This window comes from Phyllostomus hastatus, unplaced genomic scaffold (genome assembly GCF_019186645.2).
Source record: "Phyllostomus hastatus isolate PE091 unplaced genomic scaffold, TTU_PhHast_1.1 phas_scaffold_1224, whole genome shotgun sequence".
NCBI classification, from domain to species: Eukaryota; Metazoa; Chordata; class Mammalia; order Chiroptera; family Phyllostomidae; genus Phyllostomus; species Phyllostomus hastatus.
In genome coordinates this window covers 1,768,794-1,836,476 of record NW_025334008.1, presented here as the reverse complement: position 1 = coordinate 1,836,476, position 67,683 = coordinate 1,768,794, and the positions used below count along the sequence as shown (strand labels likewise).

At 53.1% G+C, this 67,683-nt stretch overlaps 4 protein-coding genes and 3 non-coding genes across 16 annotated transcripts; 6 read left to right on the top strand and 1 right to left on the bottom strand.

Annotated features, from left to right (window-relative positions):
* Window positions 1-27,393: 27,393 nt before the first annotated feature.
* KLK15 (kallikrein related peptidase 15) lies at window positions 27,394-33,301 on the top strand. 6 transcript variants are annotated; one of them, XM_045856325.1, is made up of 6 exons: window positions 27,394-27,425; window positions 28,677-28,747; window positions 31,549-31,708; window positions 32,013-32,296; window positions 32,415-32,551; window positions 33,149-33,301. In XM_045856325.1, exons 2-6 carry the CDS (start codon window positions 28,708-28,710, stop codon window positions 33,299-33,301), a joined length of 774 nt encoding a protein of 257 aa, XP_045712281.1. In that variant the 5' UTR covers window positions 27,394-27,425; window positions 28,677-28,707. The 6 variants fall into 6 exon arrangements, with proteins under 6 accessions (XP_045712281.1, XP_045712282.1, XP_045712285.1 ...); XM_045856326.1 differs by lacking the exon at window positions 27,394-27,425 and adding an exon at window positions 27,882-27,980; XM_045856329.1 differs by lacking the exon at window positions 27,394-27,425 and adding an exon at window positions 27,897-27,902.
* A 2,354-nt stretch (window positions 33,302-35,655) lies between these two features.
* On the top strand, window positions 35,656-40,780 carry KLK1 (kallikrein 1). 2 transcript variants are annotated; one of them, XM_045856321.1, is made up of 5 exons: window positions 35,656-35,785; window positions 37,502-37,670; window positions 38,903-39,189; window positions 39,321-39,457; window positions 40,576-40,780. In XM_045856321.1, the coding sequence occupies exons 1-5, from the start codon at window positions 35,659-35,661 to the stop codon at window positions 40,729-40,731; spliced, it is 876 nt and encodes a 291-aa protein (XP_045712277.1). In that variant the 5' UTR covers window positions 35,656-35,658; the 3' UTR covers window positions 40,732-40,780. The 2 variants fall into 2 exon arrangements, with proteins under 2 accessions (XP_045712277.1, XP_045712278.1); XM_045856322.1 differs by having other exon boundaries at window positions 35,660-35,786; window positions 37,512-37,670.
* A 15,035-nt stretch (window positions 40,781-55,815) lies between these two features.
* LOC123830259 (Friend virus susceptibility protein 1-like) lies at window positions 55,816-60,886 on the top strand. Of its 4 annotated transcripts, none has more exons than XM_045856308.1 (5): window positions 55,816-56,034; window positions 57,101-57,147; window positions 57,771-57,885; window positions 58,936-58,974; window positions 59,353-60,886. In XM_045856308.1, exon 5 carries the CDS (start codon window positions 59,360-59,362, stop codon window positions 60,206-60,208), a length of 849 nt encoding a protein of 282 aa, XP_045712264.1. In that variant the 5' UTR covers window positions 55,816-56,034; window positions 57,101-57,147; window positions 57,771-57,885; window positions 58,936-58,974; window positions 59,353-59,359; the 3' UTR covers window positions 60,209-60,886. The 4 variants fall into 4 exon arrangements, with proteins under 4 accessions (XP_045712264.1, XP_045712263.1, XP_045712266.1 ...); XM_045856307.1 differs by having other exon boundaries at window positions 57,675-57,885; window positions 59,453-60,886; XM_045856310.1 differs by lacking the exon at window positions 57,771-57,885 and having other exon boundaries at window positions 59,453-60,886.
* On the top strand, window positions 56,938-57,028 carry LOC123830363. The gene has a single exon (XR_006787749.1). It is a non-coding gene; the product is annotated as a small nucleolar RNA SNORD88 (small nucleolar RNA).
* LOC123830362 lies at window positions 58,765-58,855 on the top strand. The gene has a single exon (XR_006787747.1). It is a non-coding gene; the product is annotated as a small nucleolar RNA SNORD88 (small nucleolar RNA).
* Window positions 59,167-59,257, top strand: LOC123830364. Its single transcript, XR_006787750.1, has one exon. It is a non-coding gene; the product is annotated as a small nucleolar RNA SNORD88 (small nucleolar RNA).
* A 1,744-nt stretch (window positions 60,887-62,630) lies between the features above and the next one.
* Window positions 62,631-66,760, bottom strand: ACP4 (acid phosphatase 4). The gene is made up of 11 exons (XM_045856480.1): window positions 66,656-66,760; window positions 66,481-66,585; window positions 66,322-66,408; window positions 65,283-65,429; window positions 64,968-65,066; window positions 64,793-64,888; window positions 63,932-64,064; window positions 63,761-63,843; window positions 63,201-63,325; window positions 62,821-62,999; window positions 62,631-62,746 (listed from the first exon to the last, which is right to left on the bottom strand). Exons 1-11 carry the CDS (start codon window positions 66,758-66,760, stop codon window positions 62,631-62,633), a joined length of 1,275 nt encoding a protein of 424 aa, XP_045712436.1.
* Between the last annotated feature and the right edge of the window lie 923 nt (window positions 66,761-67,683).

Sequence of the window (67,683 nt, the reverse complement as noted above, 5' to 3'; positions counted from 1 at the left end):
CATTTCTGCCTCCTGACGACAGAACCCATACCCACCCAGGGTCAGGTGGAGGCTCAGGGGTGAAAGAGACATCCCAGGGAAGGTGTGTGAGCCGGGAGGCTGAGGTGGATGAACTAGTCTGACTCCACACGGGGCAAGTTGGGCGAAATGGAGATAAGGTGATGATTCTCGCCAGTGCATTGTCCTCTGAGGCCAACTATTACTCAGGGTGGCACATGACCCAGTTAAAGGTAGTCACCCTGCCTGGGGGTGGCCATGTGACCTGATTCGAAGCAGTGAGATATAAGCTGAAACCCAGTGGCTGGGTTTCCCTGGGAAGTTTTCCTTTTGCTGAGAAAAGAGAGGGCCTATGTTTGCACCTCCCCCTTCTTCTCACCTGGGATGTGGGTTCCCAGAGGTGGTTTTTCCTGAGCATATAGGGCACAGGATAAAGATGGGGCCACAGGCAGTAAGAAGAAGCCTGCATTTTTAATTTTTTTTCTGACTTGCTTACATACCTGCTCCCAGCACAGACTCCCGGTATCTGGGCTTGAAACAGAGACAAATCCTCAAGGACCTGGGCCACTGTCTCTGGCTTTCAGCACGCTTAGACAGATGAGATGGGGGAAATGACATTTCGAGGAACTCAAAGCGGAGCTAAGGGATTGAGCCAGTTTTCCTGGGTAGGTTCGACTGTGTCTCCACGTCTGTGTCATTTCCAGTACTGGAGGCCACCTCCAGAGAAGCAGGAGGGGACGGGAACCTGGATGCAGTTTCCACCAAGGGCGGAGAGGATGGATGTGTTTCCTGCCTAGTGATGTAAGTGGCGAGAGAATAGGGCCGTGATGCTGCAAGAAATAAGCTTCTTGCCCCACGAGATATTAAGACATACTACAAAACATGATTCACGTATTTGAAAAAAATAGTGTGGTGTTACTGCAAGAGCAAACCACTGGCTGAAGAAGGAGCTCAGAGAGAGGCCCATGAGAACTCAACATAATATTATCTACTATTTATGAAGTCTGATAACGTAGCAACCCAAATGAAGAGGAGAAAGGCAGTCTGCTTAGTAAGTGGTGCAGGGAAAACCATCTCACTGTGCAGAAAAAAATAAACCTAGGGAATATAGTCGACAATACTGTGATAACTATGCACAGTGCCAGGTGAGTACTAGACTAACTGAGGGGAGCACTTTGTATGTTATTTAAATGTCTGACCACTATGCTGTTCACCTGAAACCAATATAAAATAACATTGAATGTCAACTGTAGCTGAAAAATAAGTTAAAAAATGGGGAAAAGACAAATAAAATAAAAAACAAAATGAACATGTGAAATGAAGGAATAAACCTAGATTCCTCTGTAACACCACCCATGAAGATAAACTCCATGTGTCTTAAAGACCAATATGTGAAAGTTAATCACAGAAAATTGAGGAGGATATCTTTGGATCTGTGTGACAAGGAATGACTCTTAAAACTTCAAAAGCCCCAATCCTAGGACAAAACATTGTTTAGATTGATTGTCAAAATTAAGAGCCAGAGTTAGAGGGTAGAAGGAACCATTAACAGGCATTTGTCAGAATGGGAGAAGCTATTTGGAACGTGAGAAATGGACAAGGGACTAGAACCTATAGGATGCAAGAAGCATTGCCCTGGCCAGGTGGCTCAGTTGGCTGGAACATCATTCAACCAACCAGAACCTACACCAGAGTGTTACAGGTTCAATCCCCCATCAGAGCATGTGAAGGAGGTCAGCGATCTATGTTTCTCTCTCATATCAATGTCTCTCTCTGTCTCTCTCTAAAAATTAGTAACAACATCTCTTTGGGTGGGAATTAAAAAATTAAATTATGTTTCAAGAAGCATCTGTGAATTAATCAGAAGAAAGGTGGGTAGAGGATGGGAACCAGCAATTTGCAGGAACAGAACTGTGAAGCCTAGTGTGCACGTAAGATATTCACACTCATTAGTTACGAAGGGAATGTAAATAGAAACAAGGAGATACCACTTTACACCCATGAGCCTGGAGAAAAGGCAATGGTGGGAGAAGGTCACCAGAGGTCAGAGATGCACAGATGTTAGAATGCTCAGATGGTGCCCGCAGTTCTAAGGAAGGATCTGGCAGGATTTCAGGGAATTACATGATGACTCGGTCTCTGATTCAACAATTGCTCTCCTGGCTACAAGTCCCAAAGGAATACTTACACACCCACAAGGAAACCCATGCAAGGATGTGCCTTGCAGTGTTCTCTGCGGTGGCTGGGAGCTGGCAACCTGCACGTCTCCATGGGTGGGGGGGAGGGGGCGGGAAGGGACTGTCCGGTAAATGTGTGTGCGACACAGTGGCCTGGGATACACCAGAGCAGATGTAGGCACACAGGAACGTGGACAGGCCTTAAAAGCACAGCGCTGTTTGAAAAGTGACATAATGTAAGAGATACATAATCTAATGCCAACCACATACATGAAAACTACAGGCCCATAAGAACCGCACTACCTATTTTGTGAAACGGAGGGAGGGAGCGTCAAGTAAGAAAGGATTCTGTACAAACCAGTGATGATAAAGATGCATATGCCCTTCAGCCTCTGCCCCTAAGGTCTAAAAGGAGTAAAGAGAAGCTTGTAAAACCTTCAGGCCACACCTTGCAAGGACTGTGTCCCCTGCGGGTGAGCCTCCTGTGGGGTTAGGGAAGCCAAGAGACGCGGGCACGGGTGTGCCTGCGCACTCGGTGTTGCCACCTTCAGATACTATTTTATATCCCTGACTTAGCAAATTAGCACTTCATCTAACCCAACTGTGGCTGCTTCTCCCTGGATTCCATACTCCCCTGCAGTGCACAGAATTGGCTCAGATCTCCGGGACACCACAACAAAGCGCAAGAAGCGCCTAGGGGTGTGGCTCAGAACACTGGTGTGTCCTCCACCCCGTGTCCTCACTGTTGGGGTGGTTGATTCTGGCCAGAAACCGAGGTCAGGGAGTGGCCTCAGTTGTGTTAGTGGGAATATTTTCCACATGCATTCCACACACCAGATAAGTATCGAATTACCGGCTGCAGAGAGGCTGGCTGTGGGTTTACCTTTTATTAGTAATCATAGTAATAATGACGACAGCTCCCATTTATTGAGTGGCAGACACCTCACTGCGTTCGCCTCTCCAGGTTCTGACAGATACCTCAGGGAGGAGGCTCCCAAGTCAGCAGGCTGAGGGGCAGCGAGGTTGGGCGCGCCTGGCTCCATTTCTGAAACCACAACACCCTGGAGCCAACAAAAATCACACTTGGGGACCTAGGACCACCTAGAGGGAGAGGGGGGCAGACAGGGAGGGATGGGGAGAGCCTGAGGGTGTTAAAGAAAGAGAGAGTAGAAACAGCTGAAAGGAGGACTCAGATTTGAAGACAGAGAGAAAGAGAGAGAGCGCGAGAGCGCCTGCACTTTGAGGGACTTTGAAAAAGAGACTGAAACAGAATCATAGAGAGAGGCTCTGAAGAAAAACTTAGAAAGATGGAAGAGGAACTAAAATTAGATGGTTAGATAGAGATACAGATATATGTACAAGTGTATGGAGAGAGAGAATTCTGTGGTGAGAATTGGACGTGGGGCAGTGCAAGGTGGAGGAGTGTTCTTTGCTGACCCTCTCCCCCTCCCCCCACTTCCAGATCCCCCCACCTCTCTCCCCACCCCCTCACCCCTGCCCCAGGCCCTGGCCCCGGGCCCCCACGGACAGTGTCCCTTCTGTACTACAGAAGTGTCCCATGCAGCAGACCTGCCGGATTCAGATCGGCATCTGTTTCCTGCTCTGTGGCATGGAGCCACCTCACGGGACGGCCGTGAGCATTAAAGCAGGGAAGGGCCAGGGCGCGGAGCCTGGGAGTTGCTTCTGTGATCATCAGGAGTATTAGGAAAGAGCCATTGGGCCCCATCTCTCGTATGTCCCCAGGGAACTTGTTAGGAACGAACGTTCTTAGCTCCTCCTGAGACCGACTGAGTGAAGAGTTGCATTTTAGCAAAATAACCTGGTAGTTCGTGCGCAGTTTCAACTTTGACGTGAACCCCAAAGAAGGGAATTTTAAGCGCCAGGTGCTGGGATCCGCCATTTGCTCTCTGGCCCCATGGAAGAACCGCCCTGGGAAAGCCGTGGGTGTGGCGTGAGGTTTGGAGTTTCGAAGCCTTGTTCCCAGGCCAGCTGTGCACAAGCTACTTGACCTCTCTACCCATGAAAGGGTCAGACGCCTTACCTGTAACGCCAAGATGACAATTCCACCTCATGCACAGTACCTGCCCCAGAGCTGGTGCTGAGAAATGTTCTAACACTTGCAGGAGGCATCACTGTTTTCCAGATGGAGCCCGAGGGTAATTCAGGGAGCGGGTTAAATTGCATCCCCAAAAAGAGGTATGATGAGGTCCTAATCCCCAGCAACTCAGAATGTGACCTTATTTGGAAATGGAGCCATTGCACACGCAATTCATTACGAGGAGGTTGCACTGCAGTAGGGTGGACCCTGAATCCAATAAGATGGGTATCTTTATAAGAACAGGGAAGACCACCCTGGCCATGTGGCTCAGTTGGTTGGAGCATCATCCCATACACCAAAAGGCTGGTTGCACACTTTCGATTCCCCGTCAGGGCACATACCTGGGATTCAGGTTTGATTCCTGGTCAGGGCATATACAGGAGGCATCTGATCAATGTTCTTTTCTCCTCTCCTCTCCTCTCCTCTCCTCTCCTCTCCTTTCCTCTCCTCTCTCTCCCCGGTGGTCAACAATTGAGGACCACCATGAAAAGAGGAAAAGAAAGAGTCTCAGAGGGACCACAGCCCTGACCACAGCTTGACTGTGGACATCTGGCCTGCAGGGCTGTGACAAGATAAATGCCTGCAGTTTTCAGCCACCCAGTGTGCAGTTCTTTGTTACAGCCGCCCTAGGAAGCTGATACACATGAGAAGGTCACTCTCCTGTGAAAGTTAGATGAAGGCAACCAGAATATCTCAGGACCCCTTTACTCTAGAAGAAGAAGTTATATCTAGGTCTGCTTTACAGTGGAAGATATACAAATGTCCAATAAGCACACAAAAAGTTGCTCATTATCATTAGGCATGAGAGAAATGCAACTTAAAACCCCACAATCAATGGCTGAATCCCCAAACTCCAAAAGGAAGCAGAGATGGAGAACAATCAGAATCCCCTTACAGGGATGCTGGGAGCCTACTACAGTATAACCACTTTGGGAAAAGGTTTGACATTTTCTTGTAACACTGAACAGAATCTATTCTATGCCCAACAATCCCAGTTGGAGGCATTTCTCCGGGAGAAACTCGCCAGCACAGGTTTCCACCCAGACTTTTACACAAACCGTCCTCGGTAGCAGCTTTATCTGTAGTAGCCCCAGGTGTCAATCCACAGGAGAAAGGATAAACAAGCTGGGCTGTGTGCAAATAATGGATATTCCTCAGCAGTTGAAAGGAACAAATCAATACTCCCTAAGCGAACTTCAGAAGAGAGGAAGAAGCCTTTTGTCTCCACTTAATGGGACATTCCAGGGCAAACAAAAGTAATCTACAGTGGGAAGAAAGTGGAATGCCGCTTGCCTCAGGTCGGGGTGGGGATCGATTGGGACTTGGCAGGAGGGAGCTTCCTGGGTTAATGGCAAATGTCCTCCACACTGATGGGGTTCGGGGCCCGGAGGGGTGTACAGTTGTCAAAGCCTGCTGAAAAGGAGGCTTAAGTTTTGTGCATTTCACTGCATGTGAATTTCACCTTTAAAAAAAGAAACAAAAGGTCTGAATCGTAATAAGTGACATAGGTGTTTGAGAGTTTAGGACAAAGTGTACTGATGTCTGTGACTTAAAAGGAAATGTGTCAAAATTAAGGTGGATGGCCCTGGCCAGCTGGCTCAGTTGGTTGGACTGCGGCCCCATACAACAAAAAGTTGTGGGTTCAATCCCAGGTCGGGGCGTGGATGGGAGGCAACTGATCAGTGTTTTTCTCCCACGTTGATGTTTCTCTCTCCCTGTCTCCCTGTCTCTCTCCTCCTCCTCCTCCTCCTCCTCCTTTTCTCTCTCTACGATCATGAAAAACAGATCCCCTGGTGAAGATTAAGAGAATAATTTTTAAAAATAAGATACAAGGTCAACAGACATGGGATTAAGCAAGTGTACTGGGTATATGGGTGTTTGCTCTATATTTCTTTTCTTGTTGTTGTTGTTGGGGTTTTTTTTTTTAGATTTTATTTATTTATTTTCAGAGAGAGGGGAAAGGAAGGAGGAGAGGGAGAGAAACATCAATGTGTGGTTGCCTCTTGTGCGCCCCCTGCTGGAAACCCGGCTCACAATCCAGCATGTGCTCTGACTGGGAATCTGACCAGCAACCTTTTGGTTTGCAGGCTGATGCTCAATCCATTGAGCCACATCAGCCAGGGGTGCTCTATATTTCTCTTAACTGTACCAGAGGCTTGAAAATGTTCGTGATAAAAGTGTTGGGAAGGACATCAGACATGTCTCTGGTGGATTTTCAGTGGCTGAGTTCCCCAACTTCATTGCCACCAGCTTACCCCAAGCTGCTTTCCTTTCACCCCTAGACATTCATTCATTCATTCATTCATTCATTCAACAAATACTTATTGAGCACCTACTATGAGCCAGGCAGTGACCTCTGTTCCCAGACCACAGCATCGAACAAGTCATAGAAAGTCTGTTTTCACGTAGCCGTTTTCCTTTCTAGAGAAGGAGGAAGGCCACACATGTAAGTACATGTTTAATATTTTGGGGGAGGGGGTCACCAAATGTTATGAAGATAGTGCCTGGGAGCGGTTTTGTTTTCCAGTGGCTGGTCAGGAGGGGCCTCTCTGGGCAGGTAACTGAGACCACAGACCAGAAGCAGCGCGGGAGACAGACAGCCTGGGAGGTGGTAGCCAGAAGAGAATTCCCGCACGTGGGGCCGGCGCCCCCTGCTGGACCACTGCAAAGGCCTCTCTGCTCCCTGTTGGCTTTCCCCTGCTCCACCCCGCATTTCCTCTCCACTCAGCGGGGAGGGGCGGGGACTGGTTTCAGGCCTAGAAGGGCCTCGGGTTCTGCAGATCACAGCAGCACAGGTTAGGCTGAGTAGGGCTCGCAGTGGAGTGCGGAGGGGAGGATGAAAATACTGGGTCGTTGCCCTCAAGAGTGAGAAGCTTAAGCCCCTTGCACTCCTCACCTTCCTCATCAAAATGCCTCTGTGAACTCTTGTGGGAGCGTTAAACCGGGCAGCAGTGGGGATTCCCACGAAGCGAGGACTGGGGGGCGGAGGGACAAGGTGGTTGGTGGAGGTGAGCCTGGACTGAGTCCCCACCCCCAGCAGGGGAAGAGGGTGTCGGGCAGAGCCTATAGGGCCCGTCCGTTGTGCCTGAGTCTTTTCTTCAACTCATGCTGGGGCTTGTCGCTCTCAGGAATGCTGTCAAGAATTTTAAACCCACTAATAATACATTTGGGGGGGGAGGGGCGGCTGCCTGCTAGAAGGGAGGTCACTGTCCAGGCTAGAATTTGGTCTCTGATCTTGTGGCTGAAGGTGGGTTTTTCATAGCCCATGTTTACACCCTCTGACACACAGATGCACACTCACACACACAGCACTGACGTGTGTGCTCTAACAGTATGCTCACACAGACTCACAGACAGTCTCACACTCCTGCAAGTCTCATACTCACACACATCCTCACACACTCTCACACACACAGTCACAGACCCGGCTGGGGAATGTGTATAACCCTGATGGGGTGAGGGGTGCGGGGGCAGTTAGGGGAAGTATGGAAGGGACCTGGGACCCTGAGAATCATGTAAGTCTCCTAACTCAGGAAGGAAGAGAGGAGCAGCAGCGTCGGGCGGCTGAGAGACACGTTTGCAGCCAGCAGCATCGGACAAAAATGCATGCCATCGTCAGCTGATGGGCACTGGAAATATCAAGGGGAACACTTTGCAAAGCATATGATTGTCTAACCACTATGCTGTACACCTGACACTAACATTGAATGTAAACTGTAGGTGAAAAAAAAGTTTTTAAATTTTTTTAAAGAGAGAGCAAGCCAGAAAGTGTAAGTTATAGACCTAAAGACTCAGAGTGAAACCTCTAGAAATGGTTGTGATGAGAAGTGAGGGGTACACAAAACGACCAGGGGCAGCTCAAACTGAGTCTTAAGTCCTGTGAACCTGAACTAGCCAGGGTGGGAGGGGGCGTGAAAACGTAGAGGGAATTTGGAGGCTGTGTCTGGACCCCACCAGGTGAGGTGAAGACGAGAACCGGGCTTCATTTTCAAATATCTGTCTTTTTTTCTCATTAGAAATAAACCAGTGTTGGCCCTGGCCAGGTAACTCAGATGGTTAGTGTCATCCCAATACATCAAGGTTGTAGGTTTAATCCCTGGTCAGGGCATATGCAAGACTCAACCAATGAATGCATTAATAGATGGAACAACAAATCTCTCTCTCTCCTCACTCCCTTCCTCTCTCTCAAATCAATACATTTTTTTTTAAGATTTTTATTTATTTATTTTTAGGGAGGGAAGGGAGTGGTGGCGGGGAAGAGAGAGAGAGAGAGAGAGACATCAATGTGCGGTTGCTGGGGGTTATGGCCTGCAACCCAGTAATGTACCCTAGCTGGGAATCGAACCTGGGACACTTTGGTTCCCAGCCCACACTCAATCCTCAATACATTTTTTAAAAATTAAAAAATAAACCAGTGTTGACACTTTTTGTGTGCACACTGGAAAGACATAAAGGAGCAGACAGCTATAGACACACAGCCTTTAAAAGCCAAAGTGACCCTGGCTGATGCAGTTAAGTGGATTTAGTGCCAGCCTGCAAACCAAAGGGTCGCTGGTTTGATTCCCAGTCAGGGCACATGCCTGGGTTGTGGGCCAGGTCCCCAGTAGGAAGCATGCAAGAGGCAACCACACACTGATGTTTCTCTCCTTCTCTTCCTGCCTCACTTACCCTCTCTATAAATAAATTAATTAATTGTTTTAAAAGGCCAAAACACTTGGTCCTAATGTTAACATTGTTGTCTGTAAAATGGCAAGAAATTATTCTTGCCATAGACTATTAAGCACAGTCTTATGGGGTTGTTTCAAAGAGAGAGAAATATAATATCCAACCAAGCTTTGTAATTTGGACTTGGGTTACAGAAAAAGCATCAAGAAATCATTCCACCCAAACACAGGTCCAAGGGAGTAGACAAGACAGAAATTGCTCAATGTCACAATCAGACATTTGTGCTGATTTTTAATAGCTTTTTTTTAAAACAATGCACCTTAAGAAAGAAGCCAGAGAAAGCTTCGGGGCGGGCTGTGTCATGCACCTCCAGCGATAACGATTACGAGAGTTATCACTGGCTTTCACAGTTAGTCATTGTCTGATGGCTTTTGCAACTGACTCCACGATGTTTCACAGATTTTGCAATCAATTCGCACATCAGGGTGTCCTTTTTCACACTGAATTTTTAATTGTGCTCACTAAGCATGTACCATAAAATGTAGCATTTTACCCAGTTTTTGTGTGTGCTGTTCAGTGGTGTTAAGTACAGTTACATTGTTGCACAACTGACCTCCAGAACTATTTCATCTTGCAGGATTAAAACTCTGTACTCATTCAACATTAAATCCCCATTCTTGTTCCCCAAGCCCCCCCGCACCCACCATTCTACTTCCCATCCCTGTGGATTTGACTATTTTTATCTTTATTTTTTAAGGATTTTGTTTATTTATGTTTAGAGAGAGGGGAAGGGAGGGAGAAAGAGAGGAAGAGAAACATCAATGTGTGGTTGCCTCTCGTGCACCCCCTACTGGGGACCTGGCCTGCAACCCAGGCATGTGCCCTGACTGGGAATTGAACCAGTGACCCTTGGCTCACAGGCTGGCACTCAATCCACTGAGCCACACCAGCCAGGGCTGACTGTTTTAAAATAGCAAATGTAAGGTGGAATCATATAGCATTTGTCTTTTTGTGACTACCTTCTTTCACTTTGCATAATGTCCTCAAGGTTTATCCATATTGTAGCAGGTGACAGAACCTTCTTCTTTCTTAAGGCTGAATAACAATCCATTACATCGATATGCCACGTTTTGGACACTTGTGTTGTGTCCACCTTTTGGCTGTTGAGAATAATGCTGCTGTGAACCTGGGTGTGCAAATAATCTCTTCAAGACCCAGCTTTCAATTCTATTGAATATATACCCATCAGTGGAATCAGGAGGTCTTTAGTTATATAACAAGAAAATAAGCCGTCAAGTTTCATTAGTACCAAGTGTGGTTTCTCTCTATCTCTGTGTGTGTGCATCTCTCTCTGTCTCACCCTGGAGTCAGGCTGCCTGGGTTCAAATCCCAGCTCTACCATTTACCTGCTGTGTGCCTTTGGACAAGTTACTTCACTCCTCTGCCCTCCATTTTCCCACCTATAAATAGATTAACACAACCTGTAACTTGCAGGCTTTTGTGAATGATAGTGAATACATATACAAAGTATCTTTTTAATGTTTACAGGAGGAATAAACAATGGATGCATGTGACAGCTCCATCTCAAGGATATTATGCCGAGTGGGAAAAACCCCTCATATCAAAGAGTTACAGACGGTCTGATCCCATTTCTATAACATTCTCAAAGTCAGGGCATAGGGTTGGGGGAAGGGTGTGGTTGCTGGGATTCTCACAGAACAGCACAAGAGAATTTTTTGTTGTAATGGTTGAGGTGGAGAGAGAGAGAGAGAAAGAGAGAGGGAGGGAGAGAGAAGGAGGAATGATGAAATTCAAACAAGATCATTAATCTGAATTAGTAGCATTGTCACTGGGTCAGTTTTCTAGTTTTGGCAATGCACCATAGTTGTGAAAGGTGTCACCGCTGAGGGCTATGTGAGCACCCGGTACCATTTTGCAACTTCTTGTGAGTCTTGGAGTATTTCAAAATAAAATGTTATAATAAAAGCATGCCTGATACATCAAAAGTACTTCAAAAAATAGTTATCAGCATCTTTGATCTTCCTATGTGCATTTTTCATTCGATCTTATTGGCTCTATTTTCAGGATCCTTATTCTGGCCCAAAGGAGTAACAAAGCCCCTTGGGGCGGGGGGGTGCGGGTGATGCCTCCCACTGACTTCTCTCAGACCGAAAGACTTCAGCAGTAAACATCATTATGAGTCATCTGTCATGTTCACACCAGCCATTGTTTTATAACGTGTATAATTATCTAAACAGTGTTTCACAAACCTGGAAACTAATCAGGCATTACAGGTCTCTGGTGCTTATAACAGGAAAAAGAATTTTAAAGGATTCACCAAGTGTTCTGAATGCCAGGAGACACACTGCTATGGCAGGAGCCCAGCCCAGCAGCTAAAGGCAGGAGAAAAAAAAAAACGTGTCTTTACATCTACTGTCTCTGTACAACAAAATCCTCCGAGACGACACAAGCAACACAGTTTAGTTGCTATGTTTTTAAGAAGGGGTGAGGGCAAGATGTAGCACTCTATACATTTTTTTATTTGTTTATTTTTAGAGAGAGGGGAAGGGAGGGAGAAAGAGAGAGAGAGAGAGAAACATCAAGTGTGGTTGCCTCTTGCACGCCCCCATTGGACCCCTGGCCCACAACCCAGGCACGTGCCTGAATGGGAATCAAACTGGGTGGATTTGGTTCGCAAGCCAGTGCTCAATCCACTGAGCCACACCAGCCTAGGCAGGTGGCTGATATATTTTAATGCCTAGAGCACAGAGCCCAGAAATAAGCCCAAGCATATAAAGTCAATTGATCATTGGCAAGGACACCAAGAGGACCCAAAGGGGCAAGGACAGTTTCTTCAACAGTTGAGAAAACTGAATGCTCACATGCAAAAGAATGAAACTGGACCTGTATCTTACACTGTACACACACACACACAAAATCAACTCAAAAATAGATTAAAGGCTCAAACAGAAGACCCGAAATTGTAAAACTCCTCGAAGAAAGCTCGGAGCAGAAGTTTTGCAACATTGGTCTTGGCAATGATTTCTTTCGATACGACCCTAAAAGCAACTCAATAAGAAAAAGTAATAATAACCTGATATAAAAATGGGCAAAAGACTTGAATAGACACTTCTCCAATTAAGACATAGAAATGATGAGCGGGTATATGAAAAAAAATGCTCAACATCACTAATCAACAAGGACATGGAAATCAAAGCCACAATAAGATGTCCCCTCACACCTGTGAGGCTGGCTATTACCCAAAAGACTAAACTGTCACACGTATTGGTGAGAATGTGGAAAAATTGGGACTCTTGTTCACTGTTGCTCATAGTATAAAATGGTGTAGCCGCTATGAGAAACATTATGAAGTTTCCTCAGAAAATTAAAAATAGAGCCACCCTGTGATCCAGTGACTCTACTCCTGGGTATTTACCCAAAAGAATGGAAATCAGCATCTCCAAGAGACATTTCTTTCTATACCCATGTTCACTACATGCAGCATTACTCATAACAGCCAAGATGGGGACACCACCCAAGTGCCCATCGATGGGTGGATAGAGAAAGAATACTCATTTCATGGGAAATCCTGCAGCCTTGACAAAGAAGAAAATCTTGCCCTGGCTGGTGTGACTCAGTGGATTGAGCACCGGCCTGCGAACCAAAAGGTCACCGGTTCACTTCCTGGCCAGGGCACATGCCTGGGTTGCAGACTAGGTCCCCTCACTGAGGGTGTATAAGAAGCAACAGATTGATGTTTCTCTTACACATTGATGTTTCTCTCCCTCTCTTTTTCCATCCCTCTTTAAAAAATAAATTCTTTTAGAAAAGAAAAAAGAATCCTAAGAACTAGCTTCAAAAGACACAGAGCACCCGGACCTTCCGGCATCCCAGCTCCGGGAGATTTGCTGACCTTCAGCCGTGGACTCAGGGTGACGTAAAGTCAGGAGGACGTGAAGCCGGGATGACTAAACCAGGATGATGCACACAGACGGTCACTTGCCTTATCGGAATGGACCGTGCTCATTTCCACATACAGAACCTTGCAACCCCCTCCTTAATCTCTTTGTTCTGTTCCCCTCTCTCCCTCCTTATAAACGCCTCTGCCTCCAGTGAGAGCTGGAGACGGGCTTTGAGACATGAGTCCCCCATCTTCCAGGTGGCCCGACACCTGATACCAACCGCTTTGCTTTACTTCAGCACCCGCCTCTCAATATCGGCTTTGGTAGCAGTGGGCAGCCAGACCTGCATTCGGTTATAGGACATGGTGTTGACCTTGACATGGGTGTTTTGTCCTCACAGAGGAGCTTGTGTTCCAGTGGAGGAGGCAGGAAAAATGGATGAGCAAATCAGTAAATATGTCATACGACTTTGTGGTGGGTAAAATAATGCCCACCAGCAAAGAGGTCCTATGTGATCTTGCTTGAAGACTTTACATATGTGATTACTTAAAGATCCTGAGATGGGGTGATTATCCTGGATGATCCAGTGGGTCCAATGAATCCATGAGGGTCCTTAGAAGAAAGAGGTAGCCCTGGTTGGTGTGGACCAGTGGATTCAGAGCCAGACTGCCAACCTAGGGGTTGCCGGTTCCATTCCCAATCAGGACACATGCCTGGGTTGCAGGCCAGGTCCCCAGTAGGGGGCACACGAGAGACAACCACACATTGATGTTTCTCTCCCTCTCTTTCTCCCTCCCTTCTCTTCTCTCTAAAACTAAATAAAATAATATTTTTTTAAAAAAAGAAGAGAGAAGCAAGGCCATTAGGGTTAGACAAGGCAGAGTGAACTTGGAAGCAAAGGGTGGGGGTGACACAACTGCTGGTTGTGATGATGGATGGTGAGAATGACAGTAACAGTAGTTGCCACAGAACTCACCCGTCCCCTCTGGCCCTCCACTCCTTCACCACAGAGCTGGGCCTGCCCGGTCTTGAGGCCTACAGGCAGCCAGATAATCAAGTCCAGCCTCACCATAAAGCACCCAGAGTACGACAAACCCGCTGTGGCTGACAACCTCATGCTAATCACATTGCAAACTCCAGCAACTCACTGTCACCATGAACCACGTCAGCGTCACCAGCATCGCCTCCCAGTGCCCGGCACCATGTCTGGCTAGGGTCAGCTGGGGGATGGTGAGCTTAGGAACGTGGGTGTGCCTGTCTCCTCTGAGGGTTTCCTGCCCACCCCGAGGGGCTTACCTGCAGCTCTGTGTTCCAGGCAGACACCTGGGCGGTGTCTGAGTTCTGCAATACCATCCATACCCCCAGACCATGACCCCAGCAAGTTCTGTGCTTTGCAAGAGATGAGGGGAGGGGAGCAGGGAGGAGATCCAATGAGAGATAGAGAAGGGAGGGCAGCAGAGGCACACAGTGTGAGAAAGAGAAACACAGGGAGATAGTGACAAGGGGAGAGATCGGGAGAAAGAGAGTGAGATGCCTGAATAAAGAGAAGCAAAGAAACAGAAATAAGCACAGGGAGACACAGGGAGGCAGAAACACACACAGAGAAATACACTGACAGAGACAGACTCAAAGATGAAAGGCAAAGAGAAATTGGGGGGGGGGACAGATTATACAAAGAGATGCAGAGCCCTAGCTGGTGTGGTTCAGTGAATTGAGTCCTCCTCCCTCAACCCCAGGAGTCCAATCCAACCAATAATCTTTCTCGTGCACAGTGCCCCCTGGTGGCACAATGTTGACCCAGCCTTACCAGTGGTAGAAAAAGTTGATCTTTCATCTTTTTTGTCTTCCCCCAAAGCCCAGAAATAAAGTCTAAGAGGAACACTGACACTGTTCGAACTGGACTCCTGATTTCCATTCCCATTCAAAGGATTCCAGCAAATAGCTTCTTCTCCTTGGGCCTCAGTCCCTGCACCTGGGAAATGGGAGTCTTGACCAAAGGGTCCCATAGGAAAGAGACATACCTAGGAGAACAGAAGAAACTGATTCTGTGGATGCTGCCCAATTTCTGAGAAGTCAGGTGAGCCAACAGCAAATGAGTGGGATTTTCTTGCTTAGTTTATTCAGCTTTAGTCGGCCTATTTCTATTTTGCCCTCTTAAATGCATTTGCAGAATGTTTTGTTAGGATCTGCCTTAGGACCTGGCTGCTGTAGCTAAAGACAGGTGGGAAGAATTTTGGAGAGGGCCGCTCTGGGGGAAAGATGCGGAGACCCAGGGGCAGAGACAGAGGAGACTGAGGACAGAGTCTGGCATTGTTTTGAGCCTGGGGATCCTTGAAACTCTCCCCTTTCTTTTACTAAACTGTCAGTGCCCCAAAGAGCAAGCCCTCCCAGATACTACTTGTAGGCTGGTGACAGGGCCCCCAGAATGGAGCAGCCTTCCTGAGGAGGCAATGATGCTGTAATAAACCTGAATTTGGTCCCTGGGTGTTGTGGCTCAGTGGACTGAGCGCCAGCCTGTGAACCAAAGGGCCACCAGTTCAGTTCCTAGTCAGGGCACATGCTTGTGTTGAGAGCCAGGTCTCTAGTAGGGGGTGTGTGAGAGGCAACCACACATTGATGTTTCTCTCCCTCTCTTTCTTCCTCCCTTCCCCTACCTCTAAAAATAAATAAATAAAATAAAAATTTTTTTAAAGAAAAAGAAAACTGACTTTGGGGCTGATCTCGAGGTCAGAGGTTAGTCGTGAACAGCCTGGAACCTATGCTCTGAGCTGAGACCCTCACAGGAGTTGGGGTGCTCCCTGGGCAGGGGAACCCCAGTTTCTGGAAGAAAAAGAGGTGAAAATCTAGGCTCTTGGTACTACCACCAGGCATAAAAATTAGCAAACACCAAAGAAGGAAAGCCAGTCTGCCTCCAAGTGAGCAGAATAAACCACAGATTTAGGGCTTGGAGGGTGGTAGACGTTAGAACTGTGATATTCAAAACATAGAGCAGCTTAGGCTGGAGGTGTTTAAAGAAGTACAGATCCCAATGACTCATTCATCCAAATGCATCAGGTTAGATTTCTTTGCATCTTGATTTAAATCATCCAAAAGAGCCCTGGCTGGTATGGCTCAGTGGATTGAGCACCACCCTGCTCAATAAATAAATAAGATTATATTTATTTATTTTTAGAGAGAAGGGAAAGGAGGGAGAGAAACATCAATGTGTGGTTGTCTCACACATGCCCCCTGCTGGGGACCTGGCCCACAACCCAGGCATGTGCCCTAACTGGGAATCAAACTGGTAACCTTTAGGTTCACAGGCCAGTGCTTAATCCACTGAGCTACACCAGCCAGGGTGAAATGTAGGAAGTCTTAAGGCATTCTCTTCAAGGTAATAAGAAATAACCTTGCCGAGGTATACCACAGAGAAACTTCAGAGATCCTAAAACAAACAGGAAATATTTTTTAATAAGAAAGGATAAACCATGAATAAAAAAGAAATGATTAGAAAGAGAGAATTTTCAACAGCAATAATGAAGCCAGAAGGCAAAAGACAAAAGTGAGATTATGTATTTAGTCTGTTGCAAAATATAACTGGAAACCTAACATTCTACACTAAGTAAGAATACCTCGCAAGAGTGAGGCTGAGCCCTGTCTGGGGGGCTCGGTCGGTTGGTCCCACACACCAAAAGGTTGCAGGTTCCATCCCTGGTCTGCCCTTTCAGGGAGCTTATGAGAGGCTCTGATCAATGTTTCTCTCTCTCTCTCTTTCCCTCTCTTTCTCCCCCTTCCTCCCTCTCTAGAAGTCAAAAGACATCCTCAGGTGAGAATTTAAAAAGAGAAAGGGAACTAAAATCCTATGAAATGATAGCTTGCCAGCCAGGAGGAAGGTGGTCCACATATTTTCAGGTCCTGAATGGCTTTGGGGTACAGGTGGGTACTAAAATATTCTTTTATTTCAGAATTTGTTAAGATAAACATGCATGATAAAATAGCAAAGGTGGTCACCAAGGAATAGAACGAGGGTATATGAATTCCAAACAAGGAGCAGGGAGAAATGAAGTTGCGGGGGGGCGGGGGGGAACCACAAAAAGCAAATAATCCAAAAAGATAAGAAGTATAGAAAAAGCAGAACAAGCAGTAATTCGAAAGCATGCTAATATTATGCATAATACCAAGCACATCAATAATCACAATAGCCCTGGATGGTGTGGCTCAGTGGATTGAGTGCCAGCCTGCAAACCAAGAGATAGCCTGTTCAATTCCCAGTCAGGGCATATGCCTGGGTTGCAGGCCAGGTCACCAGGGGGTGTACAAGAGGCAACCACACATTGATGTTTCTCTTCCTCTCTTTCTCCCTCCCTTTCCTTCTGTAGAAATAAATAAATAAAATATTTATTTAAAAATCACAATAAATGCAAATGGTTAAACTCAGATCAGAATTCAAAAGGCTGTTACATGCTCTATATAAGAGATGCACCAAAAGCTCATGAAAAAGTTGAGAGCAAAAGATAAAAAAAAAAATTCTAAAAAATATTACTCCTAAGAAAGGCAGTGTCACTTTATCAATATCAGTCAAATAGGTGTTAGTACTAAAACCATTACTAGAGTGGGTCATTACAAAGAATAAAAAAAAATTATAACCAATTCTAAACTTGAATATTCCTGTTAAAATAGCTTCATAATACTTAATACAAAAATTGGTGAGATGTCCTGCATGGCCACTCAGTTGGTGGGAGTGCTGTCCTGTACACCAACAAGTTGTGGGTTCTATCCTCGGTCAGGGTGCATATCCAGGTATTCTCTGCGGTCCCCAGTGCCCGAAGCAATCGGTGGATGTTTCTCTCTCACATCAATGTTTCTCCCTCTCTCTCTCTCAATATACATATTCTCTGGTGAGGATTTAAAAAACAAGTCAGCAGCACCACAGAGAGAAACGAACCAACTGACCCAAGAAAGTTTGCTGCATGAGATTGAAACAATTCTCATGAAAACAGTGTGGCATTGGGACAGAACAGTAAGAACCTAGAAACATTCCTAGTTTTCTTCCTGGGCTGGGGAAACTGAGACAAGGGAGTGAAACAAGCCCAGACAGTTGGAGTAACTTACAGGCAGCGGGTGAATCTCAAGACCTTATCTCCCCTAACCAAGGGCACTTGACAGCCAATGGTTAGTACCTCTGCTCTCTGACCCGAGGATACGGAGCTTGCGGGCCTTACGCCACAGACGTCCGGGGAAGGGAGGAAAGCTAGTTCGAAGGAGAGATACCGGCGGAACGAGGGGAGGAGCTTGGGAAGAAACAGCGTGCCTCCCTGTCGTCTCCCCCTCCCCTTACACCCAAGAGGAAGGGCTCCTCTATGTTCCCCCTAGGAACCCTCCCCCAAATCCCCACGGTTCCCCTGTACCAACCTGCTTCTGAGAACTCAAGGGGAGGTGAATGTTAGCGTTTTTACCCGCCACCTTCTCAGGTTGCTGGCTTCTGATATTAATCAAAGTGCAATTACACCCCAATCTCTGTCTCTGGTTTTTGGCTGAGCGGGAGCCCAGGGCTTGGTTGGCCCCCCTCCGCCCCGAGGGCTTCAGCATCACACAGACGGCATTCTCCGACTCTGACTCCAGGACGATGAAAATTTAACTAGCACGTCGACTCGATACTCACACACGCAGAAGTTAAAAACCCAACAATGATAAAACAAGTAAAAAAAATAAAAAGTAAAAAAACTCGTCTAAACAATGTATGATGAAAATGAAATCATGATGGGGAAAAATGGATGAAACTTTCATAATGGAAATTTTAAATTCCTTGGGAGGGAACGACAAATAAAAATGTTACCTATCAAAGTGTGTGGGAAGCAGCAGACATGTAGCTTTAAATGATTGTGTGTGAAAAGAAGGCTGGGTGAACATTAATGGGGCACTCAAAAGCTGGAGACTTTTAGTTTCAGGGAACAGTGAATAAGCCTGATAGCCAATGCGTGTGAAAAGCTGTTGTTTCAGGAACTGCAGGTACCGACCCCCCCTCGACTCCAGGAGACCACAGGTGATTGACCTTGGTGCTCCAGGAGAGACCACAGGCAGTCAAGGTGGCATCTGAGCCACTGTGCTCCAGGGGGAGACAGCCCACCGCCAAGGACACAGGTAAAGAAAATCGCCCGGGACACAGGACAGAGCACGCCAGACACGGATAAAGAAAAGGACCAGTCCCCAGATGAGAGGATGTTAGGGGAATGTCTGGATTGCAGTTTTTATCTGATTAACCTTTTTCCTGAATTCCAAATCCTTTACCTAGAGGGGGTTTTTTTTTTCCTTGAATTCCAAAGCCCTTACCTATAATTTTGCCCTCATAAAAAAGGCCGGCTCGAAAGGAAAGGAAAGACAGTCTGTTAGGGAACAAACCTGCCATCTTCTCAGATCTCCAGCCTTCTGAATAAAGTGCTCACACAGATTCAGTCCCTGTCTCCACTTTTTGGGTCTGGTAGGTGACAGGCAGCACAAATGCCAGCGTTTCCAGTTTCAAACAGAAGCAAACTAAGCCATTAAATTAAAAAAATAACAGAGTAACTCTAAAAAACAAAAAGGAGAGATGTAGGGAGACCTCCAAAAACAAAGAAAGCAGTGATAGCTGGAGGTGAGGGCAGCCCGAGGCTCTGGGTCAGAAGTCACTCTCCAAGTGACTGTCCCCAGCCCACACTCTGGGCGCCTTGATGGGGTCTAGGAGGTGGGTCGGACACTGCTGGGTCCCCTCATGTCCTCCTCCTACAGCTCCTCTCTGGTGCTGGACCTACAACCAGACTCCAGTCCCACAAGGTCCTGAAAGGTGAGGTGCAAAGTGACACGGATGAGTATGGACAGTACATCACAAAAGGCTTCCATAATTTTCCCAATTTATACAGACAGAAATGGGGGGGATAGGTGTGGGGATAGCCATTAACGATGCATACAGCAGAATGAATGTCACGTTGCATCAGGCCACATGTGTGGGGTGGGGTTCACTCAGCAGAGACTCCGTAGTTAACCTTGCAGACTGAGAAGTTAGAGGGTCTCTAACAGTGTGTTTGTCTGGTCGGCAGAAATGCGGATCCAAACGTGGTTTCCACCAAGTGAAGTTGCAAGGCCGGAGCTTCCTTGGTAAACGGTGAAGGAAGGGAACCAAAGGTTTATTAAGGAGAAGGAATCTTAGGGTGGATTTGTTATTTCAGACCTGCTCGCCCACCCTGGGGGTGTTCCAGAGAACTATCTTGCACCAGGCTATGACCAGTGAATCTTCCCAGGGGAGCTCCAGCATCCTGAAATGGCCTTGTGGCCGCTCTTCTCTGAAGGTCTGGAAGCCCAGTGGGCGGCGCAGGCCCAACCACGGCGCAGGGGCAAGGGAAGCTGTAGGCGCAGAGGCCGGCCGAGAGCAAGGTGGTGGTGGTGGCCTTGGAACAGAACCCAAACCTAAGGAAAGGAGGTTGTGTTATTGCTTCCAAGAAGGCGGAAGTGCAAAAAGTCTCAAGTTGTGCAGCAGCAAAAGCTCCAGAAGGACATGGAGGTGGGGATCCAGAAGAAGAGTGAGTGTGATGTGGTGGTAAGAGCCTGGCGTGGCAGAAGGCCCCCGGCCAGGAAGAAGTAGGCAGCCTCTTCCTCCTCCACCAAGACATCTTCCGAGAGAGGCAGCCCTCCCTGCCCCCCGCCCCTGCTTGGACCTCTGCGAATGACTCCAAGGGCAGCCTCGTGGACCGAAGGAGCCCTGCACCCCAGAGCCTTGGGCTGCAGCTTAAACTTTAGGCGGGGGTGTGGCCTGGTCTGCGGGCAGGTGACCAGCTCCAAGGTAGTGCATGGGTCGGCTTCCCAGGATGCCGAGAGAACTGAGCAATAGCCCTGAGGACATGTTCACCACTGGTCTGTGCCTGCCCCCTTCAGATCCTGTGTCCACTGGTTTAACCCTGAGCAATAAACCTGGCTGTGTCGTTCCTCCTGCAGTCACATGCCCCTGTGAGCAGGCTGGTGCTGGGACCGTAGGCCAGGTGCACTGACCCGGTCAACCCAGTGATTTCTGCAGCCCAGCCACGTGCTCCAGGAAGGCACTTGGCCTTCTGCACGTCCATCCTGAGAGCTGATGGAGAGTCTTTACCTCTCTGCAATGCCGGGTGACTCGCACCAACCCCCTGACTCACCTGTAGGTCCTTCCCAGACACGCTCAGGTGATCCCTTCTGCCCTGAATGAACCTGGAGACCTCCAGAGCCATTTTTCTTTTTTTAATATAATTTTTAAAGATTTTACTTATTTACTTTTAGAAAGAGGGGAAGGGAGGAAGAAAGAGAGGGAGAGAAACACCAATGTGTGGTTGCCTCTGGTGCACCCCCTACTGGGGACCGGGGCCACAACCCAGGCATGTGCCCTGACTGGGACTCGAACTGGCGACCCTTTGGTTCACAGGCCCATTCTCACCAGCCCATTCTCACTGAGCTACACCAGCTGGTGCTGGAGCCATTTTTGCATCTGCAGGATGGGTGTTGACACCATCTGCTAGGGGCATCATGACAATTCCCCCAGAATGTATTCATGAACTGCTCAAGGCCGCCTCAATCAATAAAAAAAAGACACAATGTCTGTTATGCCTACGGCCTGGGCATTGTTCTAGCGCTTTCTGCACATCACTTCATCCCAGGTCGGGTCGTGTGGTGAATGTTCTGGAGCCGGTACTTGAACCCACCACTGGCTGCGTCCCAGTGTCCACTCTCAGCTGACCACCCACTGCCTCTGTTCCCACACCAAGACTCTCGGCTGCTCCATCCCAGGAGTCCACTTTCCTGAATCTTCACCGACTGGAGATGCCTGTGGGGTCAGCCGGGAGCTTGGCTTGGTGACTGACTGCCCTTCCTCCTTCCACTGGGGGTGGGGGGTGGGTCCCTATACAATGACCAGGCTGGACCTAGGGAAGCTCCTTCAAATCCGGGCTCTGCTGCCACAAGTCCTAGTTTTTTAAGATGTAGATCAGGATGTTTGTGTGTATGAAATTGCTCTCCCGCTTTGGTGTGTGTGTGGTTAAAACTCGGCTATAAAATTGACATTTAAAAGTATATAGCTCAGTGGCATTTAGTCCATTTACAATGTCTCTGCTACTACGTGAAACTTTGATGGCCCAGAAGATGACCCGTGCCCAGTAGCTGTCACCCCCACCCCCCCACCCTGCCCCGAGCCCCCTGCACATTCCCTGGCAGCCACCGATCTGCTTTCCGTCTCTCTAGGAGTTTGTGGAATGGAGGGAGAAACTTCTTGCATGTCAGTGACTCGGTTTCCATCACTCAATGCATCATCTCTATACAGCACACGCTCCCGGGCTGTCTGATTCACAGAACTGGCATTTTCTTTGCATGGTTTTTACAGCTCTGCAGACTGTAAACAGCTGATAACCATGCCAAACCCTTTTTATCTGTAGACACGCAGATTCCGGCCCTTCCAACAGAGGTTCCATGGACGACCTTCCTCCCCAGAGGTAAATCAATTTGCCTCCATGTGCGTAACATGTAACATCTACCTAGATCCCACATGAGCTCAATAAAAATTTTAACACACGTTCATTTAAAAGAAGGAGGAGGAGAAGGAGAAGGAAGAAGAAGAAGAAGAAGAACAACAACAACAACAACAACAACAACAATGGGAAGAAGGAGAAGAAGAGGAGGAGCAGCCCTGTCTGGTATGGCTCAGTGGATTGAGTGCAGGACTATGAACTAAAGTCTCTCAGGTTTGATTCCCAGTCAAGGCACATGCCTGGGTTGCAGGCCAGGTCCCCAGTAGGGGGCGCATGAGAGGCAACCACACATTGATGTTTCTCCCTGCCTTCCCCTTCTCTCTAAAAATAAATAAAATAAAATCTTTAAAAAATAAAAAATGAATAAAAAAGAAGAAGAAAGAAAGTGTTTTGGTACAGTGGTACAAAAGTAGACTAAACTGGGAAATATAATGCCACAGAGATCAACGGGCCCCAGGGTATTAGGGACCAAGTGGAGACACTTAGTCACCCAGACATGCAGGACACAATTACTGCCATGAATGGCAGAGTCGATGGAACAATGCCAGTGGTCTAATTTGGAGAGACTTACGGTATTAACCAGTTGACACTGTTGGTGCCGGACCACTTGGGCCATGTGAACCGGCAGATCCAATGTTCTCAAAGAGGCAGATGGAGATGCCATCTGGAGGCTCTGGCGACCCCTATAGGTGAGTCACACTGCAAACTTTTAGGGTTTGGAAGCAAAGCCCTGCTGTCTTCTCCGACAGCCTCTCCTTTTCAGAAACAGCCTTACCTCACTACCTTAGTAGACACTGAACACCTAACTGAAACCGGAAAAGACGGGGGTTCGTGCTGCCTGTCACATACCGAACTCAATAAGCAGAGACAGGGATGGAATCGTTATGGGAACTTTATTCAGATGACCGGCAATTTGAGAAGACCGGCACCCTAATGGACCATCTTACACTACCTTCCAAGCCAGCCTTTTTTTTTTTAACAGAAAACAAGGTGCAGAGAGTGGTTTTGAAATTCAGGAGAAAATAGATTAAAAAACTGAGGTATTCTCGCCCTGAGCAGGTAGCTGTCCCCAAGCTGGTGGGTGTCTGGTGTCTCTCCCCAGAACACAATGGCTCGGATGTCTCCAGCTGTGCCCCAGGTGGTCAGCTATCTTCTTCTGGGAGTGGTGAGACACACCTGCAGTTCCTGAAACAATAGCCTTAACAAATGCACTACCTACTAGACTTATTACTATTTACCTGAAACTGGAATTTTCCAACTCTTGAGTCCCCTCTCGTAACCATGGGCCACCAGGCTACCGTGGAACTCGAGCTGCCCAGTATGAACTGAGCATTGTCTGACCCAGAACATCACCCAACTGGAAGTGGTCTACACAAGTTCCAGCTTGCAGACCCTGACCCTGTCTCCGAGACCCTCTTTTCTCTGATTTCCAGGTGGGCTAAGGTAGCCCAACCTGGGCTCTCTCTCCTGTTGCTTCTTCTATCCCAAGTCCTTCCGCATTTCACTGTCTCCAGCCTTAAAAAACATCCCATCTGTGTGTGCTTTGCTGCAGCCCATACATTCTTGCATGTTGTACTGCAATTTGCCTCTTGACAGAAATCTTTCCTTCAAACAGACAAGAACTGAGGTCTTGCCAGTAACACTTCTAATCAAGAAACTCACATCCCAGTCCTGACTGGCGTGGCTGAGTGGATTGAGCGCCAGTCTGGGAAACAGAGTTGCCAGTTCGATTCCCAGTCAGGGCACAAGCCTGGGTTGCAGGCCAGGTCCCCAGTAAGGAGCACGCGAGAGGCAACCACACATTGATGTTTCTTTCCCTTCCTCCCTTCCCCTCTGTGTAAAAATAAATAAATAAATAAAATCTTTTTTAAAAAGGAAGGAAGGAAGGGAGGAAGGGGGGGGGGAGAGAGAGAGAGAGAGAGAGAGAGAGAAAGCGCACTAGCTCACATCCCAGCAAATGGAGTGCCATACCGAGCCCATGTTCACATGATATAGTCTTCTGGAGACCCTGACTGATACAGCTCGGTTTGGAGGTGTGGTGTTCTGAAGGTGTGTCCTTGGTGTGCACTTCCAGCTTCTGCTCAGCGCTCCGTGCAGAGCATTGGCCACATGTCATCATCCATTGTCCCAAGGACCTCTGCCTCCTTGAGCCTCTGCGCCTCTGCGGTCTGCCCCACACAGACGCCAGGGGGAGCCTGTGAGCACACGAGTCTGACTCTATCCAGCTGGAGCTCAGCACTGCCGCCAGCTGCGCAGGCCCTCAGTGCCCCTCGCACAGCACGACATCTTTGCTCTTTTGGGACTCGGTGCAGACAAACAAGATGTTGGCAGAAGTTCCAGGTTCACAGACCAGAGGTGGTCTGGATACCAGAGTAGGCCGGAAACGGGGGAGGAGAGAGGCTCCTCCCCTCTGTTTTCTGGGACCCAGGAGTCTAGGCCCCCAGTTCCCTCCAGAAAAGAGAGGAAGGGAGGAGGTTCAAGATAAGGCGTGTTCTTTTTTCATCCTCACCCAAGGACATGCTTCTTGATTTTAGAGAGAGGAGAAGGAAGGAAGAGAGAGCAGGAGATAAACATCTGAAACAAAAACATCGATTGGTTGCCTCTGGCATGCGCTCTGACCACCAGGGAAAGACTCCACAACTCAGGCACGTGCCCTGGCCGGGAACTGAATCCGCGACCTTTTGGTTGACAGGACGATGCTCCAACCCGCTGAGCCACACCAGCCAGGGCGAGATACAGCTTGTTCAGGCAGGGGGATCTCAAAAGACCTCAAATGCCAGGCTGAGAGTGGGGGCCTGTCCAGGGGTGGTGAGGAGTCTCAAAGAAGGGCTGTGGGCAGGGAAGGGCGGGGTCAGCTTCGAGTGCAGACAGCCCTCTGGGGCTACCTGGTGGTGGGTGGAGGGAGCAGACTGGAAGGTGGGAGGCCAGGGAGGAGGCTGGGGTGAGTGTTCCGGGGCATAGGAGGGTGCCTGAGCTGCAGCCAGGCCGCGGCGACAGAGAAGAGAGAACGAGGCAGAGAGAGGCAAGAACAGGAAGGACAGCCGCTACAGACCTTTGAGCTGTAGGGGTGAGGGGGGACAGGGTGTCCCGAGTGGAGGTGGCCACATGACTAGGTGGACGGTAGGGCTGTGCCTAAGAGGGGAAACATGGGAGGAGGAAACTTGGGGGAAACAGAGAAATGAGTTAGGACACAGTGAGGGAGCGGGACCTCCCAGGAGTGGGAAGCTGCCCTAGGCAGGAGTTCAGGGTCAAACGGAGGAGACCTGTGTGGTTGGTGGTTGAACCACAGAAGCTGATACAAGACTCCGCAGAGGAGGAGGAGCAGGGCAGAGAGTGGGACTCGGGGTGTGGTTAAGGTGAAGGACATAAGGGGAGAGATGCCCAGGAGGACACTGATCACCCGGGTTGGACTCACCACAGTGGGAGGGAGTTGGGACATGGACGACACTGCAGGGCGGGGGGGTGGGGGGGCGCGGGGAGGGCAGGGCGCCCTTCCAGTAAGCTGGCCAGAGGACTTTGGGTGTGAGACCATTGTTCTGCCATATTATCTGTGAGGGTATTTAGGGCCAGGGCCCCTAGACAGTGGCCACTGATCTCCTGAACAGCCAGCCCCCTCTGGCAGCCCCTTCCGACAAAGGTAATGGCTTTCCGGACATGAGGTGGGACCATGCCTACAACAGGTCCTGCCCTTCCCTGGGTGATGTGAGGTCAGTCCCTCCTGCTCTCTGCCTTCTTATTAGTTAAACAAGCCAGGAGAGACTCTGGACAATTGCTCAGGGCCCTCTGGGGTTCTGAGGCACTGTAAGACAACTCCAAATTCCCAAAGCCTTGGGTCATCTTCCTGATGACCTCCAGTCTCCTGAAAGCAGAATCCAGACTTCAAGCCTCAAAACCCAGAACCAAGACTCCAGCCTCCCAGTCGTTCAAGTCATACTCTTGAGTCAAGATTCTAGGAGTCCAGGAATTATGGCAGCCTGGCCCACGTCCAGCCCCTTAAACAGACCATGCAGGTTTGAAACTCCAGACTGTGCACTCCAGAGTCAACCGATGAAATCTCAGAATCGAGACCTGGACTCTAGGACCCAGGCTCCAGACCTCAAAATCCAAAACCTACCATTCATACTCCAGGACCCAGTCTTCACCCAGCAAGTGTGAAGGTTTCTAACCTCCAGTGTTAGACTGCAGATGCCAGAGTCCAGGCTTCTAGTTTGGGTGCTAGATTCAAAGGCTCAGGATCTCGAATCCAAGTCTGAGAATCGTCACTCTGAGACCCGAATCCAGAATCCAGACTCCAGCCCCAAACGCCAGGACACAGATTACCCCAATACTCATACTCTAGATTTTGGGTCATGAATCCCCAGTTCTAGAGCCTCAAATTCAGAACCCAAAATGGGAGAACCAAAATAAAAGCCCCAGAATCCAGAGACCTGGATCCAGAACCCAGAACCAGAGATCCAGATTCAGAATCTGAGATCCAGAACCCAGAACTGAGAGGTCTGGACTTCGAGGTCCAGAATTGGGCATCTGGACCCAAAACCCAAGACCCAGATTTGGAGATCTAGATTCAGAATCTGGCATCAGGAATCAAAGATCCAGAATCCAGAACTGAGGGCTCAGAATTCAGACTCAGGGATCCAGAGCTGGGACTCCAGGTCCGGGTCCAGTTCCAAGATCTAGAACCCTACTCCAGGCACAAGAAGAAGTGTGACTCTAGAATCGAGTTTCTACACGGCAGACCCCAGTTCCACATTATAGGCTCCAGAATCCTGGCTGTGTATTTTGATCTCCAATCTTTCAACTCTTGCACTAGCACCTCCTCCACCTTGAGAAACTGCCAGGGAATTCCTCCTGGTAGACTCAGACAGAAGTTTCAGCCTAATAAATGTTTATTAGGTCTCATCTCCCACCCCACCAGCCACCTAGGCGTCCAGCCTGTAAAGCTGACTGCCAGCCACCTCCCACCCCACCTTACTCAACCTCCCCAGACCCGGGTGGGGCTGGAAGCTTATAAATTCAGGCATTCAGGTGCCTGCTCCCCTTCTTCTGGCATCCAAGCTGCCCCCGATGCTGCTGGAGAAATCTGGAGGGGGTGAGATCTTTGGGACGGGAGTAGGGGGAGGGGGTTGAAGGGAGACACAGTCTGCCCTGAGGGGGATACATGGGCCACTCTGAGGGACTTAGATGTCAAGGGCATCTGAGTAAGTCCATGTGTCCTTTCGTGGAACTTCGAGTTGAACCCCAACCCAGAAAGGTGCAAGAAGGAGCTGCAGGGGGTGAGGGGAGGGAGGGAATCAGGGGGATCTCCCTGAAAGCGCTTCTACCCACAGCAAGAATAGCGCAGGTTCAGGTCAGCTCAGCACAACTCCCTGAGGCGTGTCCTGTACCAGGCCTCGGGCTGGGCAGTGCAGGGGACACAGGGACAACCCAACCTGAGCGTTCCTAGGGATCTGGGCTGTGATGGAGGCAGAACAAGCACTGTGAGATCCAGAAGAGATCCCTGCTAGGAAGTGAGGCCTTCCAGAAGTGGTGCGAGCTGAGCCTCAGATTTGGAGGATGAATTTGGAAGGTTACCAACAGCCCTGGAGATCCCCTCGGGGAGTTCTCCATCTGGGAGGACAGACAGACCCCACGGCGGCCAGGGGAGGTCAGAAAAGGCCAAAAGGAGGCAGTGGACCTTGAAGGGAATGGCTTATTGGGAAGCGAGAACAGCCCACACAAAGGCGTGGAGGCATGAAATCTCAGGAAGGAGAAATGGAAGAATCAGGAAGGCTGTGTCGTGAGAGACCCAGCCAGACAGGCTGGGAGGTGGAGAAGTCACTGCTGTCCTCTAAAGCGTGGCTGGGGGCTGGGACTTTATTCTGGGAGCACTACCACGCACCAGGGCTGTGAGCAGGAGCGGGGCGTGGCGAACTCCAGGTGTAGAAAGACCCTGTGAGGTCAGGTAGGCCGGAAACTGGAGTGAAGGGGTGGCCTGTGGGGAGGGGGCGGGGCAGAGGAGCCAAGAGGCTGCCTAGGAGACTGGTTTAGGGTCTACGGCGATTATGTCCTGAGCCAGGACCATAAAGTTGGAGAGCGATGCAGGGGCAGGTGGAATGGTGCTGGGGTCTGAGAGACTCTTGGGTCACCTAGGGGTCTGTCCCGGTGCCTGGAGGAACAGCAGACCCTTTGGAGATGGGAAACCCGGGAGGAAGAGAAGGCGGCTGAGGGTGGGTGTGAAGATTGAGGATGGTGAGAAGTTTCTCCAGCAGCAGGGGAGATGACTTTGTGTCTGCAGGGGTCCAGATGGGGGCGGGGGCGGGGGCAGAGGGTCCAGCCTCACCCCAGTTTACTCTCTCCCCAGACTTCGGCACAGCCCTGGTCCCTCCTCCGCGATGTGGCTTCTCGTCTTTGCTTTCTTGCTGAGGTTGGCAGGTGAGGTGGGCCCAGGTCAGGTGGGGGTCTGTGGGAGGGGGAGAGCCCCCTCAAGCACCCCCATCCTGAGCATACCCAGGTTCTGCAGCCTGCCAGCCCCTCCCTCACCCAGAGACATTCAGATGATTCTGCCCTCACCCCGTCCTGCCACAGCCAGCTGCCAACATCTCTGAGTCCTCACTCCACCCCTGCCACTGTCGAGGGTCCCCACGCTACGTGGGGGGTAGAGGAGACACAGACCTGGGTTTGAGGTCCAGCACTGCCCTTCTCTTGCTGTGCAACTTTGAAGAATGGCCCCTGTGGACCCTGGCACTTTCTAGTTACTGGACATCTCTGTGACAGGCTCCCCAGCTGTCCCAGCGCCTGGCCCAGGGGAGGGCCCTGAAAGGGTTGGTTGCTAGCTTTGCTGAGCACTCAGTGCCTGGCCGAGCTGGGAAGGCTCATCTGTGCCAGGGAACATCTCTGTGTGGTGGGAGGTGGACTGTGGCTCGGAGAGGGGTGGCCACTGGGCCAAGGTGACCCTAGGCAGCAGGAGAACTCCAGACAGGGTTCATCCACCACCCATGGAGAAATTCATTGTAACTCGATGCCTCTACCCTGGAGGAGTGGAGGGTGGACTTCCACTGACTCCCACATACACAGGGCCCTCCCTCACCCCTGGGGGCCCCTCCAACCTTGCCCCACCCCCTCTACCAGCGTCCCCCTGGGCTCTGTCCCTGCTTTCTCCTTCCAGTCCCCCGCCTGCCTGCTGCACCCAGCGGAGGCCTCCTCCCTCCTCCGGCTTGGACTGGCCAGTTGCGGCCTCGGTGCCCAATTGTTCAGCCCGAACCCTCTGCCCTTCTCCAAAGGACGACCCCACCCTTCCCTTGTTAAACCCCTTGTCCACCTCATCCAAGTTCCCTCCGCCTTACCAGGGCCCTTGGCCCAGTTCCTAACCCTAGCGGGCAGAGCGTGGGCACTTGGTCTTGGCTGTGCAAATCCTGACCAAGCGTGGAGGTGACTGAATGCTTGGCTGTGACCTTGAGGAGACATATCAATGTTGCCCAGTGTAGTGGGGCACTGTCTCATGATCTTGAAACATCCCTGTTGATGTCCTTATTCGTGGTACCACTCATGGGGGGCTGCATCCTGTTCACATGTGTGATCCAGGTACCCACATGTCAACCCTGATGAGTGAGTGACCTTGATCACCAAGCAACTGACTTGGGAGCTGATCTAGCCATGGATAAATATGTCCTGTCCTGGTTGCCTGTGTCTCCAGCTATATGTCCTTGACCTTGAATGCCCAGACCTGTGTCCAGATGTTGCCCTGGGGTCTGATCTAGCTGGTCCACACCTGAGTGTTGGTCCTGTGAACCTCCACAGAGTGGCTTGGGTATGAGTCAGCTTTGACCTTGACTATCTTTATCTGGGTCTGGTCATACATCTGACTTACATTGGCTAAGTTTGTGTCCCCAACCTGAACATCCATGTGTCATGTCTGCATAAATAAACATGAGTCCTTTGTTTAAAATAACCAATATTTATTAAGTAGTCACAATATGTCAGGCATCACACACACACCCCTACCTATTTAATCCCTACAAAAATCCCATCTTACAGATGAGGAAACAGAGGCACAGAAAGGTCCAATAGTTAGCTCAGAGTCTCCCAGATATGTTTGGAACCGGTGGGGAAGGGTTACGTTATCATTCTAAATTTAACCTCGATACTATAAACCCCATGTCTGTGGACACATTTTGGGGGGCCTGAGTACATAGTAACATCTCTTCACATGTACCTTTATTTTTTTTTAGACTTTATTTATTTATTTTTAAAGGATGGAGAAGGGAGGGAGAAAGAGAGGGAGAGAAACTTCAGTATATGGTTGCCTCTTGTGTGCCCCCTGCTGGGGCCTGGCCCACAACCCAGACCTGTGCCCTGACTGGGAATCGAACTGGTGACCCTTTGGTTTGCAGGCCGGTGCTCAATCCACTGAGTCACACCAGCCAGGGATTCACATGTACCTTTACTAAAGACCCCACCTTGTACATCCAGACCCCATGTGCAACTGTGAACACCTGTGACCTAGTGTGTACAGACCCACCCTAAGGATGGAAATTTAGGTCTGAGCTTCTATGTGCAAATCTGTATCTGTGAATGTGCGTGGGTGCACACACACACCCGTGTCTTAACTGTCCACATTCACACACATATGACCCCCTGTGCTGTGGTGATTCCTGAAACTGCAACCTATGTGCGCACAAGTGAGTTCCATTTCCAGCGCTGTCCCTATCAGCTCCAACGTCTGGAAGACCAGTTGTGCCTGTTCGCATGCCGATGACCTTGTGTGGTCAAGCCTGTGCCCCTGTATGTATGACACACTGCATTTGGCTGAGATGGCCAGACTCCGGAGCCAAGACTGTGTGTCATGCAGAGCGAGCGGCCACATCCATTTGATGTCTGTGACAGCTCAGTGACCTTGAATGGCTGGACTGTATCCACCGTCCTTGTCTCCACTCTCAGTCACAGAGGACTGCTTGCCCTCTGGCCCCTTCCTTGTCCTCTCTCTCTCTCTCCCCCAGAGTCCTGTGGTAAGTGGGTGGGGACCAGGGACAGAGGAAGAGTTCTGAAGACAATAAGCAAAAGCTGTAAAAGCTAGAGAGAAGGCAATGCTTACAAATCAACAGCAGAGACACCTTAGGAAGTTGTGGGGGAGGCACGGGGGGAAAATGCATAGTGAGAGCAAGGTGCAAGGAAGGTGTAGGGCGCAATGAAAAGGACTCTGTCCTCAGAGATGCCCCTTCTGTCTCCTCCCCCAGCGGCCCAGGATGGCGGCAGCGACCCGTCCGAGGGAGGTGAGGAGTGCGTGCCCCACTCCCAGCCTTGGCAAGTGGCCCTCTTTGAACGTGGACGTTTTAACTGTGGCGCTTCCCTCATTTCCCCATACTGGGTGCTGTCTGCAGCCCACTGCCAAACGCGGTATGAAGGCCGGGCTCAGGGTCCTCCAGGGGCACGGCGGGCCGGGTCTAGGGATTTGAGAATCTTGGGCTCAGGAAGAAAGATCTGGAGCCTGAGGATTGAGGTCCAGGTGTGCGAGTGATTGTGGACCCTTTGGTCCCAGTCTGCGGGTGGGGGGAGAAGAGGGCTGGAACTCTGGGCTTTGGGGCTTTGGGGAGAGAGTAAGGGCATATCCGGATTCCCAGGGAGGTTAGGGGCCCCAGGCTGTCTGCTCTCTGATTTTTCTGTCTACTCCGCCCTCTGCTTCTTTGCTGGCACCACGCAGCAACATGAGGGTGCGCCTGGGCGAGCACAATCTGCGCAAGCGCGACGGCGCAGAGCAGCTGCGGACTGTGTCTCGCCTCGTCCCACACCCGCGCTACGAAGCACGCACCCATCTCCACGACCTCATGCTGGTGCGTCTACGACGGCCTGCGCGCCTCTCCCGGCAAGTGCGCCCCGTGTCGCTGCCCAAGCGCTGCCCCCAGACCGGCGAGTCCTGCGTGGTGTCCGGCTGGGGCCTGGTGTCTGACATTGAGCCTGGGACCATAGGAAGCCGACAGTCACCAGGTGCGTGAAAGGATGGAGCTGGACCTTTAGGGACCCTATCCCTCCAGGGCTCTGGGGCGGAGGCCCCTCCAGGGCCTGAGAACCTATGGATTCACTCCAAGTTCACCGTCCTCCCCAGTGAACCTCCCAGATGCGTTGCACTGTGCCAACATCAGCATTATCTCGGCGGAATCTTGCAGCAAGGACTATCCGGGGCACCTGAGGAACACCATGGTGTGCGCAGGCGTGCGAGGCGGAGGCACCAACTCCTGCGAGGTCAGGCCCGGAGAGGGGGCCACGCCCTGGGGAGTGAGGAAGGGGGACAGGTTTGAGAGTTGAGACGCGGCTGGGTCTGGCTGGCTCTGGGCCAGAGGAGACCCTAGGGATAGGCCTGTGGATGGAGAAGGAAGAGCAGGTAGAATGGGGGTGAGGTTGGAGTCAGCTGCGGTGGTGAGTTTGGGTTGGGTTTGGGGTGGGGTGGCCAAGGCTGGAGTTGAGAATGGGAACGGGTTTGTTTTGGCTTTAGATGGGAAACAGGTCGAGGTTGAATTGGGGAGTGGGTCAACTTTATTTGGGGTCCAAAAGACATGGCAAGGGGGTTGGGTTGGAAGTGAGGACGGGTGTGGGCCTGGTTTGATTCTGAATGGGGAAGGCGTGGGGGTTGGGGGTGAGGTGGGCTTGCTCAAGGACTGGGTGAGCCTGTTAAGCTGTGCTGGGCCAGGGTCAGGCCAGCTTGGGTTACCCTGGGTTGTATTGAGTTGCGATGGGGTGGGGTTGGATTTTTATTGAGATCCTGACCAGTGAGTGATTAGGACTGGGACCAGGACGCTGCTTCCGAAGGTTCTCACTCAAGCTTCCTCTTCCCTGCGGCAGGGAGACTCCGGGGGACCCCTGGTCTGTGGAGGCGTCCTACAGGGCATTGTGTCCTGGGGGGATGTCCCTTGTGACAGTACCGCCAAGCCTGGTGTCTACACCAAAGTGTGCAGCTACTTGCAGTGGATCAGGGACACCACCAAGAGGAACTGACTGCGGTGCCCCGCCCCCGCCCCCACCCATCGTCCCCCCCCACTCACCTGCAATCCTCACACCCACACTGAGCAGAAACTGCCCAGGCCACACCATGCCAGCCTGGAGCAGAATCAAGCCAAGACCCCATTTGTCCAGATGTCAGCCAAGAAGTTGTGGTGAGAGCTGGTGCTCAAGGTCACCTGTCTAACATCGAGTTCACAGCACTGATGCAAGTTTGTGCATAGAAGTTTCTGGGACTTTCTCCTGGCGGTGATGGGAAGTGGGGAGCAGCGACTTGGTGGGGAACCCAGGTCCCATGCACGCTGTTCCTTTTCACCCACTGCCCCACTCCCCCATCGAGGAGAAACGGCAGGAAGCGGGGCTCTGTTCACTCACACGGGGAACTAGCTGTGTGCTCTCGAGCAAAAGACTCCACCTTGCTCAGCCTCAGCCTCCCCTGCTGTGAAAGAGTGATCCTCATATTGCTCACCTCATGGGGTTATCAGGGTTAAACAAGGAAATTCACACGAACTGACTCAAATAGGGCCTAGCACTGGGAAAATACTTTAGATCTCTGAGCCCCAGTGAAAGAACCCAGCACACACTCGATGATCGAGAATGACCTCATTTCTGCCCTGGCTGGTATAGCTCAGCGGATTGAGTGCCAGCCTTTGAATCAAAGGGCTGCCGGTTCAGTTCCCAGTTGGGGCACATGTCTGGGCTATGGGGTCAGGTCCCCAGTAGGGGGTGCGCGAGGGACAACCACACACTGATGATTCTCTCCCTCTCTTTCTCCCTCCCTTCCCCTCTCTCTAAAAATAAATAAATAAAATCTTTTTAAAAAAAAAGAAAGAAAGAACGACTTCACTGTCTTCAAGGTTTAATTTGGAACTTCCTGGTAGCCTTGGCAAAAATACTCCCCTTTCCTTAGGCAGAGACTAACCTACAGCAGAGACTGGGATCCTGTCCGCTGCTTTGATTTTTCTAAAGAGCCAAGGGAACATGTCAGAAGCCCATGGGTTTACCATGGAGGCTGCCAGAATCTACTTTTCGATTCTCTTCAGAGACCCCCAAAATGTGATTCGCAAGGTCACTGAATGTCAAAGCACTGAAACCTGGCCCCTGAAACTGAAATCTTGTGTTGGGGGAGGGGAGATTGGAATTCGCGATGAGGATGCTCTTGGGAGGCAGGTAGTCTGGGATTCCCGGGACTTTGGAGGACCTAAGCCTGAACATCCAGATCTGGGGAACAAGGAGTCCGGGACTGGGTGATGGGATCCCAGCATTGCTTGGGAGAACAATGGACTTTGAAATGCTAGGGAACATATTCAAGGAGACCACTTATGGGGTCATGCTGGACACTGCCTTTCCAACACTTGTCCTGGAAGGTTGGACAGAGGGCCCCTGGCCAGAGGAAATGTGTACAGCTTTGGAAATGGATGGTCGTTCCGCCTTATCTCCTTTGGGGAGTAGCTTCTTGTCCCGTGTGACTGCTTCTTGGTGTTTGTTTCTGCACATGCACACTGAGGGAGCAGAGTTCAGAGTCACATGCTAGGCACAGGTCCCCTTGGTCTGGGACCCCAAGTCTCAGCTCCGGGAGGTGTAGTCCTGCCTCACTGATCTGCTGTCTGTCAGGGCTCCCTGTACTGGGAGTAACAAAGGCTATGTCGGCTTCATCCAGTCCTTTTGGTGGGTTTTGGTTTTGTTTTTTGTTTGTTTTTTTCTGGTTCATCTGAACAAGCCATCGAGATCCCCGGGCTCGACCTCCTGCCTTGCACTACTGAAACTTCATATTCTTGGATCTGGGGGAGCTAGAATTGTAATGCATACTCTAAGATTTTATTATGAGAGGGACAACAGATTTGGAGATCTACCTCCTGAGCCTGGGAATGCAAGAACCAGGGCGTTCTGCAAGCCACAGCTTACATTTCAGGAGGATCTGGAAGCTGAGAAGCTGGCATCTTGGCTCCGAGCAATGCGGGGAGAAGGGAACCAGAGCCCTACTGTTGGTATTGGAGGGTACACTGCGTCTTGGGGTAAGTGGCCTTACGTGGGGTTCAGGAATGTGGTACTTTGTATTGGGGGAGGTCAGTGACTCCCCTACTTTCCTATATCTGTCCCCATTCACTGCCTCACCTACCCTCACTGGCTCTGTCCCTGAGACCAAGGCCCCAGGAGCTGCCGGCCCTGCCCTGGCTGGCCTCGGCCCCAGGAAGACTTCCAGCCCAATCCAGGGCCTACAGAACAACAGGTGCTTATTCTCATGTCCCTTCCACAGCTCTGAGGCGGGAGGAGGTGTCCAGCCCCCAGGCAGCGGGGGCAGGGCCTTGGCTAGCCTCAAGGTGCCAGCAAGGCAGGGGAGGGGCCCCAGGGGGATGAAGGCTTTTAAAAGCGTCTCAGGGAGGTTCTTCAGCTGCTGGTTCACCACCTGCCTACCCCTGGACACCTCTGCCACCATGTGGTTCCTGGTCCTGTGCCTTGCCCTGTCCCTGGCAGGGACTGGTAAGACAGCAGGGAAGATGTGGGAGGGGAGCTGGCCCTGGCTGTCTTGCAGCCTTCATCCCCCCACCCACCCAATATAATATAATATCCTTTCCCTTGCACCCAGCACCCCGGCCTGCACCCCTGCAACCCACAGTCCACCCCAGACCAGGGCACCAGGCTCTTTCCAATCTTTCCCACCCCCACCCCTAAATCCCACCCCAGCCCATCATCCTTCTCACCCTCCCCATCGTCCTCACTCTTGAACCAGGCCCTGCTCCTCCCAGTAACCCCCAGAATGTTTTACTCTCCCTCACTCAGATCCTGCCCCCATCCCCTTTGCCAAGAGAGCAGCCTGGGCCATCTCATCCTCTCTCTTTGGGGGACTCCACCCCTTCCAGTGAGCCCCCAGCCCCACCAGACCCTGGGACCCCGATCACCCCCTCTCACCCCCAGGTCTCTGTGACCCAGTGGTCTGGCCCCTGCATCCCCAGGTCCCGCCTCTCCCTGGAGGTCTCTTCCACCCAGCTGTCAGCTCTCAACCAGGTCTTCCAGGCCCTGGCATCTGCCCCCCACCCCGAATCCCAGGACCCTCCAAATTGCATCTGATGCCTTTGCTTCTTCCAAAACAGGCTTTCCAGTCCATCCTGGTATGGGGGCTCTGGGAATGTCTCATTCTCCCCTGGGACTCCCATGCTGCACCCAGCCTTCTCCTCCAGGAAGAACAGGCTCCTTCCTTTCCTTGTGGAATTCCCAGCCTCCCTCCAGCTCCAGCCCCTCTCCTCCCGCATCCTCCCTGTACAGCTCTGCTTTTCTGGGACGACTGCCCTCCCCAGGATCCCAGACCCCTTCCCAGCCCAGCTGCCCCACCCTACCTCCCTCAGGTTCCCCAACGTGGGATTCAGAAGCCCCACTGGTGGGCCCTTCCGGCGTTCCCACAGCTGCTTGGGCCCTGGCCTGCCTCTTTCTCCAGACCAGAGATGCCCGATGCCCGGGTTCCCCATCCCCACAGGGTCACCTGACCCCAGAAGGACTAGCACCAGCTCTCCTTCCTCTACACACCCCCTCCCAGTTCTGACCCCAACGCTGTCCCAGGGTCCCCACCCCTCTTAGAATGTCATCCCTGGTTCCCAGGACCCCAGACCCAAGAGGCTGATGCTGGTTTTCACTCTTTGGCCTGTGACCTTGAATTCTCCCACCTCTTCCAGCCCCAACCAGGAACTCCAATCACCCTAAATTCCCCAGGTGCCCTTAGCCTCTCAGACCTGATTCCCCAAATCCGCATCCTTTCCAGAACCCCCAAGAGCCCAACCCTCAAAAAGGCCCTAACCATTTTGTCAGCTTGGAAGCCACTTAACCCTTCAACTCTTTTCCCCTCAGCCTCTGAGCTGATCTTTTGAGGCCTTTCACCTGGTGTCCCTTCTCAGAACCCACAGCCTCTTGTTTCCCAGTCCAACACCCCAAGCTACCCCACAAGCCCATCTGCCACATCCGACATTCGCTCCAGATGCCCCCACCCACCCACCCGGTTGTCTCCTATCCTGATCCCTGGGGTCTGCTCTGCTGTCCACAGAAAGTCTCCCCACCCAGGACAAGCCGCCAGCCCACAGGCTCAGAGTCTTCAGACGGCTGGGCCCTTCCCAACACCCCTTGCCCACGTCCTCAGCCCCCGCTCCTCCACCCCATGCACGGCTCCCTCTCCTGGTCCTGTGCCCTGACTCAGTGCTCTCCCCACAGGCGCTGCACCCGCTGCACCCGCCATCCAGTCCCGGATCATAGGAGGCTGGGAGTGTGAGAAGGGTTCCCACCCCTGGCAGGTGGCCCTCTACCATTACCACGAGTTGCAGTGCGGCGGCGTGCTGATTCACCCCCAGTGGGTGCTCACGGCTGCCCACTGCATCGGCAAGTGAGTAGGGCGAGGGTGTCTCGGGAGGGGATGTCTGTGCCTCCACGTGATGGGGTAGCCAGCACTGTCCCCTGGGATGACCTCAGGGGAGGCTGGGGGGGACGTAAGGCAGAAAGGGAAGGTCGTGGTCCAGGGTCCCAAGGAGAGGGGCAGGGCTGGGCCTGGGTGACGCCAGGGAAGTCCCTCACCTCCCCGCACCATGGCTGCCTGAGTCTGTCTCTGTCTCTCCCCATTTCACTGTCTCTCTGTCTTCCTCGGTCCTGTCTCTGTCGCTCTGTAACTGGCCCTGCTGTGTATCTCTCTGTGACTGTGATTTTGTCTCTGTCTCCCTCTCTCTCTTGCCTCCATGTCTCTGTGTCTCTCCCTGTCTCTGCCCACCGCTGGGTCTCACCCTCCAGCCCTCTGCTCGCTCTCTCTCTCTCTCTCTCTCTGGGTCTCTGCCTCATGCCCTCTCCCTGTCCCCAGGCTGGGACAGAAGGGGGCCCCCAGAAATAGGGAAGGGTTGTCCGCAACATTTGGGTGGGGGGGGCTTCTGACACTGCCCAGCCCCACCCTTCAGGACAATCCATCCACTCCAGGGGCTCGAGGGGAAGGGCCAGTTTCAGCTGGAGCTGGGCAAGGGCCATGGAGGAAGAAGGAAGATGTGAGAAGAGGAAGGGAAGGGCGCTGGGGAGGGTAGGAGGCCGCTGACCTTGGGCTGAGGGCCAGGTCACCCGCCTGCTGGGGAACCAGCCCCACAGCCCCAGCTGCACCTGAGCTGGTCCAAGGCCACTCCTCCCCCCTGCCCCGCCCCCTCCTGTCCCCACTCCCTTTTGTCTCGCACACTCTGTCACTCCCTGGCCTCCTGGGCTTCTGTTTCTCTCTTTCTTCTCTCCCTCCGTTCCTTTCTCTCTTGGTCTGTCTCCCACACAGCTCCCTTATTCTGCTCTTTCACTCCTGCCCCTTCCGTTTCCCTGATTCTCGCCGTCTGCCTCCTCCTCCCTCTACCTTTCTGCTCCCTCCTTCTCTCCATTCTCCCTCTGTCTTTCTCACTCCCTGAAACTTTTAAAGCTTTCTTCTCTCCCTTCCTCTTGGTCTCTGGGTCAGCCTTTCACAGCCTTTCTAAATCTGCCATGCTCTCTCAGTTTTTCTCCTTGTTTCTCTTCTGCTCTTTTGGGACTCAGATGCTGTCCTGCCCCATCTCCCTTCCCCCCTCCTCTCCCCTCATGCCTTCATCCCCACTCTCTCCCCAGAAATTACCAGCTCTGGCTGGGGGTCCACAGCCTGTTTAACGTCGAAGACGAAGGGCAGTACGCCCAGGTCAGTCAGAGCTTCCCACACCCCCAGTTCAACCTCAGCCTCCTGAAGAACCACACCACTTACCCGGGAGAAGACTACAGCTACGACATTATGCTGCTCCGCCTGGAGGAGCCCGCCCAGATAACAGACACCGTGGACGTCCTGGACCTGCCCACCCAGGAACCCCAGCTGGGGAGCACCTGCTATGCCTCTGGCTGGGGCAGCTACAACCCATATCCATGTATGCCAGCCTGGAGCCCAGACTCCTGGGTGTAGGGAGGAGGGGCTGGGGTCGGGACACCTGGGCCTCGGGCAGGAGGGCGGAGGAGCCAGGTGGCATCGGCTACAGCCATGTGTTTCTGTGGCCCATAGTCAAGTTCCCAGAAAACCTCCAGTGTGTGGACCTTGAACTCCTGCCCAACGAAGACTGTGTCAAAGGCCACCCGGAGAAGGTCACAGATGTCATGCTGTGTGCTGGATACCTGAAGGGCGGCAAAGACACCTGTACAGTGAGCCCACCTGTTCATTCCTGGGCCTCAGAGTGCTGGGGGGCAGAACTCAGATTCTGGGCTGGGGCTGAGGGCTCTCCCTGCATCGGCTTCCAGGGCTGCCCAGATGTGGCTCCTCCCCACAGTGCCTCAGCTCGCCCCCTTTCCTTCCCACACCCCCATCCTGGCGTCACATGCACCCCCCCCTCCTCCACACTACAGTTCACCCCTTCCTCCCTCTCACACATACTCACAGTCCAACTGTGCAGCTGTTGGATTCACGGGCAACTGAGTCTCGGGCTCGAGCTGCCCACCCCGCTCCGCCAAAAGGCAGAGACGGGGCCTGGACTGCAGTTGCATCGTTATTAATATCAGAGGCCGGCAACCTGAGAAGGTGGCGGGTAAAAACCCCAACATCCACCTCCCCTCGAGCTCTCAGAAGCAGGTTTCTACAGGGGAACCGTGGGGATTTGGGGGAGGATTCCTAGGGGGAACATAGAGGAGCCCTTCCTCTTGGGTGTAGGGGAGGGGGAGACGACAGGGAGGCACGCTGCTTCTTCCCAAGCTCCTCCCCTCGTTCCGCTGTTATCTCTCCTTCGAACTAGCTTTCCTCCCTCCCGGGACATATGTGGCGTATGGCCCAGAAGCTCCGTATCCCCCGGTCAGATAGCATAGATACGAACCATTGGCTCTCAAGTGCCCTTGGTTAGGGGAGATAAGGTCTTGAGATTCACCCCATTCACCCACTGGCTGTAAGTTGCTCCAACTGTTTGGGCTTGTTTCACTTCCCGGTCTCAGTTTCCCCAGCCCACTTGCCCAGGAATTTCCTGAGCTTCTTCCTGTCCTGTCTCATAGTCAGAGAAAGCTGCTTGGGAGAGGTGACGTCTGCGATGAGCTCTGAGGCAGGAGGGTCCTGGAGATGGACCCCTCTTCTCCTGCCTGCTGACCTGTCTGCAGGGACTGTCCTCCTGGGCCTTGCCCGCCACCCACAGAAACTGGACCCTGGTGTCCCCTCCCCATTGGCTAGAACTGGACCCACTGTCCTCTCTATCGGAATCCACCCCACCTTCTTGTGGGAGTGGATTCCGGACACAGGTCCGCACACTGACCTCTCTCCCCATCTCCCCTTTGTTCTGTAGGGCGACTCAGGGGGCCCACTGATCTGCGACGGTATGCTTCAAGGAATCTCGTCGTGGGGCCACACCCCCTGTGGCCGACCCAAAAAGCCTGGGGTCTTCACCAAAGTTATATCCATGTTGGACTGGATCAAGGAGACCATGGCAGCCAACTCCTGAACGCTTCTGCCCTCTCCCTGAGCCCAAATAAAACCCGATATGCATCAAATTCGCGTGAAGTTCTGCTGTCTTTTGACCTTCCCGATGCAGAGCCCCCGGTAGCCCGGGACCCAGGGGGGCCGGGCTGGAGCCTGCCCAGCTCTCCCAGCCTCGCGGCGGGAGGCGCACAGTAATGGACAGGGGGAAAGGAAGGGCCCCAGGGCCAGAGACAGATGCAGGCAAACAGGCGGAGAGCAGAGGCAGGGGCTAAAGGCTGCTTCCACGTGCTGGGCCCGAACTCTTAGCCCTTGGGTGGCGCCCACATTTTACTGTGGCGGGAAACCAGGAGAGGGATGGAAGGAAGCCATTGCAAGCCACGCCTTCATCGTGGGGGAGGGGCTACATCGAAAACTGGTCAGGGTCCTTTCTGCCAGGATCAAGACTCCAGGACCGAGTTCGGCTAGCCCTCGGAGGGGGCGGGATTACGGCGAGGACGTGAGGTTTAGGGGCGTGGTTTGCGAGGGTTGGACACCAGGGGCAGGGCCTCCCTGGGATCCGGGCAGGGCGACGCCCACTGGCCATTCTGCTCGGGCTCCGACTTCTGGGGTGAGGGCAGAATGAGGACCCAGTGGACAGGAGCAAAGTCGCACAGCGTGCGCACGAGCTCGAGGGGCCGGGCTTTGCCTGCGGTCCTCGAAGGGCTGGTTTGTTCTGCACGGAGGTTTGTTCTGCACGCGTGGCTCGCCACCTGGCCGCAGTGACCTGTCAGTGTCCTGAGAACCGGTGGCTTAGAAAAGTTCGGCGGGAGTCTCCTGGAGCGACAGTGAACTGGGAGGGTCCTCAGTTGCCTTGGGGTCCTCGTCTGACTGCAGTCTGATCGTGCGCTTCCGGGAGCTCTGCTGCGCCCACCGGCCATAGGTCATCCGCCGACTGCTCACCCGCCGCTCCCAGGAAATGAACTGGGGGCCCCACATGCCCACGTGGTTTAAGTAGCTCAGAGCACCTGCGCAGAGGGGCCTGGGTGGACCATGGAACTCCCAGCCCAGCCCTAGGCCCCGCCCCGCTCCCCTCGGGACCGCCCCTCTCTGGCCAAGGCCCCGCCCAGGGTTCGCTCCGCTCCCTACCTTACCGAGGCTCCGCCCCTTCTGCCCGAGGCCCTGCCCTCACCGGCCCACAGCATCATGGCGCCACCGCCCCAGCACAGGTATGTGGTCAACAAGTAGGACACGTGTGACCTCGGTTCCAGTGTCTGGCAGTTGACTACAAAGAGCGTCATGCTGAGGACAATCAGGAACCCTGCGCTCGGGTGGGGCCAGAGATGGGCATGAGGCTAGACAGGAACCTCGGAACCTCCGGAAACAGAATAGAGACAGGACAACCCCTCTCAAGCACCTGCGCCCGCGCACGCGCACACACACACACACACACACACACACACACACACACACACACATATGCCTGGAAGATACCTCGCACACTCACCCCAGCTGAGAAAGACAGAGAAAGGAGATCCATGAGAGTGGGCAGAGACAACTCCGAGAAACTTTCCAAGACAGACCCAGGGGACAGCAGGACAGAAACGCAGAGAGACCTCCGCAAAGCCAGAAAGAAAACATGGGGGGGGGGCGGGTGGACAGATGCTGAGGTGGGGGTCAGGAGTGGAGGAACTCCTTCCCCCGAGCCAACACTTACCAGTGCAGAAGCTGAGGATGCTGAAGACAAGGTCGGCCTTGTTAAGGCGTTGGAAGACCGGCCGGAAGGAGAGGCCCATGGTGGGGAGGAGGATGAAACACAGGGCCAGGGCCAGCATCATGAAGCCCATGCTCATGTGGATGAGAACTGAGGGGAGGGGGGTAGGATTGTTCCAGAGTCACCCTCAGACACTCTCCAAGGTCAACCCCCAAACTGATCCCTATTGAAACCCATGGAGAGCACCCTCAAGGGGCCCCGCCCCCAAAGTCTGACTCCAGACACCATCCAAGTCACCTCCTGGAAACCCCAAAATGACTCCCTCTCTCACAAAGTCATTCCCACTCACACCCTCAAAGTTGCCCCACATCACCCCCATTTACCCCAAAGTCAACCCCCAGACACCCTCATAATCACCTACCCGTAACACCAAAGTCATCTCACAGATGAACCCTGGTTGGCCCCCTATAGGGGAACCTACTTTAGATGCCACATGGTTCCAGCTGCAAAGGCCTCTGGGAAATGTTGGGCTCTGCTTAACCCTCTGGAGCCCCAGGCCTGGCTGACTCCCCAGAAAACCCGAGTGCCACCAAGGATAAACGCCATGCCCCTAGGGAGGAAGTTAATGGATGTACAGCCTGTGATAACTGCCTGAGGTTATCTGTTAACTTAGAAATGCATTCTGTCTGGTGGCCTACATGACTGCCCACCGTATGGTTGGACTGTTGACCTGTAAGTGAGAGAACTTGTCCTGGGAGGAGTGTGGATTCTTCCCAGCTGGACACCACTGGGAGCAACTGCCTTGCCCATGTATATAAGTGTCTCCTATTAAAGCTCTTATGAATTTGGCCTCGGCTGGTGTGGCTCAGGGGATTGAGCGCCAGCCTGCAAACCAAAGGTCTCCGGTTGGATTACTAGTCTAGGGCACATGCCTGGTTGCAGACCAGGTCCCCAGTAGGGGGCGTATGAGAGGCAACCACACATGGATGTTTCTCTCCCTCTCTTTCTTCCTACCTTCCCCTCTGTCTAAAACTAAATAAATGAAATCTTCTAAAAAACAAAACTTTCTGACTAAAACAGGTCATGGCCGGCAGTCATTGCCCTAGACTAGAATCTTCCCTGACGAATGTCAATCTTTACCTTAATTGAGCCTGTGTCTGTGGTCTTTCTGCAACTACAATAATACACCTTTGGAATGCCAGGGTAATGTCCTTTTGCCAGCAGACCCCTCAGAGCACAAGCACCCACCAGCGCAGAAACCAAAACTCCCCTCATTATTGTTATCCTGTTAATGGTTGACTGTAAACTCTCCTGTACCCACGTAGGTGAAGAAGGATGTGTCTATCATTTCATGCTTTATCCAATCCTAGAGGTTCCCTGCACCCTGGGCCTTTGCCTTCTCCCGCCTCCCTACTCTATCACCAATGGATTTCATGTCACCCCCTTATGCCTCCTCTTTTGATTGTAATATAAAATAAGGCGCAAAACTGCCATTGTCTGGAGCATTTTCTCAATCCCTTGAGGTTTTGCTTCCCGGTGATTGTCAGTTTGGCTCAAGTAAACTCATAAAAATTCTCAAAGGTTTAGACATTTCTTACATTGACACAAGTAATATCTGATGTTATCACTTGCATCCCTGAATTCAGCCATGCCTGAAAACATTCCTACTCCCAGCCTTTTGCACGTAGGGGAGCTCATAAATTCTTTCACTCAAGCTAGTTCAGGTTGGTTTCTGTCACTTGTGACCCAAAGACTCTTAGTTAATTCATAGGGCCCTTCATAGGTCTGCAAGAAGCACAGGATTCAATGCTGCCTGCATACCATCCACCAAAATTGCAAACGCCCCACCCTCCAAAATCACAGAATTGAATGTTCACCAAAAACCTAGAGGGAGAAGACCTTCCTGAAGCTGAGAAGCAATCAGTAAAGTCACAGAAGCAAAGGTGAGAAATGAAACTACACAAAAATTCTGAATTTCTGCACAAAAACTTTTTTTGTAACCCATATGTGTTACTTTTTATGCCAACCATAAAGTTGTGTACATTCTTTTATTTCATTTTTTATTGATTGATTTTAGAGGGAGAAAGGGAGAGGGGGAATGAAACATCAATTTGTTGTTCTATTGTACTTATTAACGCATTCATTGGTTGATTCCCATAGTGCCCTGACCCAGGGTTGGAACCCAAAATCTGGGTGTATCAGGACAATGCTCAGCTGCCCTCGCATGCCCCCAACTGGGGACCTGATCCATACCCCAGACATGTGCCCTGACTGGGAATCAAACCAGCAACCTTTCAGTTTGGGGGACAACACCCGACCCAGTGAGCCACACCAGCCTGGCCAAGGCTATACATTCTTACTAACATTCCATACATGGTGATTTTTGCCTTTAAGAAGATAATATTGCTGTGTGTTATTTTGAATGATAAAAAATAAGCATGTATGTATACACATACCTCTATATCGTCGTGCATACATATGTATACATGCATCTAGGTTAACATATGTGTAAGAGACGCTCAGAGTTGCTTCTGCCCCCCGCCCCAGCACCTGCTCCCGTTCTGGCAACAGCAGCTTTGGTCAGAGGGACTCGGCCCACACTGTGCCCTCCACTTCTGACAGAAATGACCCCTCCACTGACCCTTGAGGACAGGGTGTGACCCAGTCAATCACAGCACAGAGGGAGAGAGGGAGAGAGAGAGAAAGAGCGCATCCTCTTGTCTGACGGACAGACCCACCGACCACATCAGCTGGTTCCAGGAGGAGCGACAAAGCCCAGGGAAGCAAGTCTGATCCCAGCAGGGCTCATCCTGAGAGCTTCAAGGGCCACGGAAGGCGATTTATGGTCTTCTCCTCCTGCTGTTCGCCGAGAGGGGAGCACCCCAGAGCTGCTGGTGGCCCCATTGCCACTGTGGACACTGCAGCTTCCCCAAGCACTGGACAGAGTGGAAGTCTCCCCAGAGAGATGGCAAGAGGCAGACCCCTGATGCCACCCTTTGGGCACCTGGGTCCGGCCATGCATGGACCCCGGGAAATGTGTGCCTCTGGGCTCTCCCATAACCTGAAACCTTAAACAACATGTTCATCTTACTTAACGCAAGCTGGAGTTTGGGAGGTATGAAAGAAAGAGATATTCAAAATAAAGAAATAATATCAACACTCTACCGTGTTCCAGAAATTTCATAAGTGCTCATTTGATATCTACAATGAAGGTAGGGCCCTGGATGGTGTGGCTCGGCTGGTTGGAGCATCAGCCCATAAACCAAAGGTCACAGGTTCGAGTCCCAGTCAGGACGCACAGGTAGGTTGCCAGTTTAGTACCCAGTCTGGGTGAGTGGGAGAGGCAACCCATTGATGTTTCTCTGTTGCATCAATGTTTCTCTCCCTCCTTTCCTCTCTCTCTAAAATCAATAATCATGTCCTCACATGAGGATCAGAAATAAAATAAAGGTAGGTGCATTGGCTGGGGAGAAAATGTTCTTATAATAATAATAGCTGACCCTGGTGTAGCAGTTAATATGTATGCCAGACAGTGTTCTGATTCCTTTACGTGTTTTATCTCGCATGTAAATAGCCCAGGGACTGGTACTGCTATCACTGTCACTTTAGAAGTGAAGAAACTGCCCTGGCTGCTGTGGCTCAATGGATTGAGCACCGGTCTTCAAACTGAAAAGTCGCTGGTTCAATTCCCGGTCAGGGCACGTGCCGGGGTTACAGGCCAGGTCCCCAGTTGGGGACACCCAGTGGGTGACTGATGGATGTTTCTCTCCTCTCACACATCGATGTATCTCTCCCTCCCTTCCCCTCTCTAAAAATAAGTTAATAAAGCTGAGGCATAAAAAGGTGAAGAGATGTACCCAAGATCACCCAACTACCAAGTGGTTGATCCAGGATCTGGCTCCAGGCTCTGGGCTACCAGAGACTTCGCCCAAAGCACACCTGAAGATCCCTGCCCCTGATAATCTCCAACGACCCCCTGCCAGGGTGACCCGTAGCCTGCCAGAGCCCCTGCTGACCCGGGACTCGGCGCAGGCGGGCACACTGGTGCCTGCTGCAGTCGATCCAGAAGCCCACGTAGCCGGTGTAGGGGCCCTGCAGGTAGGCCATGCGCCCATCCAGCACGCTGAGCACCAGCAGGGTGGCGAGGATGCTGAAGACGAGGGACCAGCCCCGCAGCACGAACTTTCTGTCCTCCTCCCAGGAGTCGTTGGGGTTCACTGGGAGAGAAGGGAGTTCTGGGGATCTGGATCTGGCCGCGTCCCTCCATTGCCTGCCTAGTGTCCATCCCTGACCCCAGCCCCCACCCTAAGCCTCACCTTTTCCCCCGGGCCCCACCCCCTTCCACCCCAACCCCAACCCCAGCCTCACTCCCACCTCTGTTCCTGTTTCTCCCCAGCTTTAACTTTGTCTCCCGCACCATTCGCAGCCCCGAGTCATCCACACTATTCTCTGTCCTCAAGCCCAAACACAGCTCCATCCCCATCTCCAACCCTCACACCCAGCTCACCCACCACCCACAACAACCCCATTCTGAGCTCAACTCCATCCTCTGGTGCCCAGTACCCAAACCCTAGAGCAACACCCGCTCTCGACCTCATCCCCTATCTCCCTCCCGGTCGCCAGTACCAACACAGGACACGCACAGCTCCACCACAGGTTCCCGAGTGTGTTCATGAGGCCAAGACCCATGGGGTCAAAAGAATGAATGTGGGCAAGGCACCCAACAGTCACCAAGCCCCTGTGATCCTGCCAACCTTCCCAGGTGGCAGGGACCCCTGGCCCCCACTGCTCGATTGCCTCCAGCCAAGCTAAACCTCACAGGGTGCCTCTCACATGCCAAGAGTCCTCCTGCCTCAGGAAGAGACTCTACACAGTACAGGTCGCTCCTTCTGCCTCGGGGACACTCCTTCCACCTTTGCCCAGGCTCACCTCCAATGTCTCTCCCTCACATATCCTTTTCTGACACCCCCACCCACCCCCCAGCCTCAGTTCCTGGACAGGTTGCCCATTAAATGTTCCTAGGTGTACAAGGTGCAATTCTTCACCGAAAAGTCACTCATTATTTCACTCACGTTGTTTGTCCCTACCAGCCTTCCCCAACAGACCTCTATGAGGGTAGGGGGCAAATCTCTTGTGTTTCCTGCTTTGCTATTTTTAGATAAATATATTCGCACAGGAATGGATGTGCAAATAAGTGAAGGGGGGTTTCATTAATGGTATCCACTCATAGTAACTCCTTTCTCTCCTTTTGCGGTGCACATAATGTGGATTTCAGAGGAAGTTGGGCATATGGGTCTGGATCTCAGGAAGGAGCTTGGGGGATGGAAAAAAATCTTTTAGAATCAAAAATCAATATCTATGAAGAGTAAACATGCCACAGGTTTTTTATCAGAGCGGGCTCTGAGTGCTATTTCATGCTATTAGCCCATTTCATCCTTATAACCAACCCTCTGAAGGATCATTACCTCCACGGGCAGAGGAGGAAACAGAGGCATAGCGTAGTTATGTGGATATTCATGTAATTAAAGATATGAAGGTTGGCGGGATTTGTTTATTTTATTTATTTTATTCTTTTATTCTGGGTTTGTCTGCTTTTCAAAAGATCATCACAAAAGCCAAAGGAAAGGAGGAGAGAAAAAGCAATTTGCACATCCCCCACTCCTGATGGGAATGGCTGCACACAAGCATTGGGGCACCTGTACCCACCCCACCCCGTGAGCCTCTCTCGAACCCTGCTTGAGCTGTGACTTGTCGATCTTTGAGGTCAGGGAGCAGCCCGATCTTCCCTGGGTCTCTGAGGCCTTGTGGAGAGGTAAAGGGAGGCAGAGACAAGAGAAAGAAAGGGAGGAGAGACATGGAAATGAAGAAGGCAATAAATAAAGAGATGAAATGGGTTCAGAGACAGCCAGGGGGTGGGGGGCAGGTAGGACGAGGTACTAGTAAATTCAGATCTCAGCCCCCACCCCTACCCTGAAGCGGTAAGAACTAATCTCAGAGATACTGCTGACTCAGCCCTGCCTAGACCTGACCCCACTCTGGCCCTGATGTCTCCACCCTGAGATCGATCTCCACTCCTACCCCTCACTCCACGCCTGCCCTGTCCTGAGGTCTCTCTTATCCATCCATAACCTCTTCTTGACCCAATCTTGACCTTGCCCAGATCCCACACTCAACACACCCAGCCCCAACCCCACCCCCCATGTCACTCACACAGGTCTCGTTTGGAGTCCATGGCCAATGTCCCAACCTCCTGGAACTCCTCCAACTGTCATGGAACCTGCCCCTCTGCCCCCAGCTGCAGGCCGGATTGAAGCCCTGAAGCTCGCCTGTGGACAATAGGGGAGCTCAAGAAACACGGAAAAGGGGACAAAGATATCCAAACCCCAAGGGACAGAACCCAAACCCCAGAGAGAGACTGACGGACTTCCATGTGGCCGTAGAGGTACCTGGAAAGAAAGGCTGAGGCAGTTAGCAGGCCGTTGAGTGCATCTGGGGACCAGTCTTGCCCTGCACCTCCACATGTCCCAGAAGTCCCAGTCTGGCCAGCAGAGCAACCAGTCAGATCTCCTGCCAGACGTTCCCAACAGTGACACCCAAGATGAGACTTCTTCGCCAATTACCTACAGGCCCAGAGTCAACATCCAAGACCTTCCATCCATTCTCCACACTCGCCGAGTCAGCCTCCAAGACCCTCCACCAGTTAGCCACACTCGCCGGGTCAGCATCCAAGAACCTCTGCCCATGGTCCACCCTCACCGGGTCAGCATCCAAGACCCTCCAGCCATAAGCTACAGTCGCCGGGTCAGCATCCAAGAACCTCTACCAGTCAGCCACAGTCGCCGGGTCAGCATCCAAGAACCTCCATCCATTCTCCACACTCGCCGGGTCAGCATTCAGGAACCTCCACCCATGACCCACACTCGCCGGGTCAGCATTCAGGAACCTCTACCCATGACCCACACTCGCCGGGTCAGCATCCAAGAGACACTACCCCTTAGCAATAACCATGAGGCCAGTTTCCAAGACACGTCGTCAGTTCCCTACAGTTCCAATTTCCATGCCCAACATGCTCCGCCAGGTTTCCAAACCTCCCAATTCAGTGTCCAAAGTTCTTCCTCCTCAATTACCCACGACCCCCATAGAGAATCAGTTGCCATCATTAGTACTGTCGGTTTCCAAGGCCACCTGCTGACAACCCACAGCCTCCGCTCAGGTACTGAAGGCTCCAAGTTACCCATCCGGGCCAAAATTGATATCCCGCCTTCGATTACTAATAGCCCACAGGCCAGTATCAATAGCATCGAATCAATTTTACGGTCCTCCCATGAGACTTCCAAAAGCTCTTTGGCCAACTTCCAATTCACTGAAGATACTCTAGACAGCAGAATCCGCCACGTGCCGCCAGGCAGCTCTGCTGACGCCAGTTCTAACAGGTGAGAGGCAGAGGTCCAGGCAAAAGGCCAGGTTCTGGGTTAGAATTTGGAGGGAGGGGCAACAGTCAAAGGTCAGAGACCAGAAACATGGCTGATATATCAGAGACTGGAGGTTGGACCTCAGCGTAGCAGGGCTTGGAAGCTAGATCTGAGGGCTGGCCCTGGAGAGGGCGTGGCACAGGAGCGGGACCTGTGACTCAACCCAGGAATTGAATTTGGGGGAGGCAGGGCCTGGAAGCCGGATCTGGAGGCGAAACCCGGGCGAGCCTGTGTCCTAAAGGTAGGCCCGTGGGGACAGAGGACATGAAGGACAGACACAAGGAAGATAGAGTCTGTAGACTAGACTGAGTGGGACAGGGTCTGGCAGCTGGCCCTGGGGTGGCTGGCCTCAGCGCTGGCCCTGGCAGTGGGCGTTCTGTGGCAGGTTTCAGGATGTGCGTAAACGCAAACAGTCACAGCTGCCCCTCAGCCGGCGGCTGCTGCACGAGGCCAGGAAGATCAGCCGCCATCTGAGCCTGCTGCTGAGCCTGGCTGGGATGGCGACCCTCAGTTTCATCTCTCTGGGCCAGCCCTGGATGCACTTCCAGGTGCCACTGACCCCTCCCGGGGACCCCACAGGCCCTCTGACTATCCCCATCAACACCGTCTTGTTTGTGCGGTGCACCGACATCTCCTGCCTGCAGGAGCACGACTACAAAGCATGTAAGGCCTGCCCTCGACTCACCGTCCCTGGGACTCATTTCTCCTCTTCCCCCGGGACCCCTTTCCGCCTTCCCTGGGATGGTCCTCACTGCCCCAGATTGGTCCTCACTGCCTTGCACTCATCCCCACCTATGTGATACTCACCCTGGTGTTTCTGCTCCTCTTCCTTCGCCAGACTTATTGGATTCAGCCTGGATCTCCCTCATCATTGCCAGCGTCACCGGCTCCTGCATCTGCCTCATACTCATAAACCTCATCTTCTTCAGCAGCTCCAACTTTCCCATTCTGGACTTCTCCATCATCGTCATCAGTGTCCTGACAGGCATGGCCCTGAGACCCTTCCGTTAGGGACACCGAGACAAAATGTGTTTTGCCCAGTGTCTGCCATGATGCTCAACACCAGCTCCATCCTCATCCTCAGCCCCAATCCAAATCCTATCTCCCAACCCATCCCAATAAGAAATATCACATCCACCTAACCCCTTCTCCAGACCCAACACCAGCCTCCACTTCACCTTCCATCTCTATCACCAACAAATCTCAAACTCATCCACCTCCCCATCCCCAACCCAATTCCCATTCGATCTTTTCTCCAATATTTAAGTCACCCCCACCCCTTTACAAATCTCAACACCCAGCTGCAACCCCATCTCTATCACCTGTGAACCTCGCTCTCGAACTCAACCTAACCTGCTTCCAACTCTGTCCTCTTACCAGTCTCCAGTCCTTCCTTATTTCCAGCCCCACCTTAGCACCAGCCTCAACCTCAGCCTCCATTCTTAGCACTCAGACTTCAGCCTCTACCCAGAACTCCACTCCATTTCCAGTTCCAGCCCCAACTCAACTCCTGTCTCCCCACCACCACCAGCTCTGTGAGTTTGTTCAAGCTACTTGATCTTTCTAAGCCACAGTCTTCTCTTCTGTAGCATGGGGAAAAATTCCCTACCACGTGGAGATGTCACAAGGACTGAGTTAGAAAATGTCAGTACTCGGTAATAGCTATTGTGCATGTCCTGATCTTCCTGCTCCCACCCAAATAACTCAAAATTTATATTCTGATTAGAGTAGTTCAGTTTTCCACTTGCATGCCAAACCACACTTTTAAGAAAAGGAAGCAGTGGGGAGCACTTTAATTTGGAAATGAAGGATGTTGTCTTTGCTTGTGGTAACTGACCTCAACTTTCAGTTGCATCAAGAGAACATTTTTAGAGAATGATAGTAAGGCCAAGAGGGGAGACCACGCAACTTCCTACTTCCTTGCTAGCAAATGTTATTTGTACAGTTCCTCTATTAGTTTTTTCCGATTGTTTAAAAATAAAGTATGTAGGGTGGAAAACACTCAGTTTTATGTCCTCTAAACTGGGACATTTTTCTTTTTTTAATATTTTATTTTTTTAATTTTTAGAGAGAGTGGAAAGGAGGGAGAAAGAGATGGAGAGAAACATCAATGTGTGGTTGTCTCTCATGCGCCCCCTACTGGGGACCTGACTGGGAATCGAACCGGTGACCCTTTAGTTCGCAGGCTGGCACTCAATCCACTGAGCCACACCAGCCAGGGCTAAACTAGGACATTTTTCTATAAGAAAATTATTTCTGCCTATTCTCCCTTTTAATTAAGTGGAAAATGCTTCCTATATTTTTTCCAATAACATAAATTAAAAAATTACCCAGTACTCCACCCACTACCTAAAAAAATTATTTTTACTTTTCATTAATTAGTTTTAATTCATTTTATTTCAAGATAGTGAACTATATCCAGAATGACAGAGTTCCTTTTCTACTACCTCAAAAGACCCAAATTAAAGGCCCAATGTAAGGATAACAATCAATCTCAATCCTCGAGGGCTCATTGTGTGCCAGGAGATGTGCCAATCTCAATAACTCTTCATGGCAGCCAAGGAGGTGGTTCCTGGGCTTATGCCCACCTTATGCATGAAGGGAAGGAGGCTCAGAGAGATGGAGTGGTGCCCTGGCTGGTGTGACTCAGTAGACTGAGTGATTGAGTGCTGGCCTGTGAACCAAGGAGTCACTGGTTCGATTCCCAGTCAGGGTACATGCCTGGGTTTCAGACCAGGTCCCCAGTAGGAGGTGTGAGAGAGGCAAACACACATGGATGTTTCTCTCCCTTTCTCCCTCCCTTCCCCTCTCTCTAAATAAATAAAATCTTTGAGAGATAGATAGATAGATAGAGAGAGAGAGAGAGAGAGAGAGAGAGAGAGATGGAGCACCTGCTCTGAGGCGGGAGACAGATGCAGAACAAGAGCTCAAGAGCTCCAGACAGTCAGCCCCAAAGTCTGTGGTTTTCAGACCACCACTGCCTGCTGAAAGACCAAGATTTGTACTTCCAGTGTCTCCCACCATGACATGGATGGGAACTGTTATCCTCCTTTCGAGCAGAGGTACAGGGAGGCGAAAGCAAGTGGGAGAAGCATGAGCAAGAGCCAGGCAGCCACACAGCTGTGGGCAGCGGGGCTTCACACACCTGCTGCCCAGCCTCCTAACACCTGTGCTCATGCAGGGACCAGCATTATATTGGGTGTCCTGTTCTACCTGATGCAGGCCCATGAGTTCCTGCAAGAAGGCATGACCTACAGGCTGGGGCGCAGCTTCTACCTGGCGTGGATGGGCATCTTCTTCTTCCTGATGACCGGTCTGGGCTGGGATGGGGTTGGGTGGGGGCATGGTTCCAGGATACAGATGGGGGCCGGGTGGATGAGAATGGGGTTGGGTTTGGGTGAGAACAGGGACTGGGGGCAGGGCAGGGTTTGGGTTAGGTTTGGGTTCGAAGATGGGGGTGGGGGAAGGTGTAGGGATGGGCCCAGGGACAGGGTAGTGGGTGAGGTGGGATTGGATTTGGACATGGGTTAAGGACAGTGCAGGGAGTGGGGCTTGGGGACAGGATAGGGGGTGTGATTGGGTTTGGGGAGAAGACTGCAGTCAAGGTTGGGCTGGCAAGCTCTACACTTCAGCCCTCTGCTTTCTTCCCCTCCCCCCACCCTCCAGGTTTCTTTTCCTTCCTGAACTACATTAACTTCTGGTCCATCCTGGCACTCCAGGCCATCTGGACTTAGGACTCGGGAACGACCGTACTTCCGGCCTGCTCGCCCACACGGCTCCCTGCCAAGCTCCTGACCACCCTGCTGGCTGGCCCCTCCACCCACCAAGACTCTTGTCCTTTTTCAGCCCCCTCGGAACCTCCCCCATTCAGATTACTAATCAGAATTTTTAAATCTATATTTTTGCCCAGAAAATCCTTTTAGCTCAGTACCTCAAAAGTGTGCATGGAGCTGCCATCCTTCCCTGGGGCCATCCCTCAGGCCCTCTAGAGTAGAAGGATGGAACTCAGGGGTAGAGTTGAGGGAAGGGACGCAAGAGAGAGAGACTTGATGCACAAGGTCAGCAAAGAATTGGGCCAATGGTTCCTGGCATACAGCTAGTGCTCAATCAATGTTCATTGAATAGCTGATTCTCCCCAAGGCCTTTGGGCTTCATCCTTTACTTTAAATTTTTTTTTAATTTATTGATTTTAGAGAGAGAGAGGACGGGAGGGAGAGAGAGAGAGAGATTTGTTGTTTCGTTTCTTTATGCATTCATTGGTTGCTTCTTGTATGCCCTGATCAGGAATCGAACCTTTGACCTCGGCATATTGGAATGACACTCTAACCAACTGAGCTACCCAGACAGGGTTCAAATTTGTTCTTTTTTAACACAGACTGAGCTGTAACTATGTGACAGACCCTGAATCTATAGCAATGATCAAACTGACCCAAATCCTTGTTTTTTTGGAATTGACATTTCAACTGGGAGGGAAAAAAAGTATATATATACTTTTTGTATAATATAATTAATATAATTTTAATTAATGTAATATAAATATATATGTAAACAAACAAAGACTTAGGCATGTTAGAGGACCTGTGCAATGAAGAGAAATAAAGGTAAGGGAGACCAGTCTGGGAAGGAGGGGTTCTGTTACATAGAGCAAAGGTATGGGGCTCTCTGCGAAGGTGACATTTGAGCAGAATCATGATGGAGGAGACGAAGAGAGCATGGGGTCAGACTGGGGAAAAGAGTTCCAGGCAGAGGGAACAGCGAATGCAAAGGCCCAAATGTCCTTGGCAGGTTCCTAACAGACCAGGGAACCCAACGTGCTGGTGTAGCCTGAGCAAGGGGGAGAGAGGAAGGAGACAAACGCAGAGAGGAGACGGGGACGGCGCTGGCGGGGGCGGGGGGGGGGGTCACTCTCGGCCTTGTGGCCACAGTGAGAACTTTGCTTTACTCTGCGAGAGGACAGAGTAGGAAATGCCTCGCTCTCCTAAGAGAGGAGCCTGCGTCTCTTCCTTTCACTTCAGACTACAGACTTCCCGGGAGGAGTCTGCCAACTAGAAAGAAGAAAAAAACCCAAATGACCCGGAGACCCAGCTAAAGAAAACGTGTTCTATTCATACAAGGGAATACAAGTGTGTGTGTGTGTGTGTGTGTGTGTGTGTGCGCGTGCGCGCGCGCACCTGTGTGTAGCTATAAAGAATCCACATCAAATTAGTGACAGTGGCGACCTCTGGTGAGTGGGTTTGGTATACCTAAGTTTCATGGTTTTTTATCTTTGGAAAAAACTGTTTGCAGTGATGTCTGTTGAAAGGCGCCTGAGATCTCGAACCCTACCAAGAATCCAAGCCCCCAGGTCTTTGACGATCTAAACCGGGAAATGAGCCCCAAACTCCTGTGCAGCCTCAGCCTCAGGGGTCCTGTTCTCAGCGCCTCCTCCCACGGACCCAGGAGTCCAGACCCCCAGCCTCCTCCCCCTTCCCCAGAACCAAAGTCTAACAATCCCATCCCGACGTCCCAGCTCAACCTTTAACTCTGCGCCACGCGGGCCATTTCCCAGAACTCCGCCTCCGTCAATCTCAGCTCTGGCCCCACCTCGGACTCTGCGTGTGGGTTGGACTTCGTCTGGGTCAGCCCCGCCCCTTCAGCCACAGGTGTCACGCTGGCAATTCCCCCTGCTTCCCTTTCTGGCCCCGCCCACACCCGGGGTCCTTCCTCTTCGCGGTCCCCCTCAGGGGACATCCACAGATTTGCCTGACGCTCCTGACAAGACACCGGGCAGCGACATTTCCTTGCTTGTTTTTCTCCGCCTCTAGATACAACGTCTTACGCCCTGGTCAGGAAGATTCTAATGAGAGAGACACTGTCCCGTCCCCAAGCAACAAAGCGGGGTTTCCGGCACTGGCGGGTACACTAGATGCCTCGGGGCGGAGTCCGGGCTGGCCGTGGTGGGGGCCTTGCGAGCGCGCGCGCTATAAGAAAGGACACGAGGCAACCCTCATATACTTGGAAGAAAGTGAAGGTTGGGTGAGGTTTCATTGAGTTTCTGGTTTCTTCTCACGGCTTTGGGGCCTGGGCCGCCCGTGTAATGCGGTGCCCGGGGCTGCGACGGGGAGGTCTTGTTGCCTCTTGGTTGGGATCACGGCCTTCGTAGTGGCCCTGCGCGCGCTCGGAGGTGAGCCCGGGGATTCCCCCGCGGAGCGGGCGACGGCGTCTGCGTCTGCAGCGGGTGGTGGCTCTTTGGGGGGTGTTCACAGCGGGGAGGACTCTTGCCCCCGGAGCCAACGGGGGCTTCCGGGTCTAGCCCTTTGTCTGCATCGCAAACGGGCTGCGCTGTGTCTGCGGCCCACTTCGCAGGGACGCGCCATCTTGTCCATCTTTTTCGGTGGGTGGGGAGGGGAGCCCGTGTGACAGCGCGTTCTGAGATTTTTCCACCCTGTGCTAGATACACGTGCTTCCTTTAATCCCAGGAGGCTGGCAGTTTTTGCAACTTTGACCAAAGACTCTGGGGTCCTTGGCCGGGGAGGAGGTTAGGATCCCAGGGTTCACTAAGGGAAAAGTGGGAGTGTGGTCTCTAAGTGAATTCCTGGTTGGTTTCTGAGAAGCAGATAGGAGTGCTCTTAGGAGAAAGTAAACGAGGCCTGTGTTCACCTTCAGGAATCATTTTGACACAGTCACTCCACATAGTTTATTAAATGTTAGTGCTGGGCTAATCGGGCCCTAAGGTCTCAGACTTCTGGTCTCCTGTCTGCTGAGCAGTGCCACGCCCTGGCCACGGCTCGCAGCCTGCGGGCAGCGCCTGATCTTCCATCTCCCTGCGGGAACCCAGCCAGAGCTCCCTCGAGCTGAGTTTCTTAACAGTGGTAAAGTCACCATGTCTGCATTGCTTCTGCTTGGTGTTTTGAAAGTAAATTTTTTATTTCATCCAAAAGAGTTACCACTTATGTGCCTAAAATAACATTTTCTACTTAATGAAGATGCCATTATCACCCTTAATGTTTCCCGGTCTGTAAATGCTGTTAGCATTGTCTCTGTCCCTGAAGGTGAGTGGCCTCAGGGCCTGGTCTCGGGCAAGCTGGGGCTCCCATGATGTTCAGCACTGGGCTCTGATCACCTGTGAGGACACAGTGCCCCCCAGGACCTTTGACACCTGGGGTTCTGAGGAGCCCTGGTTTGGGTGTTCTCTGGATGCACAGACTGCTTTCTCCGCCCACCCTCACCAAGTCCTTCCTGTGTTACAGGTTTCTCTCTTCAAGTGTCCAGAGCCGCCCACCACCACCCTGTCTGGGTAAGAACCCTTGCTCCCATTCCCTGACCCACCCAGGTCTAAAATCACCCACATTTTGGGTGACTTCACATATCCTTGGGACCTAATTTATATGCCAACCATCGTGTTCAGTATTTACATACAAAACCCAGCTCTGCTGTTTGTGGGTTTGAAGGTGTCAGTCAAGAGACTGTTCCTGAGCCTCAGTTTCTGTGTCTGTAGAGCAGACACTGCGTGTCAGGAACCAGACAAGTCTGTCCTCTCACAGCTGGCGGGAGGGGGGCACAGAGGGTTGAATCACGTGACATACACAGGCTCTGAAAGGGAGAAATATACATGTATTTGGAGTGGGAGGCTAACCAGAAGTCCAATATTCAGACTTAGCAGAAGAGACAGAATGGCTCCCAGCTTTATCTCTGTCAGTGTGGTGGGGTTGACTGGATGCAGTGAATCTTTCAGCCAAGCTGAGACCGCATCTGAGTCAAATGCACAAAAATAAATACAGTTCTTAAAGCTCCCTTGATTGACACAAGTAGCTATTGTTACAGGGACGCAATGTATCTGGCACATGTTTCACAAGTGTTTCAAAGACCCAAGTCATAAAATGAGCCTGGATACATGTTAAGAGGCACGTGTGTTCTCAGCTCTACCCCTTGGGTGTCGGCAACAGCGGAACACCAGCTGGCTGCCGTGAAATCGGACAGAAAGTGTTCTCCGGGTTCTCAGCGGCCCTCCAGGGAAGAGAAATTGCTCTCCGTGGTGAGCTCAGGTTCTGGGGCTCTAATTGTCTTTCTGGTGGGCTGGCACTCTTCACCCAGGCATCTCTTCAGGGCTCTGCACATGGGGACTTTCTGGGGAAAAGTGGAGGGCAAAGGTGCCCACTGGCCGGGGGGAGGGGAAAAAACAATGTCCAGGGCAGGCTGGGGAAGAGGGTCGTGGAATGTGTACAGATTTCTAAGGCAGCCTAGTCCGACAGGCGCTCTGTTCTGTGTTGTCCAGTCCACTGGCCGTGTATGGCTCTTGAGTACCTGCAGTGTGGCTAGTGCCCCTGGGAACTGCACTTTTTGACTTTATGTAAATTTGAATACTGTCTTTGTCTTTCGGACAATGCCTTCCTACCCGAGCCTTGGGTTTAAGTGTTTTCTGTCTGCTAAAGAGTAGCTCACACCACCTTTTGTAACTCACCAGCTCCTCCCTGGCTCCCAGGAGGTTCTGGTGAAGCGGGTTCCCCAAGTTAGAGAGCAAGGAAGCGCGATGCAGGACTCTTCCAGAGCTAGAGGCTTCCGAGGTGCCGTGCGGCCTTACGGGGCCGCCTGGGGGCTGAGCCACGGGAGGCGCCCCCTTTGTCTCACTGGGTTCTTGTCTGCGGGGCAAATATGTTCATTTTAAGCGCTGGGGCTTAGGGCAGCTGCTGCGGGTCACACAAGAAGTGACACCCGGAGTGAAGCCACTGAGAGGTGGCCGTGGGGATGTGTGGTACCAGAAAGCAGCAGGCTATGGGGGTTCCCTCTTTGCAGCTCAGGGGCCAACTGTTGGTCATCTTTCCTGCCTGGATCTCTGAGTTCTTGTCTGTGTCATCTCCTTGGCACTCTGGGCAAGGGTGCTGGGACCTGGGTGAGGGCGGGGATTGGGGCGCTGGGGCCCCCATGATGTCCAGCACTGGGCTCTGACCTTCCCTGAGGACATGGTGCCCCCTGGGACCTTTGACACCCAGGGGTCTGAGGGGCCCCAGTTCTGGGGAGGGGCGGCTGGGGGCGTGGTTGCGCCGAACCCCTCTCACCTCCTCATGCCTCCCCGCCCTTCCTGCAGGTAGTTCCTCCAGGAGTGGAAGGGCCCGTCTGTCCCTCGGTAAGAGCGGGACCGGCTTCCCGGTCTGTACTTGGAATGTGTGCGCTGTGGTGGTGGTGGTGTGACGGCAAATGCTGAGAAGGTCGGGCCGAGCCGTGCAGTTGGTGGGGGGAGTGAGGGAAGTGTACAAAGGAGGGGCTGGGGCATCTCAGGGAGACATTCTGTGTCGGGGTCCCAAAAGGGCTGAGCTTGGGGCCCCCGTGATGTCCAGCACTGGGCGCTGACCTCCCATGAGGACACTGTGCCCCCCGGGACCTTTGACACCCGGGGGTCTGAGGGGCACCAGCTCTGGGCGGGTGTTGGGGGCTATACCTGTTTCCCCCACCTGACAACAGCTCCTGTGGCGGCGTCCCTTGGGCTGCCTGCTGTTCCCTCCAGGGCAGCCATGGCCATGACCATGGCCACAAGAGCGCTGGCGCCCACCGAGGTGGGGTTGGGGGACGACTACAAGTACACTGAGCTCCTGGCCATCTCGCAGCGCTTCAAACAGAGCCCCAATGAGCCCATGACCACCTGGATCCTGCGTGTGTACGACCAAGGTGGTTCAGCCCTGGCCCTGACCGCCCAGGAGCTGACACTGCTGGGCACCCTGACCAGTGATGCTGTCTTCAACTACCACTGCAAGGGCCTGCAGGGCAGCTGCAAGATGCTGCTCACCTGGCTGCTGCAGGCCTGGCGCCAGCGCTGGAAGTCCTTCCTGCACTTCGAGGGCGCCGAGCTGCCCTTCCGGCCCTGGGGCACCATGGAGGAGGGCATCCAGCTGATTCGAGAGCTGGGCATGCTGGCCTGGATCTACCACGAGCCCACCTCGCCCCCTACACCCGAGGACTTGCCCTTCACGCACCACCTGCAGCGGCACCTGCTGATGGCTGCACCCCCTGAGCTGCGGGTCACGCTGGTCAGTGTGCTGGTCAAGGGCATGACAGTGCTGGGGGCGGTGATGCAGATCCAGGCCATCGCCGACATCGGCCTGCTCTGGCGCCACAATCAGCCGGGCCGCGCCAAGCTCGTGCTGGGACCCAACCCAACTCGCAAGGACCTCCTGTGCTGGCTCCTGAGCCACGGCGTGCCCAAGGAGAAGGTGTACAAACAGCCCACCAGGGTCCTCCTGGAGCTGTACGTCAAAGAGGCTAAGGGCTGCCAGAGCCATCTGGCCTACGTGCTGGGGGAGGAGCAGCCTGAGCCCTACTCGGACCAGGCCTGTGGCGAGGAACAGTCCATGTGCCCTGACTAGGAGCCCGGGAAGGGGGCCCTATGCTGGGGAGCCAGCAGGGCGGGGAGCTGAGTCCTCGGAGGCATGATGCGAAGCCCTGAAGCATCCCTGAGGTGGACTGAAGGGCCTCCCACCTGCTCTTGAACTTCTGGGGGCAGGTGACCCCCACATAGTTTTTGAGGAGCCCAGAAGGATGTGTCCTGGCCCCTAGCCATGCCATAGTGTCACCGGCCAGAGCCAGTGGCAGGAAGCAAGCTGGCTGGTGCACAGTGACTCCCTGAAGACCCCAGCAGCCATACATTACAGCCCAAGTGGTATGATGGGTGGGCACCCACCCCACGGGCCCACAACATGAAGTTTGTGCCCATTTTCTTAAGGGCTTTTTGTGTATTTGTTTTTAATGCATTGTTTTTACTTAATACTTTAAGCATATATGCACTTTGGAACCCTCTTTCCTCTTGTCACAGTTTTTCTCTTAACACTATTTTTTGTAGCCCTGGCTGGTGTGGCTCACTGGTTGAGTGCTGACCTGTGAACCAAAAGGTCAGCGGTTTGATTCCCACTTGGCACATGGCTGGGTTGCAGGCCAGGTCCCCAGTGGGGGCCATGCAAGAGGTGACCGATTGACATATCTCACATCGATGCATTTCCCTCCCTTTTCCCCTCCCTAAAAATAAACAAAATCTCTTGTAAAAAACACTTATTCTATAATGTTTTTCCCTTCTGAAGCAGACTTGCTCTGCATGCTTGGGGCAGTGACGGCCAGGTCCACCTTAGCTGGCTTCTCCAGCAGTGCTTGTGACCTCTGCTCAAGCATCTGGGTCCTGTGTGAGGACAGACTGCAGCCCCCCCTGCAAAAGTGAACCCAGAACTCGCCTCCAGGGGCAGAGATGAGGGTCTGCACAACAGCGGGCGGTGGGGGGGGGGAGGTGGCCTGCAGGAGCCACTCAGCAGCAGGGCAGGGTCACCTGCCAGAGCTGGCTGGGCCCTCCCTGGACCTCAGTAAGAAGCTGGGTGCCTGCCCAGGACCCAGAAGGACATGGCATTCTGTGGCATGGCTGTTCCATACCTCCAGAAACAGTGATGGGTGGGTGTCTGGGTGCTCCTGATGAGGCTACCTTTAGGGCCCAGGGCACAGCCCCCTTCCCTCAATGCTGGGAACTGGGTGGAGCCCCAGCCTTTACCTCAGTCCTGGGGGACCTGGACCCTGGCGTTCCCAGGAGAGGCTGGGAAGGTCCTGGCAGCTGGAAGTGACTTACAGCCACAGTCCGCCCCTCCTCTGATCCTCCAACGACCACTTGGAATGGGCACCATGTGATCGAGGAGTGCCCACTGCACACCAGGCTGCCCCCCCCCACCCTGCAGTGCTCTAATTTGGGGTGTTCACACATTTGCCTGGTGGGGCCACACGTGGAGGGCAAGGACACACCAGGAGGAGACCTCCCCAGTCTCAGGAGCCCGACCCCGCCCTTGGGTAGGGTGGGCGGGGCCTCCCAGCAGCCAGGAAGGTTGAACACAGTGCTGGCCCGGAGCCCCCCACCGGGCCTGCGGTGTTGCTCCCATGTGTGCGGGGCTGCCCAGCTACGGAGATGTGGCCAGTGTGACTGGGACCCGCACTGAGCATTTTACTTAAACGGCCAAGTGCATTGCTGAGAGATGGGTACCAGCTGCACCTCTGCCAGTCCCCAGAGGTCCATCTCAGAGGCCAGGCAGTCTGACGGCTTTGAGTCCTGGCTCTGCCAGACGGGCTGGGGGCCCTGAGAGGCCAGTCCTTGCCCAGAGTCACACAGCCTCAGGGGCAGTGCTGACCGCCCAGCCTTGGGGCCGGCTCAGCTTCCCACTCTCCCTGCACAAGGCAGCCCCGACCTGCACCCCAGGAGCAGAGGGTGTGGCTGGTGCCTCTCAGCTCCAGGGCACTGGGTCTGGCGGTGCGGGGTCCACGGGGGGGCTCCCAGAGCAGCCACAGCTTTGCCAGGTGTCATGGGCCTGTGGGCCCCTCATGTCACACGTGCCACGCCTGCAAGAAACAGGCACCCCATGTCCCCACCCACTGCCCTCACGCACGTGGGAACGCATAAATGTGCTCACACTGGCACCTCCGCACATGCCAACATGGGAGCACATGCCTGCCACAGACATACATGGACATGCCCAGACACAGCGACACAGTCTCCCACGCGCATATGTTAAAAGTGCAGAAACATTCACGCCGGTGTCTACTTTCAGACCACACGCGTGTGTGTGCACATGCACACGGATGTGCACACGGATGCACACACGTGCACACTCCCCCAGAACCGCTCTCGGCTTCCAGGCCCACGAGCCCTCGGCGCCCCCCACGCGCGCAGGAGTACAGAGTAAGTCACGGGAGTCAGCGCAGCGGGTGAGCAGACGTGTTGGGGTGCAGAGGCAGCGGTGGGAACGGGGTGTCCGGTTTCGCGGCTCACACGGGGTCTCCCCAGGCCCGCAGGCAGCCGGGTCTCCAGGCCAGCAGGCCCAGCCCCAGGCTGAGCGCCGCCAGCACGGCCACAGCCCCAGCCAGCAGGGGCACCACGGCAGCTGCGGGGAGAAGGCGGGGGCGTCAGTCGAGGGACCCTACCCCTCCTGCCCCCACCCCGACGCCAAGACCTCACCCGTGGGGGCGGCAGGCTCGTGGGAGCTGTGGCAGGGGACCCCGCGAGCCGGAGGCCGGGCTGGGGCGGTCAGCTGGCGGAAGCGGCCCAGCGGGCAGGGCACTGGGCACCCGGGGAGGCCGAGGCTCAGGGGCGCACCGGCGGAGTCGTTGCGGTAGAACAGGGAGACCGTGACATTCCTGCGGGGAGACAGGAGGCGGCGGGCGCCTGCTCACCTCCCTGACCCCGACCTTCAGTCCAGGGAAGCGCATCCGGAAGGAGAACGGGGCTCCCGACGGCCGCCGGTCCAGCTCCGCGCAGCGGCGCCCCAGGCCCGCTCCCCATCCCTCCTCCCGCCCGAGCTGTCCCACCTGCGCAGTCCCAGGGCCCCCGCTCCTCACCCCTCGTCTCCGTCCTGGTCCCCGAGGTGCCTCCGGAACTCGAAGCCGAGGCAGGCTGCGTAGGGCGGGGTGTGGCCGTCGTAGAGGCCCAGAGCGCCCTGGAGGGCCAGCAGGGTGCTGTCGTGCTGCCGGCGGATCGGAGCTGAGCCGGTTCCTCGCCCGGTGCCCTCCTTCCCCCCAGCTCCAGCCTCGCGCATCCCGAAGCCTGCCCCGAGATGCGCCCCCCACCCCCAACCGGCTCCCCCTGGAGGCAGTCCGGCCAGTTACAGGTAATTGTTCAATAAAGATTGGTCAAACGCGCGTAAAAGAGATTGGACAGCCCCATGAAACGGCCGGTCCTTCCTGAAGAGCTAAACTCTTTCTCTTGGAACGCCACCTCCTCCCTCCTTGCAGGCGCTACCTTCTAGTGGCGTATGGTCCAAGGGAATGGTTTGCAGATATGCGACCCAAACCAGTGGGCTGAGGGTCCGGCGAGACCGTGGCTCTTCCTCACCCAAACCGCCAGGCCCCGCATCCCTGCGCCCACCTGGCCCTGGCTGCCTCCCTTCCCGAAGACTCACAGCTGAGTACATAACCAACTTGAGAGGCAGCCCCAGGCGCTGGACCCGAGAGAAGTTAGCCAGGATGGCGTCCAGCAGGATCCCTGAGGGTGCAAAACCAGGGTGCTGAGAACCCCCAGAGGGAGGCACCCTGGCCTCATGGCCTCCCAGCCTCCCAGCCCCACACCTCACCCCCTGTCAGCTGGGCCTTCTCTGCCGCCCGGGGCGGGCCCACGTGGGCCCCGATATCCAAAGCAGAGATCCGGGCCAGTGTCCGCAGGACGTCCGGGGAGGCCCAGGTTGGGAGGGACAGACCGTGGGCTCGCTGGGGAGAGACATGGAGGGAGGACGTCACCGGGATGTCCTGTCCTCCCAAGTCTGTGCTCTTCTCCACTCCCTGCGATCCTCTCTCCACCCCCGCCCCCATCGGAACCCCTCATGGGCTAGGAATGGTCAGCAAGCTGTGGCTTGGGCCATTATTATCAGGAATCGCCATCATTGCCAGCCCAGAAGCCCTTATCTGAACCTCAGGGCCCGGAGGTGTTTCAGGATTCAGACGTTCGGGATTTTGGACTGGTCAGGTGGTGCCGAGACCACACACCTCGTAACTCCCAGTGGGGCCCGGGCAGCCCTTAGTCTCACACATTGCTAGTCCCACTGCGCAAAGGGACAGTCCCCCGCAGCGAGAGGACCAAGCCTATGAGGAGCATCGCGCGCTCAGCTCAGCTCCTGCTGCCTGGGTTCCGGCCAGGGCGTTTCTCGGGCAAAGGAACCTCGAGGCAGAAACTGCAAATGGGTAACCTTCCCAGCCCAGGTGCTGGCCTTGCCCTGTTCTAAGCTCATTGAGGGGATTAACCTGTTTTAATCTTCTCAACTACCCCAGGTAGCGTTCGTCCCGGGGTCACCAGTCCCATCCTGCACACGGGGAAACTGAGGCACTAAGGGTCAAGGGACTTGCCTGAGGGGAACGTGGGTATTGAGCAGCAAAGCTGGGGTTTGAGTCCAGGTGCCCTTACACCCCCTGGCTGAGTGAGGGGTGGGGCAGAGTCTGACCTGGCACATCAGGGTGTCCAGAACCTTCCACGCCCTGCGGAGTGGCTCCCCGACCAACGACAGCCCCGTGCAGTTCTCCAGGTGAGTCAGGAAGTCCTGGACGGACCAGGCCAGGTAAAGGAAAGGAACTGGACCTCCCCAGCCCTTCTCTGCCTGGAGCCACCGCCCTGCTCACCGTCCAGCCCTCCAGGGCCATCTGGTACTCGGCAGCCTCTGTGGCCTCGCGCAGCAGCTCGCGGTATCGGGGACAGCTGCGCGTGGGGAACCTCAGCAGCTGGAGGAAACTGAGGCTCAGAGAGGACAGCAGCCTGGCCGGGGGTGGGGGAGCTGGGGCTGGGTGGCCCTGGCTCTGGCTGTGCAGCCTGGAGACGGTGGCTCACCTGTCCAGAGAACTCTGCCCCCGGGGACAGTCTTGCTGCTCTGGCCCTCTCCTCGGGGCCTCTGGCCCTCTCCATCCCTCCCGCCCCCTGGCCTTGTCCAGGCCCCTGACCTTATCCTCAGTGGCGGGCACTGTGTGCACAGGGATGGGCCTCCAGGCGGCCTCGGGGCGCCCCGGGGCAGCCTCAGGGAAGAGCCCCGCCAGGTTGGCCTGCGCGCTCTCCAGCGTCCGATCGAAGTCGGTGCTGCGGACGTACACCTGGGGGCAGGGAGGGCAGGCAAGGGGACCACAGTCACACAGGCCAACAGCCGGGGTCAGAGGTCGGCGGCAGGGGCAAACCAAAGAAGAGCTAAATCCTTTTAGCTCTTGGGAGCTTCAACTTGGGAGTCGAATGTCAGGCATCTAGAGTCAAAATATCAGGGCAGATTTGAGTGCCTGAGCTTCAGTGTTGGAAGTTGGGGTCAAGGGTCAGAGGTCAATGGCAGGAACAATCCTACTGGAAGTCAGACATTGGGTCGGCGTGTAGGATTAGGGGGGTCCGCTGAGTCAATAAAAGTCAAAAGAAAAAAGAAGTCAGAAAGGGAGATCAGAATGGATGTTGACTGGAAGCTGGAGGTCAAGATTAGGAGAGTGGGATGGAAGACATGGGGTCAGGATTCAATGCATGCCTATTGGGGTCAGAGGTCAGAGATCAGGAGGGATGATCCTAACTGGGGGTTGTCAGAGAACAGAAAAGTTAGAGACTCAGGTTTGAGGATGGGTAGAGGTCAAAGGTTTGAGGTCAGGAGGGCAAGTTGATTCAATGAAAGCCAAAGACAGAATCAGTCAAGTTTTGGCATTGGGAGCATGGAGAGCAGAAGGTCTGGCTGGTGTCAGTGAGAGTGAGAAGACAGAGGTGAAGGCCAGAAAATAAAGCCAGGGTTGTTGGAGGTCAGAGGTAAGAGGTCAAGGTGTGACTCATACTGGGATGGGGTCAGAGGTTGGGTGGGTTAGTCAATGATTCAGGGTCAGAGATCAGACATAGGGTGCAGAGGAGGTTGATGGGAATCCAAGGCCAGACAGTTGGTGGGAGCCCAAGGACAGCAATAGAGTCAAGCAGGGGTCAGAGGTGGGAGGTCAAGAGGCCAGGTGAAGGTCAATATGGCAGTACCTCCTCCCGCTGGTACTCGGGGCTGAGAAAGGCCTCATAGCGACTCCTCAGGAAGCGACCCAGCTCCAGCTGCTGGCGGACCCCCTCCTGGGGACAGAGCAGGCTCAGCAGACCCCTCCCCACCCAGCCCCACCACTCACACCCACCCCAGCTTCTTACCGAGGTCAGCTGGCCCAGGCCTCTCGGCCACAGGCTGGAGGCCGCCTCCTTGTGCGGGTCAGTGGGGTAGGAGGCCAGCGGGGCCCGGTCGCCATGGCGGAACACCTGGGGAGGAGACCAGATCAGGGCCAGCCTGGGGGAGGCGAGGGGCCAGGCTGGGGTGGGGGCACCTCACCACAGCCACAAACACCAGGGGTCCTTCCATTAGGCCCTGGGGCAGGAGCAGCAGCAGGAGCAGGAGAGGTCCGGCGGGGTGGCCCTGAAACCCTGGCCCGGCCATGTCCGCACAGCCAGACGCTGAGCTCAGCCGCCGGCTGTGCCGCAGCCACACCTGCCCATTACCTCCCCGCCCCCCACACCCCCTCCAGAGCGGGCCCCGGCATGCCTCCCTGGGAGCCGGCTCCCCCGGCCTTCACCCGCTTGATTAGCCTGGGGACTAAGCTCTTCATTTGTTACCATGACCCCAAGAGGTGTTGATCGGTTATGATGATTCCCACAATGCAGATGGGGAAACCGAGGCACAGAAGAGTTAAGTAACCTGACTGAGGGAACACAGGTGAGTAGCAGGCAAAGGTGGACTTTGAACCCAGGTGCCCATAACACAGAGGCAAGGGGACTCCTCCCCCACCCCATATTCTACACTCACAGTCTCTGCTCTCTTCTAGAACTCTGCACCCCAGTCTGTTCTTCCTTTTTTTTTAAAGATTTTATTTATTATTTATTTATTTATTCATTCATTTATTTTAGAGGGGAAATGGAGGGAGAAAGAGAGAGAGAGAGAAACATCAATGTGCGGTTGCTGGGGGTCATGGCCTGCAACCCAGGCATGTACCCTGACTGAGAATTGAACCTGTGACACTTTGGCTCGCAGCCCACGCTCAATCCACTGAGCTACGCCAGCCAGGCTGTTCTTCCTTTTTTTCACCCCTTAAATGTTGGGGCTCTTTGAGGATCTCTTGGGCTTCACTGAGATTTCAGCTTCTTCCAGTGAAGAATAGGATGCTCACCCACAGCTGGGCTAAGCCACCCTGGCATTAGACAGATGGGGTTCAAACCCTACCTTCACCATTTGCAAGCTGTGTGACTTCAGGCAAGTTACCAAGCCTTTCTGTGCCTCAGCTTCCTCATTCATGAACTGAAGGAACACAGTCGGTTGCTCAGAGGATTAAATGTGTTCCAATATATTCAGTGCTTTGGACGGGG

What these genes read in the sequence shown, in the direction of transcription:
- KLK15 (XM_045856325.1), top strand. Translation starts at nt 28,708, where the DNA reads ATGTGGCTTCTCGTCTTTGCTTTCTTGCTGAGGTTGGCAG. An exon ending in TTTCTTGCTGAGGTTGGCAG is followed by an intron (nt 28,748 to 31,548) that starts GTGAGGTGGGCC and finishes CTCCTCCCCCAG; the next exon opens with CGGCCCAGGATGGCGGCAGC. An exon ending in GAGGCACCAACTCCTGCGAG is followed by an intron (nt 32,552 to 33,148) that starts GTCAGGCCCGGA and finishes TCCCTGCGGCAG; the next exon opens with GGAGACTCCGGGGGACCCCT.
- KLK1 (XM_045856321.1), top strand. Translation starts at nt 35,659, where the DNA reads ATGAAGGCTTTTAAAAGCGTCTCAGGGAGGTTCTTCAGCTGCTGGTTC. An exon ending in CCTGTCCCTGGCAGGGACTG is followed by an intron (nt 35,786 to 37,501) that starts GTAAGACAGCAG and finishes CTCTCCCCACAG; the next exon opens with GCGCTGCACCCGCTGCACCC. An exon ending in GCGGCAAAGACACCTGTACA is followed by an intron (nt 39,458 to 40,575) that starts GTGAGCCCACCT and finishes TTTGTTCTGTAG; the next exon opens with GGCGACTCAGGGGGCCCACT.
- LOC123830259 (XM_045856307.1), top strand. Translation starts at nt 57,745, where the DNA reads ATGTTAAGAGGCACGTGTGTTCTCAGCTCTACCCCTTGGGTGTCGGCA. An exon ending in AAGAGAAATTGCTCTCCGTG is followed by an intron (nt 57,886 to 58,935) that starts GTGAGCTCAGGT and finishes CCCTTCCTGCAG; the next exon opens with GTAGTTCCTCCAGGAGTGGA. An exon ending in AAGGGCCCGTCTGTCCCTCG is followed by an intron (nt 58,975 to 59,452) that starts GTAAGAGCGGGA and finishes GCCATCTCGCAG; the next exon opens with CGCTTCAAACAGAGCCCCAA.
- ACP4 (XM_045856480.1), bottom strand. Translation starts at nt 66,760, where the DNA reads ATGGCCGGGCCAGGGTTTCAGGGCCACCCCGCCGGACCTCTCCTGCTC. An exon ending in CCGAGTACCAGCGGGAGGAG is followed by an intron (nt 65,430 to 66,321) that starts GTACTGCCATAT and finishes CCCTGCCCCCAG; the next exon opens with GTGTACGTCCGCAGCACCGA. An exon ending in GACCAGGACGGAGACGAGGG is followed by an intron (nt 63,000 to 63,200) that starts GTGAGGAGCGGG and finishes GTCTCCCCGCAG; the next exon opens with GAATGTCACGGTCTCCCTGT.